The sequence below is a fragment of the Nelumbo lutea genome, chromosome 7 (genome assembly GCF_056320005.1).
Source record: "Nelumbo lutea isolate HS-2025 chromosome 7, American lotus-T2T, whole genome shotgun sequence".
NCBI classification, from domain to species: Eukaryota; Viridiplantae; Streptophyta; class Magnoliopsida; order Proteales; family Nelumbonaceae; genus Nelumbo; species Nelumbo lutea.
The window spans coordinates 53479834-53551922 of NC_142690.1; the positions used below are offsets into that span (position 1 = coordinate 53479834).

Genomic DNA, 72089 nt, shown 5'->3' on the forward strand with positions numbered 1-72089 from the left:
TTGCCATGGATGAATATAATTTTCAGTGAAAAGTGTGATCTAGGATGGGATTTATATAACATTTGAACATCCTATGAGACAAGGCCAATTTAATTTAGTTATAATCCACCAAATATCTCAAGAATTAAAATCTTGATTCTATGTGATCTAGCATGTGGAGGAGGCCGAATCAACAGATGATGTTTTTCCATAGGAAATTTTGTACTATTCTAGCTGTGATGGTAGCCAAGGGCTCAACTTTCACCCATTTGGTGAAATAGTTGATGGCGACAATGATGTACTTTTTGTTTCCAGTGGCTTGAGGGAATGGGCCGAGGAGATCCATGCCCCACTTGACAAAGGACCAAGGGCTACTGAGGGTTGAGAGGGTTGTGGCTGGCTGGTGGGAGATGTTGGAGTGTCTCTGGCATCGATCACACTTCCGCACCAACTCGGCTGCATCCTTCTGAACTATCGATCCGAAATACCCTTGCCTTAGTGCTTTTCGGGTCAAGGCTCTTCCTTCGAGGTGGTTACCGCAGATGCCTTCATGAATCTCTCGGAGCACATACTCGCCCTCCTCTTGGTAGAGACATTAGAGATAGGGCAAGGTAAAAGATCATTGGTACAGCTTCCCTTTGAACAAAGTGTAGTGGGCGGCCTTCTGTTGGATTCATCTAGCCTATTCTTATTGTCAGGTAGTTGTTCGGTCAAGAGGAAGGCATTGATAGGATCCTTCTAGGGTGGCTTGGCCTGTACTGGGAGTATTTGGACTTCTTCAATGGTGGGGCAAGATAACCTTTCTACGCAGACAGTGTGGCCAAGGGATACGCTGGAGGTTCTTGCCAATTTGGACAGGGCATCTACTCTCGTGTTTTCGAATCGTGGAATTTGTTATAAGGAGAGGTGCTGGAAGTGGTAGGCGAACTCTCACACCTTGGCATGGTACTTGGTCATGCTCTTCTCCCTAGCCTCGTACTCACCATTGACCTGGTTCACTACCAACTAGGAATCATCGAACACCTCAATGTGTTGGGAGCCAAGGTCTTTCGCAAGCTGTAGTCCGGTGAGGAAGGCTTCATACTTGGCTTTATTTTTGGAGCTAGAAAAGTCAAACATCAACGCGTACTCTACTTCGGTGTTGTTTAGGGTAAGGAGGATGAGGTCGGCCCCACTTCCCTTGGAGTTGGATGATCCATCAACAAATAGCTTCCAGGTGGGTCGAGCTCCCTCGACTGGATGAGGCCTTTCTTTTTCTTCTTTTTCAAGGGCTCGATGGAGGGATTAGCTGAAGGTGCATTCTGTCACAAAATCGGCCAAAGCTTGTGCTTTGATTACATGCCTCGACTGGTACTATAGGTTGAACTCAGATAGTTCGATGACCAACTTGATTAGTCACCCTAAGGCTTTTGACTTGGATAAGACAGCCTTAAGAGGTTGCTTCATCAAGACCGTGATGGTGTGGGCTTGGAAATATGGCTTGAGCTTCCTAGCTGAAACCACGGGGGTAAAGGCTAGTTTTTCAACCTCGGGGTACCGGGTCTCGACATCACAAAGTACCTTGTTGACATAGTAAATCGGTCTTTGCGCACCATCTTATCTAATCAACATCGAGTTGATGGCCTCATCTCTGGTCAAGAGATACAATTACAGCACGTCTCTTGGGGGCAGCTGGGTAAAGAGGGGTGGCGGGTAGGTACCTAAGGTGCGAACACTCAGACGAGGCCAAGGGTGGCCGAGGGCTGGTAGGCCTTGGGTAGGTACCTGAGGCAGAAACTCCAACGATCAAGTTAGTTTGGGTGCAACGCGAGGTGGACGAGGCCTGAGGTGGGAACACTCAGGCGAGGCCACAAAGGAAACTTGAGAGTTCTTAGTGTTCTTAGGTCTAGATTCTATATGTTGAATTGGAGGGGGTTGCTCCCTATTTATATTTGAGGCCGCTTGGAGGTAAATGGGCTCGGATGGTCAGGATGTGGTCCTTTCCTGTGGCGCGCGTCCATCCAAGGCCACCGTATGCGGTCGCACCATTGGTTTTGGTTTGCACGTTGACATCTGCTCTAACACCCTCATTGGATCAGTCCTGAGCACTACCGCCTACCACACACACGCATGCTACCGGTTAAGGCCATGTGTGCCTACATCATCAACCATGATGACTTTGTTGGAGTTTTCCCCCAATGGCTCATTAGAACGTCACATCACATCTAGATTTGTTCATGGGCTTGACCTCGGGCAAGTCAACCATGATGACTTGCGCATAGATATTAACCGGTGGGCTTGACCTCAGGCATAAAAGCTCGAGCCTGACTATTTTACGGGCTGGGCTTGGGATTTGCCACAAAACCCGACCCGACCAAGTGTAACCTATTCTAAACCCTAGACAAATAACCCTTTCTTATTCCCTCTCTTCAGTCTTTATCTTCTATCTTCTCTCCTCACTCTCACTCTCAAGAATCGGCGTGAACCCAGATAGGCAGCCACCATTCTCAGTATTAGAGGTGACACGCGCGCTCAAGCACCGGTCGTCTCTCTCTCTCTCTCTCTCTCTCTCTCTCTCTCTCTCTCGTCTCCCTCGCAATTCTCATTCTCAGTTTCTCACTCATTGTCGCATATTCTCACTTTCTTAGGAACCGGTGCCACCAGTGAACTATGGCGGTAAGTTCGCTCTCTCTCTCTCTCTCTCTCTCTCTCTCTTTGTGTATGTTTCATCTTCTCAATATTCTCATTCTCACCAGTGAACACCAGCGCCACCAATGAACTCATTCTCACCTGTGAACACCGGCGCCACCAATGAAATCCAGCGAACTCATTGTCACTAGTGAACACCTGCGCCACCAGTGAACTTCGGCGAATTCAAGATGCAATTTTTAATAAAAGTGAAAAAAAATCGTTGTTAGGTTGGGCTTCGGGTTTTTTAAGAGGGTTGGGCTCGAGCCCAAGTTGTAGGCCCATTGGTTTAGCCAGGCTCAGGCTCAAACCTGAAAAAATTCTATTAATAAGGAGTAAAAGCCTAGCCCGGACCCGACCCAGCCCGACCCATGAACATGTCTAATCACATCCATGTGAGCCACCCAACTTTTACTACAGTTAAAGAAATCAGCCTCTCTAGCTGATAGATTGTTGTCCATTCAGTAACTGGTTTTACTCGCCCAAATTTTCTTAAAAGTTAATATATATTGGGCCATCGTTTTGCAAAGCAGAGTGCAGCCATTTATCTATTTGTTTGCTAAAAAATCCTTTGATGTTCTATTGACGGATTATTGTGGGAACTGGGTGACTAGGTCCTTGAAAAATTTATACACCCATCTCAACTATTGAGAAGGGAAAAATAAAGATTTTAAAATTTTAAAATTTTAAATGGATAACATGATGGCATGCATATATAAACGGTTTCTTAACTTGTCTATTAATTAGGGTAATTTAAGTCCAGTGATGTGCTCGTTTCGTTGGTGTGTTAACTAATTTGTTCCAGCATTGATGCAGAATGGAATCCCGCAACCAGTACTTTGGATAAAAAGGATTAAAGGAAAATTATTATACATAAAAAAAAAAAAGACAACAGAACAGAAAAAAGAAAAAACCTTCGCCCAACAGCCAGCACAACAGTGTGAGACCCCAACCCAAAAATCTAGATAGCAAACACCCAGATAAACTTTCCTAAGAACAACAAAGCACAGGCCGCTTAAGAGACGTGCATAAAAGTCTCTAAACACAAAAACATAACTAATCAACAGAAGTGTCAACCCCTCCCACCTCTCCCTCTTCCTCTGATCGCTTTTTCTTTTCTTGGATCAGTCTTTACAACAGAAGCATCCATGTAGAACTCGTCCAACCTTCTTAATTTTCTACTTCCAGGCAAGCCCCCAAATTTGAAGGCCTCCTCAGAATTCATCAAGTAAAAATCCATCTCTTCTTTGCTAACTCTTACCTCAATCTCATCTCTCAACCTTCCTGCCTCCAGCTCATATCTTTTCAAAGCTTCATTTGCGATCTTTTCTCCACCCCAAAAACATAAACCACACAAATTAGCCATCTGGACCTATCTTTCAATCAGAGTATCTTTAAAATTGGGCTTCCCTGGTCCTTCAGGAGGCTCCAAAGCTCTAATACCCGGGACTGCTCATTTGCCACACTTCTCGTTTGAGGCTTCTACTAAAGCCTCCAATTCGCCCCTTTTCCCTCTGTAATCTGACTCCAGATCACCTGCCCATAAGAATTCTGCTCACCTCTATTCACAACACACTGCCCCGTAAATTGGGAATATCTGCCCTGTATAATACCATTTAGGAGGATAAGATGTTCTCCATGTGTAGCTGCGATATTATGTAGGTAGACGTGGATAGAGTTTGTGTGGGCAGGAGATCCAGACTCCTTTAATTTTCAGTATTTAGTCTTTACTCTTTTAATTTTTTAGTTTTCAAGTTTTCTCTTTTAAATTTGTATTTTTCCGATTAATTCCTCTAATTTTGGCATTTATCATTTTGTTTCTTCATCTTTTGAAATTCTAGTTAGTTTCAGGGTTCACCTGAGTTGATCCGTTGGTCTGTTTTAGGGTTGGGGTATAGCCTTTTCTGACCCTATCCAAAATTTGAACCAATCCAAAATTGCCTTGACCCGACATGAACCTGATGCAGATAAGGGTGTCAATGGATCGGTTTTGGATTGAACCCCGTCCAGTCCAAAATAAATTTGGGTGGATTGGCCAAACCAATAAGACATATTGGATTGGACCAATCCGGTCCAAAATATTTATTCAATTGGATTGGACCTGGTCCATTCATAACAAATTTATATTGGATTGGGCTGGATTAAGCCAATATCTAGTCCATCGGTATAAGATAAGAATATATGTGTCAATAGACCGGGTTTGGGTTGAACTTGAAACCAATTTAAATCAGAATGAATTTGAACAGATTGAATGGTCCAGACATTGAATTGGATCGGTCCAAATTGGTCCAAAACGTTAATTGGATTGTATATAGTCCATTTATAATGGACTCACATTGGACTGGATCGGATTGAACATTTGGACCAAATACAGTCCAATTGACTCCCCTCTGCAGACAACCCAATTGCTAGGTCTTTCAAAAGTTGTTGCGTCCCTATTTTATTGGGGGCTTCAAAAGGATGCAGACAACCCAATTACTTTTCATTGATTATTTTTTATGTTAAATAAAGAAAGAATACTTGGGCTGGTGACTTTGGCTGCATGGTGCAGTGAATGCACTATAGATTTTGGTACATTATTTTCTATGATAAAGGGTTAAAAACCATCACAATCCTATAATATATAGAGAGAGAAAGAACTATAACAAAACCAGAGAAGACGATATAATTTAACTGTTAAATCGATTATTTATGCTATTATCTGAAAGCTAGCTGGAGTATTAAAACCCCATCAGGACAAGAAAACATAATGTAGCACACTCCATCATTATTTTAGACCTTATTAGCATTGACAAGGTTGGGTTGATACAGAGATGAGCAAAAAGATATGAGAAAAGCAAAATTATCATGGAAATGGCTGAGCCTGAGGTGAAGGCCGAGGGCAAAGTTGGATACAATCATTTTTGTTGATCCAACATGTTCCACGAGGATCTGTTACGCAGCACCAGCATTTTTCGTTATTAGGTTTACATTGCATTGGAATACATGGCGGAATGTTTAGCTTTATACCACCCTTATTCATCTCCATGGGATCCATTCTCCAAATTTCCTCCTCTTTTTTCCCATCTTTTCTACCTGTTTCCGGTTCACCACACAACAGTAATGTAAGAATGACGTTGAAGATAAAGAACTCAATTAATAGAAAAAAAAAAAGAAATAGATTAGAAATAGATGAAAGACCATATGCAAGAGCTTGGACTTACACTCACAAAGCGCAGAAAAACTTAGGAGAACAAAGAAAACGAAGAACATAACATTCAACTTGGGAGTTGCCCTGGATGAATATAATTTGCAGTGAAAAGTGTGATCTAGGATGGGCTTTATATAACATTTGAACATTCTATGAGACAAGGCCAATTTAAGTTAGTTATAATCCACCAAATATCTCAAGAATTAAAATCTTGATTCTATGTGATCTTATAAATAATGAATTGGATTCTTTTCTTAGGGAAGCTCGTGAGTTTGCTTAATTGCATTGCTGCAAATACATGACAGTGAGGTGGGAAGCAAGATGCGATCCTCAATTCATGTAAGATAATTAAGATCAGAGAAAGGTGGTATGAATTTTACATCAGTTTTTGCACTGCCATTGAGACAAAGCCTGTATTTGGTTGCAATGCAAATAAATTTCCACTCAAAATTATGGTAGTGTAAATTATTTGTGTGTAAATTCTGAAATACTTTTGTTTTAAATTTCAGTTTATCTTGTTTGATTGCAGTATAAATGAAGTAAATCAAAACCTGAAGTAGAATAAAGCAAAACCCATAACAAAATTAAACAAGATTTTGCATATTTTTCATTTGCATTCCCATGCATTTGTATTAGTGCAAATAAAATTATACTACAACCAAACACAACCAAAAGTATAAATTTTACATTAAATAGGAATACAAAACTAAACTAGGAGACAAATTTATATTTAGTTCAGATTCGTATTGCAAACAAATAGACTAAGGACAAATTTTCAACTCGCAAATATAAAGCTGATGACATCCTCTATTTACTTTTTTGTTTGGCCAATCCACTTTTATTTTTAGCATTAGTTGGATTATAAAGCTATGCTTTGGTGAAAAAATCAAAAAGAACCAAATTGGTTGTTGATCAACCAGTTGAAGGACAGGGCTGTCCTCCCACTTCACCCTCTTTCAATCGGTTATCCAGAGCACCTAGTCAACATTATAATTCTTTCACTTCTTAGGCAGTTAAGCCAGTTGTCAATATGCAGTTGGGTTAGTTTGGTTAAACCAAAGCTACCCTCCCAAACCATTACTTCGTATCCACATTTTTTTCTCGTAGGAAATTAACATTATAAGTTAAAGTTTTCACATGAAGGGTCTCATAATCTTTTTTTTTTTTTTAATTTTTGAGAATGTATATATTTATAACATGTATCAATATGGGATAAAAGTTGTCTAACCAATATTAATGATGTTTCACAAGTAGGAATGGCAATCGGGTGGGGAGCCTCTCCCCATCCCCGTCTCCGTGAAAATTCCCATCCTTGTGCCCATCCTCGTTTCCGCTAATAGAGATAAGGTTATCCCCATCCCCATCCCATAGGGATTCCTACTTAAGAATGGCAACAGGGCAGGGATCATATTCCCTGTCCTGCCCCTGATTCTAAAATTAACCCCCATCCCTGTTCATGATCCTTGCTAGGGATAAAATTTGTCCTCCATCCCTAATCCCTGATGGGGATGGGTTTCTTGTGGGGACCCGAATCCCAAACTTCTTTTGGATAATGGAATTTGTTTTGAAAATTAAATTTACTTAAAATAAACAAAAAAATTAAATTATAGATAACGTTTTAAATATGTTTGGATATATATATATATATATAATTGGGGTCAGGGACCTTAATTCCCATCCTGACCCTGAACCCGGTTGGGGATTCCTATTTATCTTCGTTCCCATCCCTAACCCACCAAAACAATCTCCATCCTCGACCCCATTGGGTTGGGGAAGTCGGCTACCCGTTAGGGATGGGGAAAATTGCCATTCCTATCCCTAATCCCTGTGATTATTTATAATGTCAATCATTTTGTTGTTGTTTTTTATTTTATTTAAAAAAATTAAAAATTATAACCATATTGGAAAAGATTCAAACATATTCAACCATATTATTTTTAAAAATATTAACATATAGACACATGTATAGATATATACATATATAAATGTACATATGTGTACATATATACATATATTAGTAGAGATCCCATAAGGCGGAGAGCTCTCTCCTAGTCCTCGCCCCAATCCAGCTAACGAGGATGAAAATTTCCCCATTATGATCTTCGCGGGAGAACCATCCTCACCCCCACCCCATTCGGGGCGGATCCCCACGGGGATCAAGGAAATGGGGAAAATTGCCATCACTATTCACAAAAGCTATAAAGTATATATGGCCCACAACTCAATCTCTCACTTTGCATTCATGTAGAGGTGTAACATGGGCCGGGCCAAGCTAGCACAGCTTGCTAGCACGGACCATGCCAGTCACTTTAAAAAATGCCAAAACTCTAAGAAACCAATTTTTAGCCCAAATGCCCATAAATCCATCATTAAATCTACATAATTCCCTTTCGATGGTCTTGATTATGCTACATCACCATACTTGATTCCCAAACAAAGTCCATAACATGAAGCGAAATCATCAAACAACCAATCGCACAAAATTTCAAACCTAAATTACCGTATTTAGACAATCATCCATCAGAGATTTTATTTCGACATGTATAACACTACGATGCTCCTCGAACCTAGAACCCGTGATCTACACATACCTAACCCGATCAAATCCTTCCAACAGCCTCATAATCCTAATCCATACCTAACCACCAAATTTTATCCCAAAATTCCCTTGTTTGACCCAACATTAAGCTTTGATTTTGTCGTGACGAATCTTATTGATCAAAAGCTCACCCATCTCAAATCTCCATTATCCAATCCATATTTGACCAACCAGACCCTGCCACTATGTCCAGTGACCCAAATAACCCCAGCATAACAAATTTCATGACCAAACACCTCCATTTGACTATTGAAAAAGTAAGATTTTGCTTTGGAAACCCAAAGATTCTATTTCTACAAATCTCATTGACCCGAACTTGTCAGTCATATATCTCAATCATCCCGAGCCTATTTGACCAATTAGACATCACCACTGTGTTCAGAAACCCCAAAAGCCCTAGCACACAAATTTCTTGACTAGATTCACCAGTTTGGCTGTTAAACGAGAAAGATTTCATTTCGACGCACTAGATTAAATTGCCATATCTTCTCATTTGTCCCAACCTGAAGTCCCAAAAGGGTGATGGATGATGCCAGACCCATTCTTGACCCATTAGAACACTTAGACTAATCAAAATAGAGCCTAATAGATCCAAAAAACCCAAAAATCCAAAGATACTTACACTTAAAACCAAGAAAAAGACAAAATAGAATTTTAAAGTTTATCAAATTTAGGTTTTTTGCCACTGTCAACCCCAAATATGGGCATGCAATGTTTGACACACCCCAAGCACCCATTGGACACACAAAACCAATGAAAGTCACCCCCAAATCAAAAAAAAAATGTTTCACCAAATAGGTAAGATTGACTGGACATCTATTTCTTTGAAGAATCTTTACATATTTTTGTGAAAAACCTCTATTAAATCCCAAGCACTATAACTGAGCAAATAGGTAATTGATTTTCATAATCTTAGAATATCTAGACAGAGAGACAGAGAGAAAGATAGAACTATAACAGAACGATACACGATGATATAATGTAACTGGTAAATTTGTTATTTATGCTATTATCTGATAGCTAGCTAGAGAGATGAGGAAAAAGACATGAAGAAAGCAGAATTATCATGGAAATGGCTGAGCCGAGGTGAAGGCGGAGGGCAAAGTTGGATACAATCATTTTGGTTGATCCAACATGTTCCATAAGGATCTGTTACGCAGCACCAGCATTTTTCGTTATTAGGTTTACATTGCATTGGATTACATGGCGGAATGTTTAGCTTTATACCACCCTTATTCATCTCCATGGGATCTATTCTCCAAATTTCCTCCTCTTTTTTGCCATCTTTTCTTCCTGTTTCCGGTTCACCACACAACAGTAATGTAAGAATGATGTTGAAGATAAAGAACCCCAACTAATAGAAAAAAAAAAAAAGAAATAGATTAGAAATAGATAAAAGACCATATGCAAGAGTTTGGACTTAACACTCATAAAGCGCAAAAACACTTGAGATAACAAAGAAAATGAAGCACACAACATTGAACTTGAGAGTTGCCATGGATGAATATAATTTGCAGGTAAAAGTGTGCTCTAGCTAGGATGGGCTTTATATAACATGCATTTGAATATCTATGAGACAAGGCCAATTTAATTTAGCTGTAATCTACCAAATATCTCAAGAATTAAAATCTTGATTCTATGTGATCTTATAAATAATGAATTGGATTCTTTTATTAGTGAAGCTCGTGAGTTTGCTTAATTGCATTGCTGCAAATACACGACAGTGAGGTGGGAAGCAAGATGCGATCCTCAATTCATGTAAGATAATTAAGATCAGAGGAAGGTGGTATGAATTTTACATCAGTTTTTGCACTGCCAATGAGACAAAGCCTGTATTTGGTTGCAATGCAAATAAATTTGCACTGATGCAAAATTATGGTAGTGTAAATTATTTGTGTGTAAATTCTGAAATATTTTTGTTTTAAATTTCAGTTTATCTTGTTTGATTGCAGTATAAATGAAGTAAATCACCACCTGAAGTAGAATAAAGCAAAACCCATAACAAAATTAAACAAGAATTTGCATATTTTTCATTTGCATTCCCATGCATTTGTTTTAGTGCAAATAAAATTACACTGCAACCAAACACAGCCAAAAGTATAAATTTTACATTAAATAGGAATATAAAACTAAACTAGGACACAAATTTATATTTAGTTCAGATTCGTATTGCAAACAAATAGCCTAAGGAAAATTTTTCAACTCGCAAATATAAAGCTGATGGCATCCTCTTTTTAATGCACATAAAACATTTTAAATAAAGAATCGAAGTATAGAATATTAATATATATGAGAGGAGATCTCATTGATATTATTACAGATATTTGGAAAACTAAAAGATTGGAAGAGGTTTCATTGCCATTTACCTTTTTGTTTGGCCAATCCACTTTTATTTTTAGCATTAGTTGGATTATAAAGCTATGCTTTGGTGAAAAAATCAAAAGAACCAAATTGGTGGTTGATCAACCAATTGAAGGACAGGGCTGTCCACCCACCTCACCCTCTCTGAATCGGTTATCCAGAGCACCTAATCAACATTATCATTCTTTCACTTCTTAGGCTCCAACCAATCTTTTCTCCAAAAGATTGGTATCAAGATCCAATCTTGATTTCTCCCAAGAACTGGAGATCGAACTGCTGTAGGCGGCGGCTGTAGGAAGAAGGCGGCAAGAGAGTATTCGCAAGGTGCAGAACTCTCTCTTTTTGTGATCTCAACTTTGAAGACAAGAGTGTGTGTTGCATGTCTAAAGGCTGTTGCCCCCTTCTCCTTTTATAGACTTAAAGGGATCAGCTCCTAATCCCATTAGGAGTTGCTAATCAAAATCACATCTAGATAAGAAGTCCCTTTAAGTGATAAGGAATAACCCTTATCTTATCTGCAGATCAGATCAACCATCTCCTAATCTAATTAGGAGGTTTCCAGATCTAAATTTTATTTAGATCTTGGACTCTCTAAGTGGATAGAGTCTGGGCCCAATCCTATCAGCTGATCCATCTCAGAATTCGCCCCTTAAGTGACTAATCAAATTAGTCCAGTTTGAAATGGGCTTAAGAACCATTTAAAGTTATGTATTCATTTAGCCTTCCAAACTGCTGCCCAATTGGGCTTCTTTGTATGGTGTGGGACCCAAACATTGATCTATACATCAGCCACATGGGTTCAGCCCAACCTTTGTTACAAGGTCTGGCCGAATACACTGTTAAGGACAGTGCACCCCCTGAAAACCATCTCATGGTCTCTATGGGCCCAACGCTTACCCTAAGTGGTCCCTGGGCCAAGCCACCTTGTAATACTCAGGGACTGTGGGCAGATGCAAGATTAGCCCATCAGGTATTATCCTCAATGGTCTTACACTTAACCTCTCAACCCATAATGATCATACACTGCCCGACAAGAGATGACCTCTCCCTCGGCTGCAAGCAACAGTGTTGCACTCTCTTCTTATATGGATCATGGGAATTAAAACCTTTTGCAAACCTTTTCGAAACCATAATATATATACTTTTATATCTCATATAAAATATATTTTGCAAAACAAATATCAACGATTGAAATCGACTGCCAGCAGTCTTGGTTTCCATCAATGAGAGTCCATTCCTGATCATTACCTTTGTCCGACAAAGGGGCTAATCCTGTCACTATGATCACCCACTCAGATGAATTCTCAGACTGTCCCAACATACCCAAGTTTTGACCCCCACTAAGGATCTCACTGAATGGTACATCAAAGATAGCCTAATCCGACACCCAGTGTAGTATCATAATCGAGTCTAGGGTCGGGTGTAAATTTCCAGTTTTGCCCATCAATCACCAAGGTCCAGGGCAATACTAGAAATTTGGTCTAGTTCAAAGATTCAATTAATCCTACACTGTATGTGCCTAAGGTCTCACCCTGGCAGCTGAGACAGGCCACCCCAACCGACTTGGTGGCACCACAGTGTCAACCTTGTCAGAATAGGTCTCCCCAGATCGACCCACTGGCTATGAACATCTAAACTAACATAAGTCTCATTAAGTGTCCAGTTTAAGGGTATTACAAAGAAACATACCAAGGGACCATGAATCAAATATGCACTTTTATTCATTTACAATAAATTCATAAAGTACATCATCTTGATTAAAGCTAAGGGCATACAAACTGTCTAACAATTGGAACATACCCATCGCACTGTATTTCAGTTTTATCGCACCTCATTACACCCATCTACCCTTTCCGTGCCCTGTTATCGCATCGCACCCTCTGTCATAGCACCCTTTTTTTGGGTTTTTTCTTCCCCCCATCTTTTCATTTGATAATCTCTCAAAATTTGTAGTTTTCGTTTTTTCTATAACTTAATATTATTAGCCTAGTTTTTAGATAGCAATAAATTGCATTTGTTCCTTGTTCTATTCTTTCCTTTTCTTCATTTTAGTTAAAAATGCATCAAGAGAACTTATCTTCTATTAGATCCCCAAATGTTGCCACTTAGAGACTTGTAGGATTGCTTGTAAACTTGAACATATGACTACATTCTTCCATTCTTTTATTTCCTTTGTATTCATTTCTCTTGCATGCCTAAACACTCATAGTCACACACACACTCTCATGTAAATAGAGTTAGAGCCCCTTTCCACCTATTAGGGGAAGTATAGTAGGTGTGTGCATCTAGACTTTAGTCTACAAAGGCTCCAACAAAACCTTCAAACTAGCCTCCAAACAAAGAAGTCAATTTGTCCATGGGTAGAGGTTTGAAAACTAGTAACCTTGTTGGAACCTTAGAGTCTAGAACCCACCTACATCGCACCTAGAATACCCATATATAGAATCCTTAGATGAAAGCAGGAAAGAGGAATTGTACTATAATTAGGAGTAGGACACTATGAGTGTTGCACTATGAGGTTGCCATCATTAGAAGTAGGATTTAAAACATGAAGCTTAAACTCTTTTAAATCGAAAGAAACACCTAGGTCCAAATTTCCAAATTTTATCCAAGTCTAAGCTTGATCCCAAGCAAGTTTCAATATATCAAATCAAAGCCAAATAACAACAATAATAGATACAAAAAAATGAAACCAATTAAATAAATCAAAATCAAATCTACAAATTTCTTTTAAGATTCAAACTATAATAATAAGAAAATAAGAATAAGAAATTTAGGAGTTAAGATCAAAATCAAAACTACAATTATTAGAATCTGAAACTCTCAAATGACTATCTTCCAACTCCAAGTTTTTGTTCCCTATCTTAGCTAAGCAAATGCATGACTCTATGAGCTCAGCTCTTGAGAAATAGCACCAAATGGCCATTTTGACCCCTTTCATTATTTGTACCATGTCCATCTTTTGACTAAGTAGATGCATGACTCTATGATCTCTGCTCTTGAAAAGTAGCATCAAAAGGGCATTTTTGACCCCTTTAATTATCTGTCCAATGCCTATCCCTTAGTTAAGTAGATGCATGACTTTATGAGCTTAACTCTATGAGCTCAACTCCTAAGAAATAGCATCAAAAGGCTATTTTTTTTTGGGTCTCTTCTATCCTGTGCCCATCTCTTGGCTCAGTAGGTCCCTAACTCTATCAAAACACCACTTTGACCCATCCTAAGTATTCAAACTCCAGGAGGATGTAGTAGATATATATGGTAAAGGGTCTAACCCTCTCATGAACAATATCAAAGGATGTTTCATTCCCTCAACTGAACTTAGGCTAAATAAATGTTTAGTTCTATGAGTTACTCTTGAGAAATAATATCAAAAGGCCACTTGAACCTTCATATCTTCAAAACTCAGGGACGTCAAGTAGATACGCATATGGTGTAAGGACTAATATTCACTTAGCTAGTGTCAAAAAGACATTCTCATGATCCTTCATAAACTTTCGAGCTTAAATATCTTTCTTGCTCTTCTCTAAATTGAGTGATATTCAACCCAATGAGTTTGCTCTTGGGGAGAAACCTAAAAAAGGTTGTTGTTTCATAAACATGAACCAATTATTCTCAGCATTTTCTTCAAATCTTAATCTTTTCCAAAACCCAAGAGTATTTTCTAAATTAGAACTTGATCCTAATTACAACACTAGTTTCCCAAGTCCTAAAATTAATAATAAAATGAGTAAAAAGAACAAATGTACCAAATAGCATCAAATCCCAATATCTAACTCATAATAAAAATATATCTATCAAGCCAACAAAAACACAATAAAGGAAAGGTTCATAATTTAATGAGAAATAAAATTATCAGACCATGAGGTTCTATTGTGAGGATTATTAAATAAAGTATCTTTATCAAATCCTAACTCACATAATTTTAAGCCAATTAAAAAAATCAACATTCTACAAACTTGAGAAAATACCGAAGTCCATGAATTCCCTTTCAAATCTTAATCGAATTCCCTAAACCCCAAAAGATTTTTCAAAGTTTCCAGCTTCAAGCTCAATCTTAGTTTTTATTTTCTAAATGTTTTTTTTTTTTAATTTTTGATAGAGGCCCACTAATTTAAAACATTCCCCTTGCATGACCTAGTCTAGTTGACCAAAAATTCTTTCATCCTTGCTAGGTTCCCTTGACCCACTCCAAGAAAGTTATCCCATCTAATCACCTACACATCTATCCTTCTTAGAACTCTTCCAATCAGCAGTCGCCACAGAATTGACAACCCTAGCACTTTACATCAAGTTTATTACCTCAACTTCATCCATAGCACCCTACAACCACTTAAGTCGGGTTTAACCTCAACCCATTCTTGCTTAGGATCTAATATCTAGTTAGCCAAGTCCTAGTAGCCTCAATAGTTCTAAGTGCATACTAGAGGCGGGGATCACCCAGAGATCCTTTGGGGTATTCTGGTTTTCCTTTTCAACATACATGCTGAAATATATTTTCTGTTCCAAATAATTTGAAGTAATATTCCCCACAAAATTGCTTACTAAAAGCAAAACCAGATTTTTCCCAATAACATGCTTTTAACTACAAATAGAAGTAGACTGACTAATGTCTTGTTCACTAAAACATGATCAAATAGTTGGAAGTTTCAATTCTATTTGAATAATTAGCGTTTCTTATTTATTTTAGTACTTAAAAAAATAACCTTCCAAAACTGTGTATAGAATGTTTGAACCAAAAGCATGAGTTCTATACACAGATGCATCACAAGAAAAGTGCAACCCTGCGGTAATAAACACTCCAGAAAAAGGTAGGAACTATTAGTTTAATTACAACACATGCATATTCACAATAAGGAGATTAATAATAAAATAAGTCATTGTTCATACTTTATGACCCTTCCACATATGTGTTTTCTTGGTCTTATAGATATTACTGCATACATAGAGTGTGTAAAAGAAATCCTTAGAGAAAGGTATAAATAAAAATAGCTTTTCTTAAGAGAATTTATATTCATTTATCTGCATAAGAGAGAAAAATGGAAAGAAATTAAACCTAACAGATTGAGAAAGGATGGATGATAATAATATAATGTACAAGGTATCTGAAGTGGATGACTTACTTTTTCTATATCAATAGAAAGGATGAGATTCTATTAGAGAGTGACAGTAAAGGAATTATAAGAGAAATTAGTGGAAGATGACAGCAAATGTGGCCACGCCACAAGGAACAAAAAATAAGAAATAAGCTAGGATATGACCAAATTATGCCAAAAACAGGCTATGGTGCAACCACATAGTAGTAGAAGACCCACAATACAACTCTTCTCTACCACTGCCATCCTGAAACAAAATTACAGTGGAACATATGGGGCTGGATACATGAGTCCTGTTTTCACCATTTCATTCTGTTTAATGACATATTCATTGTTAAATTATTGGTGCAACATGAAAAGAAAAACCAGTATCCGTGATAATGAGAATTCGGAAAAAGTTTTAGTGCCAGCTATCAACCTGACGCAACCTTCCTCCTTTATCCTGGCTTGGGGCCGGTGCTGTAAGATAAACTCACACTGGCCTGATACATACAAATGCATGCATATGTTTCTTAATCTCTAACAAGTATAGCTGTAGAACTCCTTAATTAGAATGACTCATAGCCATTCACTATAAATAATTTCATACTTTATCAGGTTTCAAACAAGTTCAAACCAATCTCTCCAAAGCCATTCAGTGTTGAATCGGACCAAGTGTAACGGAACAGAAAATGAATAAGAAAGAGAAACAAAGGAAGGGAGAAGAGACTTACCGTAATGATTTCTCGGTGTTGAATCGGACCAAGTGTAGTGTTGATGATGCTGTGTGTATGCGAATGAGAGTGAGAGTGAGAGGCAGATACTATTTACTATTTATAAAACAAGAATCCTACTTAGAGTAGTAACGTGTGCTGGAATGGAACTCTGTTAACCGACTTAATTAACCGAGTAACAGATAAGATTGTGATTGAAACGACAAGAATAGGAAATAAGACAGCTGGCCAACCGAAAAGGAAGGCTAAAATGTTGGAGTTGGAGTAGGATTATTAGTAGAAACGGCTGCTGGATTGGAATTCTTAACCGACTTAACTAACAAAGTAACAGATACAGAGATTATTAGTAGAAGCGGCAATAATAAGAAATAAGAAAACCGGTCGTCAAATGATGTCTCTAGCAATTTCTTCTTGACTGAGAATAAAGGTGAGGATCTTACGGAGATCAGTACCTAAGATCCGTTGCAAGAGATTAAGACTATAGCAACGGTTATATCTGTTGCTAAATGATGTCTCTAACAATGATTTTATTTATCCGTTGCCAGAACCTATTGCCACGGTGGAAGATGCATCGGTTTTGTATCCGTCGCTAGTCCGTTGGTATAGGTCTCTAGCAATGGGTTTAAGGACTTCTCGCAATGGTTTTATCTGTTGCTACAAGTCAAATTTCTTGTAGTGATTATTAGTTACACAACCACTAATGCAGCTAAGAAATTCAACAAATCTGTGTTAAGACGAGTAGTAGTAGCCATAGGTGTGATCAAAGTTTAGCGCACCCATACCTGTCCTTTTTACTAAGTCAACAATGTAAGGATGTTGACAAAGAAATAAACCAATAGAATCTCTATGAGTTACAACACCCAAGAAATTTCTTGCAGAGAACCAAGTTCTTTGGCCGCATTGGAAGAGCTCATAGAACCAATAAGTTCATGAATTACAGTAGAATTGGATCCAATGACAATGATGTCATTGGCGTCAATGAGAATATAGAGAGAGTCATGAGGGGAGCAAGGCACAAACAATGAAGAGTCAACAATAGAAGCAGTGAATACAGAGTGCACAAGAAATGTGCTAAGCTGTTGATACCGAGCCCGTGGTGTTTGTTTTAAACCATATAAGAATTTCTTCAAGTGATGACAAGCAAAATTAGAGAGCTGAAGATGCTCAAAACCTGGGAGTTGTTTCATGTAGATGTCTTCTTCTAAATCACTATGAAGGAAGCCATTTTGAACGTCAAACTGTTGGATTGGAAAAGTATTGGCCACAACAATGATCAACACAACTCATATAGTTGTAGGCTTCACAACGGGACTAAAGGTCTCAGCATAATATAAACCATAACTAGTCGCACTTTATATCTGTTCACACTCCCATCTGGATTACATTTGAATTTCTTCTAGTGGATTCTAGACTTTCTTTATTTCTTATTTTTTGAAAAAAGAGGTGTGTTCTTGCTTCATGCTCCCACTCCGTCAGCAGAACTAGAGAAATTATTTGCTTCTAGGTCTTGATGAAGTTGAAGTAAGGCCATGTACCTTTACTTTGAATTACAAAATATAATAAAAGATAGGTTGCCCACAGTTTACTGCTGCTACATCCCCCATGCAAATTATTTGTCGATGATATTTGTCATTATTGGGTCAGTCATTTCATACCATATATTGAATGGCCATTAATTCTTGATATATTAACATTATTAGACCCCCTTAATGGTGCATTCCCTGACATTGACTGCATGCCCTTAATTAAATCCAAATCTTAACTAATTACGACAAAAAGAATAAATGTATCAATCTTTTAGGGTTAATTTACTAAAAAAACCCTTTAGACTTAAATGTGTCAATCCTTGATTTCATAACTAAATAATAATAATAATTAAAATAGATGAAAGCTAATGCAAAAGATTACAAAAAATATACAAAATATTCTGTAGAAAATATTGGAAGACATCTCTAATATCATATAAATTGATAAAACTAAGTGCGACCAAAAATTTTTTTTATAAAAATAGATATATAATAATTGTAGAAAATTTGGAAAACACATTATTTACTATCATCGCCATTAAAAATTATCATGTATAAAGCATGTGCATGCTTACTAGTTTAAGATAAATGGACGGAAAAAGAAACAAAACAAAAATTCCTTACACCCATGCATGCATGGTATCTTTGGTTAACCGATAAATTTATCATTTATTATATGTAATTATCACATAGAGTGAAACCCCAAAAGGAAAACATAATGTAGCACTCCATTGTTTTAGATAGTATTACTATTCAGGGTTCATAGACATGTGGGAAAATCCATGAGAAAGACTTGATCATGGAAATGGTTGAGCCTGAGGTGGAGGTTCAGGGCAATTGTTAAGACAATCTTCTTCGGTGTAGTAACATGGAGCTTTGCCGCTGGGATCTGTTAAGCAACACCAGCATTTACCAGTGTTACATTTGAACGGAGCACATGGCGGAACGTGTAGCTTTACACCTTTCATCTCATCCATAGGATCCAAGCTTGAAATTTGCTCCTTATTGCCATCGTTTCTACCTGTTTCCCCACAAAATAAAATCAACAAGAAGAAAAATAATGTAGCAATGGTGTTGAAGGTTAAGAACCCCATTAAGAAAAAAGAGATACAAATTAAAGAACAAGAGCTTGGACTTACATTCATAAAGCGCAGAAAGATTTGGGAGAACAACAAACAAAATGAAGGATAAGCACACAGCATTAAACTTGGGAGTTGCCATGGATGAATTTGCAGTGAAAAGAGTGATCTAGGATGGGCTTTATATAATGCACTGAATATCTAAATATTTAATAGCTTGATTCTCTATGATCTTTTAAATAATGAATCGGATTCTTTAGAATTATTCGTGAAAATACTCGTATTTTTGAGGTTCATTTTCTTTTCGTTGGTGTAAATACATGAGAGTGAGGTGGGAGGCAAAACGATACTCCTTACTTATGTGTAAAAAGAATTAAGATGAAGGTGGTGTAAATTTTACTTGAATATATTAATGCAAAATTTGCACTGTCAATGAGTGCAAATGAGACATAGTATACATTTTACATCAAATAGGAATACAAATAACCACTGAAGGAGGAGCCAAATTGGTTTTTAGCTCAGGTTTGCAAATTGCAAACGACTAGAGCCTAAGGCTCAGTTTGGAAGGAGTACAAATACAAATATGTAGAATGAAAAACCTTAAATTTTGTACTAATTTGTATGCATTTGCACTGCACATATTTGTATTTTGTACTCTTTTTAAACTGATCCTAAAGAAAACTTTTCAACTTGAAAATATAAAGATGATGAGATCCCCTAACTAATGGGATAAAATATTCTGCACAGAGAATTAATTAAAAGTGTAGAATATCTATGAGAGAGAGAGAGAGGATCTCATTGATATTACTACAGATATTTGTATAACTACTAAAGGTTGTAAACATATTTTTGTAAAAGGGTGCATTGCCGTTTACCTTTAATATTTGGGCCAATCCTCTTTTATTTTTACCATGAGTTTGGACTGAATTAATTCACCACTCAAGCCTCCTTAAATGCATTCTATTATTTTTGCACAAGGACACTTAGGGCTTTGTTTGGGAAGGCTGGTGCTCTGCTATGATTGAACTACTTGGGAGAAATTTCAAGATTGAACTACCTTGGAGAAACCAGAAAAAGAAACTTAATTTAACGGAATCTTTGGCTTTGAGACAGTTATTTTGGGCTTTAGGCTTAATTTGGAAGGAGTACAAAGACAAATATGTAGAGTTGGTTTTAATCCACCAAATATCTAAAGAATTAATATCTTGATCCTCTATGATCTTATAAATAATGAATTGGATTCATTTCTTAGTGAAAATACTGATATTTCTGAGGCTCGTGAGTTTGTTTAATTGCATTGGTGTAAATACATGAGAGTGAGGTGAGAAACAAGTGATCCTCAATTTATGTGTAAACTGTAAAGGGAATTATTAATTAAGATCAGAGGAAGGTGGTATAAATTTTACATCAGTTTTTTGGATGCAAAATTTGCATTGTCACTGAGACAAAATACAAATTTACATAAAATTGGAATACAAAACTGAACCAGGAGCCAAATTTGTATTTAATTCGGGTTCGCATTTCAAACAAATAGCCTAAGGAAAAAATTTCAGCTCCCAAATACTAAGCTGATGACATCCCCCAACTAATTCCAATAAAATATTCTGCACAGAGAATTAAAGTGTAGAAATGCATGCATATGAGAAGGGAGACCAGCCCCTAACTAACTAAATGGGCCCCAAGTGGAAGGCCATGTTTTTGGTTGAAAGATATATAGCTGGCTGTGCGAGTGGGGCTCACTTCATAAAGCCAGGCCACTACATGAAAGCCCTATGGGAGTGCTGAAGCGCAGCAGCTTGTATTTGGCTGTTGATCAACCAGTTGAAGGGCAGGGCTGTCCACCTCAGCCTCTTTGAATCGGTTTTCCAGAACACCTTGTCAACATTATCATTCTTTGACCTTTTAGGCAGTTAAGCTAGATGTCAACAGACATAGCTTATATTATTTATGCAGTTGAATCCGCTTGGTTGAACCAAATCTACCTTAGGTTCAGCCCTCCCAAACAAGCCATTAGTGTCCACCAACATCGCAATTTAGCTTATTTTGATATATGGGGACCAGTCCCATTAGACATCGATATTATATTATTTTTGTTGATGATTTTAGTCGATTTACTTATTTGTTTCCTATTACAGCTAATTATCTGATGCATTGACGATTTTCATTTCCTTTCGCAATATGGTTGAAAAATTGTTGGGTTGTTCTATTAGAATTTTTCAATCTAACAAAGGTGATGAATTTAAGAAATTCAAAAATTATCTCTCTGAGGTTGGTACTGTTCATTACTTCAGTTGCCCCATATTCATGCTCAAAATGGGCTTCCGAAGTTTAAGCATCGTCACATTGTTGATACTGTGCTCACATTGGTTGACCATGCCAAATTTCGATGCACCATATGGCAAGAAGCGACTTTTACTTCTGCATATTTAGTCAATCAATTGCCCTCAACTTCTCTTTGCCACAAGTCTCCATTTGAGCTCTTATTTGGAAATCACCCAGATTATGACTTTCTTAAGGTTTTTGGGTGCATTTGATATCCAAATTTGCACAATGACTTGTGCACATTTATTGGCTATAGCCTAGACTACAAAGGTTATTGTTGCCTCCATATTACACTGGTTGTCTTTATGTATCACGCGACATGGGTTTTAATGATGAATTTTCTTTCTCTTATAAGGATATGAAAGACTCCTCCATGGTACCATTCTTATTGGACACCACTTCTATCTTGGGACTGCCCCTATGTATGTTTCCCTTTCAGCCCTATATAGAAGCTGCTACACCTCTATTGCATCGACCATCCCCAAAGATGCATGTGCCCCACATACCTCTTTGGATACCAACATTGACGATATCATTGTTCATCTTGTCACTTCCACTGCCCTCACTGCACTTACCACCAATTTTCCCTCAAATGTGTCTTCCACTACTTTTGATGAGCCTCGTGACACCACTACAATCTCATCTACTACGTCCACTCAAAGCAAGTTCTAAATCCGGTTTCTACAAGCCTAACCCACATTATGCACTCAGTGTTGCTTCTCTTCCCGAAGAGAAACCTCCTTCTTAGTCCATTGCCTCACGTGATAGCCGATGGCGTGCTGCAATGAGTAATGAGTTCCGTGCTCTCTTGCAAAATGAATGGCTAACCCCTTCCCTCCCTTATTCCACAGTCCACCAGCAATAGTTGCACTGCTAGTACAAACTCCCTCCTTCTCTCTCGACTTATCTCTTTCTCCCCCAATTTTTCCTGTTTCATTTTGAAATTTTGAATGAGAAAAAGGAGTAAAATAGTCTTTTTTGTCTTTTCCATTAATGGTGTTAATGGCAATAAGGTTTTAGACAATTGTCAAAAAAATTATGGGTACTCTAAGACAATATGTATGTAAATAGAAAGGGTAGAGTTAGTCAATTAGTTAAACCATAAAGGTATATTAAGAAATTTCCCCTTTCTATTTTCATATGATTGATATAAAATATTAGAGATGTGTCCAAATGTATTCTACAAAGTTTCACTTTTTTCTTTTTTTTTTTTTTTTGCATCTTTATATTTTAAGTTTTTATTATTTAATTATGAGATAAAGGGTTGACACATATAACCCAAAAGGTTAAATTGTTGACCCATTGCCATGAAATTAATTTCATTTTTGGGCCGGTTTTGAAGTTTATATTTTATTACAATATCAAGAAAAACAACTATTATTTATCACACTTATTTTTATTTGATACGATTAACATAAAATATTAGATAAGTGGTTAAGTGCTTTCTTTTACAATTTTCCAGATTATTTCATAATGTCTTTGTGCTTTTTTATCTTTTTTCTTTTTTATTTAATTATGACATCAAGGTTGAAACATTTGATTCAAATGGTTGAATTGTTGATCCACTACCATGCATTGGTTTTAAATTTATATTTCATTGCAACATCAACAAGAATTAAATATTATTTATCATGCATATTTTTCTTTAATATGATTAATATAAAATATTAGAGTTATGCCCAATTTTTCTATATATATATATATATATATATATATATATATATATATTTGTATTTATTTCTATTTTAAAAGTTTTCATGTTACATTATGACATCATGGGTTGACCGATTTGACCTGGATGGTTGAATTGCTTACTTTCCACAAGGATGGAAGAACAGTTCCATTTTTTGGTCAGTTTTAAAAAACATGTATTTTATACCGTTAAAAGTATTTGATATAGATTTAGTTAATAGAATTTATTGGTGAAAAAAATAAGCTTAAAAAAGGATTAGATGAGAGAATGTGAGTTAATACCCTAAATTAATACTTAGTGAAAGCGAATTGAATGAGGAGAAATGTAGTACTTAAAATACATTTTTTCTCTCACATTAAAGAGGGATTAAATTAAAAAAGAAAGGGGTGTTCTAGTCAAGAGTATGTTGAATATAAGATTTAATGAGAGGGATTTGAATGAAAAAGTAGTTGCTCAAATTATATTTTTGCCCTTATAATTAAAGAGGAACCAAATTCAAAAATTGGGGTATTTTAGTCAAACAAAAATTTCATGCTCTCATTTACATTTTTAAAACATTTAATGCAACTAGTAAAATGTACGTGAATTTTCACATGACAATATCTCTTAGACAACTATTTATAATTCGTGGACAGTTTCTGAATAGTTATAAGTAGGCAGTTTTTGAACGGTTATAAGTGGGTAGTTTCTAAAGTGAGAGTAAAGGACATATATATCCTCTTTATACTCGTTGTATACTTAGACAAGATGGATAGAAAGCATCCAATGAAAATTCCATGAAGAAGGGGCATTTGCTCTTTTATAGGTAGTATAGACGGTTGAACCCACTCTAATGCACTCAGGTTGGGCTCGAGCTCGGGTTGCTCAATGAACCCACTCTAAAATAATACATATATAAATGTATTTATACAAATATATATACATATATTTATGTATGTTTGTAAATATGTATGAAACATTTACATATATACACATATATATGTATAAATATATATAATTGGGCTAGGCTCGGGCTACCTAAGGGTTAGGCCCGAGCCTGGCCCAAAAAATAAAAAAACTCGGCTTCTTGGGCCCAAGCCCAACTTGAGGACCAAAAATCCAACCTAAAAATTCTGGGTTGGGCTGGTTCGGGCTTGGGCTGGGCCTACCCAAGTTGTACCCCTAGATTTAGTAAAATAAAATCTATAAGGTAGGTTTAAATAAATATATAAAACTATAAAGTGTGTTATAGTAAATGACCCTAATAGAAACACATAAGAGTATACAACTTTTTTATATTTTCAACTTTTTAAATAATTAATAATTATTCATATTTTAAATACTACTTTTAATAATTTTTTATAATACAAAAATAACAATAATTAATTTTAGTTAGATTTATTCATCAAACTGATAAAACCGACCAACCCAATCAATTTGACCTGAGTTGGCCGGTTTTCAAGTATTTTAAGTCGGCTTTTGTTCAAAAATTTCCCAATTCGATCATGTTTGGATCTATTTCACTTTGGCCATTTATAAACCGACTAAAATCGAACAACCTAACTATGGATATATATATTAATATTTTATATTTTAAATATAATTTTTAATATGGAAAAGTGGAAAATTTCTCATATTTCTTAGTAAAAAATGTTTTATATCATAAATCTAATTTTTAAATTTATTTTTTAATAATTGCACTATAATTTGTAAAGTTAAATTTAATTTTTAAGCTTAAATCTTTTGAACCAACTGACCAAACTAAAAAATTGACCCAAAGCGATACAGCTTGAGTGTGTTGGTTTCCACAAAAGGTTAGTCAGTTTTATCTCACCAACTCCCCAACCTAACCAGGTCAATAATTAATAATTATTTATATTTTATATATTACTTTAATAATTTTTTTATAATATAAAAATAAACAATATTTAATTTCAGTTAGGTTTATTCATCAAACTAATGAAACCAACCAAAGTGAGCAACTCAACCCAAGTTGGTCGATTTTCAACTATTTTAGGTGATTTGGTTCAAAAGTTTCCCAATTCGACCAATTTAGATCAGTTTCACTTTGGCCATTTGTAAACCAACCAAAATTGAATGATCTAACAATGGACATATATTAATATTATATATTTTAAATATAAATTTTAATATGAAAAGTGGAAAATTCCCTATATTTCTTAGTCTAAAATGTTTTATATCATAAATCTAATTTTTAAATTTATTTTTTAATATTTGCACTGTAATTTTTTTAAATTAAAATTAATTTTTAAGCTTAAATATTTTGAAACAACTAACCAAACTAAAAAATTGACCCAAATCAATACAAGTTGAGTGAGTCAGTTTTCGCAAAAGGTTAGTTAGTTTTAGCTGACCAACTCCCCAACCTAACTAGGTCAATAATTAATAATTATTCATATTTTATATACTACTTTAATAAATATTTTATAATACAAAAATAACAATAATTAATTTCAGTTAGATATATTCCTCAAACTAATGAAACCATCCAACCTGATCAACTCGACCCGAGTTGGTCGATTTTTTAGTATTTTGGGTCGGCTTTGGTTCAAAAGTTTCCCAATTCAATCAAACTATATCAGTTTCACTTTGGCCATTTGTAAACCGACCAAAATTGAATGACCTAACAATGGACATATATTAATATTTTATATTTTAAATATAAATTTTAATATGGAAAAGTAGGTTCTTAGTCTAAAATTTTTATATCATAAATACAATTTTTAAATTTATTTTTTAATAATTTCACTATAATTTTTAAAATTAAATTTAATTTCTAGGTTTAAATATTTTGAACTGATTGATTAAGCTAAAAAAAATTGACCTAAATCAATACAACTTGAGTAAGTTAGTTGTAACAAAAGTTTAGTCGGTTTCAGCCGATCAACTCCCCAACCTTACTAGGTAAATTTAGTTGGCAAAGTAGCCTACAACTAAACTGAACAAACTCATGAATACTCATAATTTAAGCTAAATTAATAGTCTCATCTCTGATATATAATAATAGTTTAATATCCCATAATTATTGAAAATTTATATCGAAAATACACAATTATTGAAAATATATTGATAATGAAAAAAACATTAATTACAAAAATACAATAAGTACTAAAAATATATTATCTTATCAATAAATAGTATAATCTCAAATAAAAGTTTGACCTCTTATAAATATTTATCAATAAGTTATAACAAAAATACAATAAGTACAATAAATTAAATTTAAAAATTTTAATAATAGTAGTTTAATCTGCAATAATTATTGAAATGTTTCTATTAAATAACAACACAAAATAAATTTATACATAATCATTGAAAAAGCATTTATCACAGAAAACAACAAATAACTGCTGAAATGCAATAAATATTAATTTTAGAATATAATTATATAATAAATATAGATTAAGTGTTTAAAATTATTATTAATATATTATTTTTTGAAAGTTATTTTCTCAAATTATTACTTGATAAAAGTGAAATTAGTTATTGACAATATTATGTAAAAATATTAAATTATTATTAATTCCAATATAATGTTATAATTATTTTCTACTTTTCTGAATTTCTAAATTTATTACATAATTTATTTATTTTAACTACTTAAAATCTAGTTATTTTAAATATTTTGTTGTTTCAATTATTTATTATTTAAATACATAAATAATATGTAAAATATTTAAATTTAAAAATATTAATTATTTATTGTATTTAATTATCATAAAATCATAATTTATACTATTATTATATGATTTCATTTTTTATTTTATAATATATTAAATTTTTATTAATTTCAATATTATGTTATATTTATTTTCTAATTTCAAGATTTTTTTCTAAATTTATTACATAATTTTGTTATTTTAACTATTTAAAATCTAGTTATTTAAATAATCTATAAAATATTTAAATTTTTTATTAGTTTAATTTTATTTATTTAAAGATATTACATATTATTAAATAATTTAAAAACATTTGAATTGATAATCTAGAAAAAAACATAATTTAAATTATTAGTACATAATTTCATGATATATTTTTGTAAAAATATAAATTATTTTTTGTGTTTGTAATAAATATTTTTAAGTTATTGTATAATTTTGGTAGAATATTTAAGTAATTCTTAAATTTTTTAATCCAAACTTTCTTTAGATAGATATAGATAAAAAGTAGGGGAGAGGATAAATAGGAATTAAAGATAATTTAGGAGAGAAACTCCCTGCTAAATTGAATATAATTTTGGAGAAATATTATTTAAGTTAATGGAAAAGTGCATCTCACTGGTTGTTTCAAAAATGATATGGAATGAAAAAAATAAAAATTTAAAAAAATGAAAAAATTTCTTGACCGCTTTATTTTAATATATATATATATATATATATATATATATATATATATATATATGGTTCTTTAACGATTTTAGTGAAAATACTGATATTACTGGAGTTTCCTTTTGTTTGCATTGGTAGAAAAATGAATGAGAGTGATGAGATGGGAAGTAAGATGACCTGTTACGAAATTTATATGTAAAGAGAATTAAGAGGAGAGGAAGGTGATACAGATGTTTATCAGTTTTCTTTTTTGTTGCGAAGGTTACACTATTAATGAGTACAAATAAACAAATGCAAAACGCTCAACCAACAGCCAAATTTGTATTTAGTTCAGGTTTGCATTGCAAAGAAATAGAGCCTTAGGCTCAGTTTGAAAGCAATACAAATACAAATATCTAGAGTACAAAATCTTGTAACTTGTATTATTTGATATGTATTTGCACTGCAGCACTATACATATTTATATTTGTACTCCTTCCACACTGGACCTTAAGAGAGTGTTGTTTAAGCCTGCTGTGTTTGGTTTGAAGGAAAATATAGAGAAATTTAAGGAAATCTTTACAAATCTTGTATAGCTTTTCTTACATTTCACTTCCCTTATTTCCTACTTTTTCCTTCAAACCAAACATAGCTTTAATGTTTAGGTCAATCCTCTTTTATTTATACCATTAGTTGGACTGACGTTATCACCAACTTAAGCCTCCTTAAATGCTTTCCTATGTCCTTGGAGAAACCAGAAAAAAAAAAAAAAAATCAACAGAAATAATGCCGTATCTTTTGCTTTCAGACAGTTATTTTGGGGTTAGAAGAAAAGAGAGTTATTTTGGGGGTCACTTGATTAAACACCCTATATAGTTTAACATAATTTTTCAAACACCCCCAATAGTTTGTGTGTTATTAAGATACCCCTCAGTTTGCATTGTCCATTATTTTTTTCCAAAAACACCCCAACAATGAAGTAATCAATACTAATTAGTTTTCTTGTATAATTCTGTTTTTGATTTGTTCACTTGGTGTATTTTGGTGTTTTGGGGGTCACTTGGTGTTTTTTCCAAAAACACCCCAAACCTTTATTGTTTGTCCTAATAATATGTATTTTGGCTTTTTAGTAACCTTTCTTCACTTGGTGGAAGTTTCTCGATAAATGTTAAAATTGATTATAAAAATTTTCTATAATAATAAAAATTAATAAAAACTGTATTGATTTATTTAAAATTAAGGGATATATATTAACTTATATACATAATAAATATGATCTAAATCTACATATTTGCTAGGTCTTTACACAGGTCAGTTTGGTTCGGTTATACATAATTTTTTGAACCAAACTGACCACTCGAGTTGAGAGCCGGCTGGTTTCTCGGTTTGGTTGGGTTTAGCCCAACAACTAATGAGACTCTTGATTTTAACATTTCAGTCCCAATAAAACGTATGATTGACCTAAAAAGTAGAGCTTGTACATGCATCATTTATGTAGCTTTTACCTAAAAAACTAAATGTAATTGTAAAAGTGGAAAAAGTCCGGATAAAACTTCCTAAAATAACATGTCTTTCACACATCAAGTTAGAGAGTAGGCATTCTCGAAAGAAATGAAAGACAATTAATGAAGAGAGAAAGACTGAATACATAGAGACCTTAAAAACTAAACATAATAACACATAACTGGTTCGGGTTGGGTTATTTTCGGTTTACAAACATACAAATTGAAAACCAAATCGACCATTCAATTTACACATATTGATGAACCAAAACCAACCCAAAACCTTACAAACTGGCTATGTCTGATGGGTTCAGACCAGTATAATTGATTTGCAATGCAAACACGAACTAAATACAAATTTGACTCCAGGTTCAGTTTTAATTGCATTCCATACATAAACTGATGATAAGGTTTTGCACACTACATATTTTTATTGTATTGTACTCCTTCCAAACTGAGCTTAAATTAAATTGGCCTTGCCTCACTATGTTCAGAATGTCCAAATGTTATATAAAGCCCATCCTTGATCACAGTTTTCACTGCAAATTCATCAATGGCATCCCACAAGTTCAATGCTGTGTGCTTCATTTTCTTTGTTCTCCTTAGTCTTTCTGCGCTTTATGAATGTAAGTCCAAGCTCTTGCCTATGTTCTTTTTTCTCTTAGTTGAGTTCTTATTAATGTTCAACATCATTGTTATATTACTGTTTTTCTTGTGAATTTTATTGTGTGGCGAATGGGAAACAAATAGAAAAGATGGAAATAAGGAGCAAATTTCAAGAATGGCATGGCATCATAGCATCACCATTCAAGATCTGATTTGCATTCTTTTTCTTCCTTTTCCTCACTTAAATTAATCCTTGAGGTGACTGAGAATGGTTTTAGATCTGCTGATGTAACTTCACACTAAGTTTATGTTTGGTTTGAAGGAAAAGGTAGGGAAAGGAAGGGAAAGGTGAAGAAATCTATACAAGGTTTATAAATGTTTCCCCACCTTTCTCTTCGTTTTTCTACCTTTTCCTTCAAAACATCTTTTTCTTGGTTGTAAGACCAAGTTTTTATTCCTTTGGGTGTTCCAAACCATTGACGGTGGCATAAGTGCTTCTACAAGCAATTTAGGGTTGTTTCAGATTAATTGTTGATTGTTGTACTTGATTTTTACTGCTATTGGAAATGAAAATTGGGATTAAGTGTAAACCACTATGTCCTCTTTTCTGTAGAAGTTCTGTTGGATTTTAATATCTCTAGAAGATTAAAATCCAATTTCCAATTGAGTTTGATTGATAAATTACATGGAAAAGCACAATTCACGGTCATCTTGAAAACCAGTTCTCAAATTCCCAACAAAAACTCTATTTTTACTTGTTTCTTTTTCTTTCAAGCCTTGCTCCACATTGAAAGATTATTGAACATATTTTGAGTTTTTAATTAGGATCTTGTTTAATTTTTTAAGTTATGGAGATGAGAGTATAGAGACTTGTTACCATGCAATACATGCATGCAAGTGCAATGAAGCACACTTTTCTTGCACCCACATGGTTTGCAAGAAATAGAGTTAGATTTTAGCACGATAACTACCGAAGATTGCACTTTTATAGAAATCACAAGTCACAGACATATGATTTGCAATATTGCAAGCCATAGACATTGCAATTTGCAAAATCACATGTAGAAGACTTTGTGATTTGCAAAATCACAAATCATAAGAGTTGCAATTTGCAAAATTACAGATCTCGGACTATGGCGCATTTAGTTTGAAGAATTAAACATGATCATTGACATTTAAGTTAATCTCGCAATCATTACTTGATTGGGTGTGATCAAGGGACAATATTTAAGCATTAACGGTCACTAACCATTAATTAACTAAGAAGAGTTGCAACTGCTGCTAAATGAGTCCACTTACTATCGCTATAGATCCCTAATCTAAGCTACCATAAATAATTTTTAATGGATAAATTTCTTAAACTACCCTTTTGGTTTAACTAATTGACTAACACTATCCATACTGTTTCTAACAGTTAACTAACTCTATCCTTACCATTAAGGTCCATTAATATTCCATTAAAACTCATTCGCACATGATATATATATTTTGAAAATCCAATTTTACTCTCCACCTCCCTCCCCCTCTTTCTCTCTCTCCCCTTCTTTTTCTTGTTGGGTTCAGGCATAGAGTAACAAGACATGAGAATCAGCTCATGCTAAAAGGAGGGGTTTCACCAATACGAGGAGGGTATTCACCAAAGGAGGGGTTTCACCATGCTCTTCATCTTGCTAAAGCTATCTCTGAACACCGATGAACACTACAACATTGTTGATCTCTTCGTCTTGCAATGACCACCCCATCACTGCAACTCCTCTCCCACCGCAATCTCCTCTCCCTCCCTCTCTCTCTCCCCTATTTGCCACTCTGGTTAGACCGCCACTAGTAGCCCCTTTCCTCTCCTTTCTAGAAACCCTGTTGCAGTGGTGGCAGTATTCCTAAGATCATAACACTTCTAGTGTTCAGCCACAAAGACAAGCAACTTGGGATCCTAATGGTTTAACTCCCTCCCTTCCTCCCTCAATCTCCTATCCGCCACTCCGGTTAGACCGCCACCGGAAGCCCCTTTCCTCTCGCTATCAGAAACCCTGTTGCAGTGGCTGCGGTATTCCTAAGCTCAGAACACTTCTAGTGTTCAGCTGTAGAGACAGCCAATTCGGGATCCCAATGGGATAATTCTCTCCCTTCACTCTATCTCCTATCCGCCACTCTAGTTAGACTATCACCGGGAGCCCTTTTCCTCTCACCATCAGAAACTTGTTGCAGTGGTGGCGGTATTCCTAAGCTTAGGAAACCCCTAGTGTTTAGCTGCAATGACAGTCAACTCCGGATCCCAATGGGTTAAGTCCCTCTTTCTTTCTCTCTCCTACCCGCTACTCCAATTAGACTACCATCGAAAACCCCTTTCCTCTCGTCATTAGAAACCCTGTTGCAATGGCGACAATATTCCTAAGCTCAGAACACTTCTTAGCCCAAGAAACCCCTCCTGCCCTAGTCATTAAGCAACATTATTCTATTAGGTTGAATAACCAAAATCATTCTTGTTTTTAACACTAGTTTTAGCTTCTTGTCACATTGGATAACGTTGTTAAAGGCAAGCTCTTTTCTTCTCTTAACAGCAACTGCTATTGGGTGAAATGGGAAACCTGCTCTTCGCTGATTACAAAGTCCAGGATTCTTGTCATTTAAAGCCAAATGTGTCCCCATAAATGTGGTTAGGGTTTTGATGAACCAACATTTCTTCTCTCTTTTTCTCGTTTTATTTTGAAAATTTAAAAAAGAATAAAGGGTAAAATAGTCTTTTTTGTCTTTATTTTAATGAGTGATAACAGTAAGGGAAGTATTAGTTAATTATAAAAAACAATAGGGGTAGTGTTAGTCAATTTTCAAATAGTAAGGGTACGCTTAGCCAATTAGCTAAACCATAAGGGTAGTTTAAGAAATTCACCTTTTTTAATTTACTTTTTCCACAAGTTATATTAATTTGAAATTTTGTCCAAAATCCAATTAACATGTGTAAGTAAGGGATGGTCAGGCAATGTGGAGGTGGTCTCCTTAAAGGACAATGGAAGACCGGGAGCAGAGAACCAACAAAAAAGGCTAGGGTAAGGGGAGTAATGAGACGACTGAGCAAGGAATCCAATGATTGGGTTAATCAAGGGTCAAATGAATGAATTTTGTTATGAGGGGGATCCCTATTTATAGGGAAGAATCTCAAGATCCTAAAAGGAAGGAGCCAAAGGCATTTGTTTCCTACTAGGAACTAAAATATTAGATTCACTATTGGCCATTAAGGAGTTTTGCCACATGTTCTTATGAGATCTCTCAAATGTTAACTTTCCTTCCACCCAAGGATCCTCATAACACACGTGCGCCGCACCTCAGTTAACTGAAGTGGCGCTAATGACGTCACTACTTGGTGGATGGCATTTTATTAAACCTACCTGGTGCCTGATCATGCATGTAACTTAAAATTACATGTGCAATTGGTATTTGGGTCCAATTTTGGTAAACTGCGGTTCCACAACGGCCTAGGGTTTGTCGCAAGACCATGCTCCTCCAAATTTTATCATAGAACTGCGTGTACTTGAGGTTTATCATAGGATTGCACATGACCAAGGTTCATCACATAACCGTACGCATATAACATTCATCACAAGTTTAACTAAAACTTGTTTTAGGCTTGTATCAAGCACAAGCCCATTGCGAATATGCGATGGACCGTGTGTTTATCACGAGCATGCGATACATCATGAGTTCATCGTAGGCGACTGATGATATATGGTCCAACTGCAACAGTCCATATGGTATCCATTTAGCATTTTTTATGTTCTGAAGGACTAAGCGAGCACTATGTACTTACATTAGCCCCCCTGCTTATCGGTAATGGAATTTTATCGATAAGCATATTGCCTTCACATGTTCTTTGAAGTTATGCCATGGGTCAATGGATACTTGTGCATTGGGTCTAGGAATCTGCTCTATTTTTTGATTTTGTGTGCTTGGGGGAAAGTTGATTTGGGCTTTTGTTAGCCCCCCTTTTCTATTAAAAGGTTGGCAACCGGTTACTCAAGTGATCTAGTGTCTTTGCATGTTAGTGGCTTTTGGCAAGAGTTAAGTGTTTGTTCTTAGATTAGGTTTCACCTCTTTTGTGGTCTAGCTCCCCTGTCTTTTGATGATTTCATTTCTATCATTGGGCAATTCTGCATTAGATATGTGAGTTTCAGCCCCCTAACCAATGATAGGAAGGGAATTAGCAAAAGACATTGATGTTGTTCTACCAGTGTTGGTGGTAAGCTCCCTGTGTGTGAGGGTGATGCTTTTTCTCGATGCACAGTGTCAATTGTTAGTATAGGTTGGTTCAATGGCATATCATATTTGGTGACTGTGTTATGGGCCTGGGCATAGGATCTCGTCACGGGGTGGTTTGTGGGGAAAACTCATTGCCTTCCCTTGCCCTTCCCTTTGCGAGTTGACCCTATGGTGGTGGACTGAGGGTGATTTGTTCAAGAAATCACCGAACTCTCCTTGCTCTCTTTTCTTGACTGAAAATTCGATACCTTTATTGAATAAATCAGCTCCTTAAATAGGAGATTACAGGAGGGTTTCCTTCTTGTATTTGGCTAAGGTAGTCCCTCTCTTATCGCAACTTAAACTTCTATCGAAACTCAAACTCCTACTTCTAAGGGGAACACAAAAATTGGGGATAAGGGAAAGGTACAGCTGGCGTTGGCGCACAGGGCTGCTGTGACCAGATAAGTTCGGGCCCACCCGGATGAGCTGTCGTGTGGGCCCTGCTTTACCGTTGGCGCATGCATCTCACCTTACTACTGCTGTGAGGTGCGTGCTGCTGTCGTGTGGTGCATGCCGCTGCCGTGTGGTGCGTGCTGCTACCGAGTGCTGCTGTCGTGCAGTGCGTGCTGCTGCTGGGCGGTACGTGCCGCTGGGCGTGCGGCTAGCAGACTGTACTGTGGCGTGCTGCCAGGCGGTGCGTGCAGCCTGTACCGCGGTGCGCTGCCGAGCAGTGCGTGCCGCTAGGCGCGCTGTTGTGCACGCTGCTGCCTATGGTTGCGACGCAGCGTGTTGCTGGGTGTTGTGTCCAAAACATTACACCCCTCCTGGAGAACGAGCTTGTCCTCAAGCTCAAGGTCGGGGTAGGCATTGTGCAGGTCAGTCCAAGGAATCCAAGTGGCCTTCGCTGATGGTAGTCCATCCCAGTCTACTAGAACCTCGAAGGTGCCCTGGTTGATGCGTGACCGGACAAGAGCTCTAGGTTGGAGGATGGGTCTGCCGTCCTTGAGAGGGAGTAAAGGAGGCACTTGCGTTGGGGGAGTCCCTGTGAAAGGCTTTAGTAGGGACACATGCAAGACGTCATGGATTTTGCTGTGCTCTGGCAGTTCAAGTTGATAGGTAACCTTCTTGATCTGTCGAAGAACCTTGAAGGCTCGTAAAAACTTAGGGTCATCTTTTGGGGGCTCCATCGCCTGAGGGAGAGCTTTCGGTAGGGCTGGAGCTTTAGCCAAACGAGCTGTCCTGGCTGGAAGGTGACCTCACGATGGTGCTGATCGTAGGCTATCTTCATGCGTGCCTGTGCCTGCTGCAAACGTAAGGAGACTTCAACCAATTGGGCATCTTCATAGGAGAGAAGATGAGGAGGGTCTCGCCCATACACCACGGGGAAGGGAGTCGTGCCAAGGGACGAGTGGTAGGATGTGTTATAGCAGTATTTGGCCCAAGGAAGGCAGTCCACCCAGCATCGTGGTTGGTCCCCTACAAAGCAATGGAGGTACATTTCTATGGTGCGATTGACAACCTCCATTTGTCCATTTGTCTGTGGGTGATAGGCGGACGAAAAGGCTAGGGTCGTGCCTTGTAATCTGAATAGCTCCTTCCAGAAGGTGCTGGTGAAGACTGCATCCCTGTCACTGACGATGGACTCGGGTAGCCCATGTAGGCGGAAGTCAAACCCTACGAATAAGATGGATTTCCAACCGACTTTAGGCAAGCCTTCAACGAAGTCCATAGAGATATCGGCCCAGATCTGCATTGGGAGTGAAAGGGGCTGCAGGAGTCCTGCTGGGTGTAGGTTCTCCCACTTTTGTTTCCGACATACGGAGCAGTTCTGGATGAAATCCCTAACCAAGCCTTGTATACCATGCCAATGAAAGTCTGCACACACATGGTGTAACGTCTTCTGCACCCCTTCATGGGTGGCGTTGTGGATGCTGGCGAGGATAGCTAGAATCAAGGGACAATCTGTTGGGAGATATACCCTTCCTTTGTACACCACAAGTCCCTCGTGGGTGGTCTAGTTTGGCTTGGTCGTGCCAGACTGCAATTCTTGCACCAGGTCTCTCAATGTTGGTGATTGGGGCAACACGCTCCTTAGGTCCTCTAGTAGGGTCACACGGGGCTAGGAGACCGCGCAGAGGTGTGCCGTGTCCTCTTCATGCTTGGATAGTGCATCAGCGGCCCAGTTTGAGGCTCCCTCCTTGTGGTCTATGCGGAAGTCAAACCCTAGCAGTTTGCTTGCCCAGTGTTGTTGGGGTGGAGTAGTAAGCCGCTGCTCTAGAAGGTATTTGAGGTTGTAGTGATCTGTCTTGACAACAAAGGGCATGCCCCACAAATACGGCCTCTAGTGATGGACGGCCTTGGCTAGTCCGATCAATTCACGCTTGTAGGCCGGTAACTTGAGGTGCTGATCTGTTAGTTTGTGGTTGAAGAAGGCTATGGGGTGCCCTTTCTGTTGTAGTACTTTGTCGGTGCCTATGCCAGACGCATCACACTCCACCGTAAATTCTTGGTCAAAGTTTGGCAGTTGCAGCATGGGGGTAGTGGAGAGTGCGTCCCTTAGGTTTGTGAAGGCAGTGTTAGCTGCTTCATCCCATTGAAATGCATTCTTCTTCAACATCTTGGTCAATGGGGCCGCTAGGAGTCCATAGTCCCTTACAAATTTGCGGTAGTATCCCGTGAGCCCCAAGAACCCGCGAAGAGCCCTAATGGTCTGAGGCTTTGGCCACTCCCGGATGGCTTGAATCTTGGAATTATCTACCGAGACTCTTTCCCTGCTAACTATATGGCCTAGGTAACGGACCAGCGGCTCTCCGAAGGAGCACTTGGTTCGTTTTAGGAATAACTTATGCCGTCGTAGCGGCTTCTGAACTGTTCTTAGGTGACAAACGTGCTCTACCCACGAAGTATTGTAAATTAAGATGTCAAAAAATACCAGGACGAACCTGTGGAGATGGGGTCAAAATACCTCGTTCATCAGGGCCTGGAATGTAGATGGGGCATTGGTGAGACCAAAAGGCATGGCCAGAAATTCAAAGTGGTCGTGATGCGTTCAGAAGGCTGTTTTCTCCACATCTTTAGGGGCCATTCGGACCTGGAAGTAACTTGACCTGAGATCCAGCTTAGAAAAGTACTGAGACTCGTGGAGCTCATCTAGCAATTCGTCTATCACCGGGATTGGGAGCTTGTCCTTGACGGTTCTACTGTTGAGCTCCCTGTAGTCCACACAAAATCTCCAGGTGCCGTCTTGCTTTGGCACCAACAAGACTGGTGAAGAGAATGGAGAGCGGCTGGGGCGTATGATTCTCTGTTCTAGCATCTCTGCACACTGCCTCTCTATCTCGTCCTTCTGTAGGTGCGGGTAGCGGTACGGCCTCACGACAACGGGTCCTGCCCCTGGTATTAAGGGAATCCGATGGTCACACGACCGGCCAAGTGGAAGGCCCTTAGGCTCTGAGAACACGTCTGAAAAATTGGCAAGAAGCCTCTCCATCTCTGCGGTGTGCAAGGTGTCGCCATGGAGAGTATGCACCTGTGGTTTTCTTGCTCTCATCTTGGTCCCTTTCCAGGTGACCCGTTTCCCATGTAGGTCAAACGTCATGGTCAAGGCACTAAAATCCCATAGGAAGGACCTGAGGGTGATGAGCCACTTAATTCCCAACACTATGTCGAACTCGTCTAGGGTCAGTACAAATAGATCTGCGAGGAATGGTTCAGAATCCACCTGGATTTGGACACTTCGGCAGATCCCTGGACTGTGAACTCTCTCCCCATTTGCTATAGCCACCTAGAGCCATGGTCTGTCTTCCATTGGTAGCTTCAATTGGAGCGCAGCCTACTTGCTGATGAAGTTGTGGGTGCTCCCTGAGTCAACCAGAATCCGTACCTGTTTTCCTGCCACTTGGGCCTGCAACTGCATGGTTTGGGAGTTCTTGACTCCATTGATGGCATGGAGGGAGATCTCGGGTTCTAGTGCCGCTTGTTCCTCTTCTTCCTCCTCCAGCTCGTCTACCAGGAGGTAGAATAACTGCTTGCAACGGTGGCCAACTGAGCACAACTTGTCACAGTTGAAGCATTGGCCCTTGGCTCAGGGCTCTGCCATCTCAACCCTGGATAAGCTTCTGATGGGAGGTGCTGTCGTGATGCTATCCATGCTAGTTGCAGCTCGGGTAGTGTTGCTAGTGAAAGGGCATTGGTCCTTGTTGACAGCCATCGAAGGCCCTCCTATGGTAGACCTTGGGTTCGCCCAAGTCATTGCGGGACGCCCCATGCTGGACGGCCCTCGACTGATCTGCAGCTTGCGCTCGAAGGCTCGGGCCAGATTCATTGCTGTGACCAAGTTGGGTGGGCTCTGCATCTCCACATCAACTCTCAGAGGTTCAGATAGGCCGATTGTGAACATATCCACCTACTAGTCTGGCCGAACCGAAGAGGCTCTGGCAAGAAGGGTCCGAAACTGCCGCTGATACTCCGTGATGGTCCCGGTCTGCTTGAGGTTAATGAGCTCCCCCAAGGGGTTGCTCGTTAATGGGGGCCCGAATCGGAGGAGGCAATACGACTTGAACTGGCCCCAACTAAGGCTTGGTTCTTTCTGCTCCACTCGGTAGAACCAGAGCTGTGCTTCATCGGTCAAGTGGAATGCTACCACGCTGACCTTGTCCTTATCTTCCGTGTGCTGATTGCGGAAGAATTGCTCACAGCGGTACAGCCATCCAAGTGGGTCACCGCTGCCATTGTATGAGGGGAACTCCAAACAACTGTATTTGGGTATGATTGCTGCTGTTGGTGTGTCGTTCTGTCGCTCACCAGAGCCCTCTGTCTGATATGGGCGGCGGCTATGATTAGTGGCTACCCCTTCAGGGCTCCCTTCCCTGGTGGAGAAGTATAACTCCAATAGACGCCGAAGTTCCCTGACGTCCTCTTTAACTTCTCTTACCTCCGCATGATTTTCCACGAGACGGTGTTCTAGTTCGTGAACCTTGGACGATAGCTGCTCCATGTCGCCCATGACGCTTGGCTCTGATACCAAAATGTTATGGGCCCGGGCATAGGATCTCATCACGGGGCGGTTTGTGGGGAAAACTCCTTGCCTTCCCTTGCCCTTCCCTTTGCGAGTTGACCCTATGGAGCCGGACTGAGGGTGATTTGTTCAAGAAATCTCCGAACTCTCCTTGCTCTCTTTTCTTGACTGAAAATTCGATACCTTTATTGAATAAATCAGCTCCTTAAATAGGAGATTACAGGAGGGTTTCCTTCTAGTATTCGGCTAAGGTAGTCCCTCTCTTATTGCAACTTAAACTTCTATCAAAACTCAAGCTCCTACTTCTAAGGGGAAAACAATAATAGGGGATAAGGAAAAGGTATAGCTGGCGTTGGCACACAGGGCTGCTATGGTCGGATAAGTGCGGGTCCACTCGGATGAGCTATCGTGTGGACCCCGCTTTACCACTGGCGCATGTGTCTCACCTTGTTGTTGCTGTGAGGTGCGTGCTGCTGTCGTGTGGTGCGTGCCGCTGCCGTGTGGTGTGTGTTGCTGCCGAGTGCTGCTGCCGGGGCGGTACATGTCGTTGGGCATGCAACTGGCAAACTGTACCGCGGCGCACTGCCAGGCGATGCGTGCAGCCTATACCGCGGCACGCACTAGCATGCCGCTTGGTGCGCTGCTGTGCACGCTGCTGCATGTGGTTGCGACGTAGCGTGTTGCCGGGTGTGTGTCCATAACAGACTGATGGAAGTCGAAGAAGGTATTCAGTGATAGTGATGTGGCGGGTATCATTAGCAATTTCATAATTGTCATCCCATAATGAATGCAGTCTATTCGCGCGTGTGGAATGGATGCCATATCCGAATTTTAGTCCCGCCTTTTGAAGGGCATATTTGTTAAGTTATTTGGATTACTTAATCATCAAGCATCGGTTGGGGTTTCGTACTCGTGCCTGTCCATCTTCCTCGGCGCCAATTGTCATTCCCGACACGTAAGAACTATAGACCAATTCACTGCTCGGGAGGTCATCTTCCTACATATTTGAGGGAGCTCTGCGATAAGCTCGTTGGTGAGATTGCCGCATATAAGGCTCATGTAGACCAATTCACTGCTCGGGAGAAGATGTCATTTGAGCAATGGCTGGAGTACTGGTTCGAGTCTCATGATAGGAGGGATGTAATGGCATGGGTTGCAAATACCCAGTGACACCATGCCGCTATCACTCTATATGTTGCCTCCCGATTCCTGTTCCCAGGGGCTTCTCGATTATGGCCTAAGCACTGTCTTGGTCCCCATTGCCGTTCTCACTGCCAGTGGCCACCAACAGCCTCTAGCCTCAATGTTTTTGGGCTATCTTTAAGAGCAGATGGAACACACCGTCCACAAAATAATGGACCCAAGCTGTAAGAGGCCCATCAACTACATTTGCATGCCATTCCTGTGGATGTTCCTATGTGAATGCTTTGACCTCAACGTCACACCCCGTCCCCTATCCCCAATCCGCATCGATGTTGCCACCATGGAAGGGGATGGGTTTGAGGAGAAAGTGTTTGAGGTGTGCAGGGGGAAGCGTTGGCTCAAGGCCAGCAAACATAAGCAGTTCAAGATGAGTGAGATCGATATGAAGCCTTTAGGGGTTCGTATGGAGGCCGTTGACCATGCAATGCCGTTCTACATCAGCTTTCCCATCCTCGAAGACGGTGACCACCAATGCGTTATGGAGGTCATGAGTCCTATCGTGGGCATGGTGCGGCTAATAACTTGGCCTAGTGTCATTGTGTACCTTGATTGCACAGGAGGGGATCAATTAAGTGTTTATCGACCAGACCAGGTGCTTGGCCAATTTGGTTACGATGACATGGGTGCCCAATTTCTGAGGTCTATGGGGGACGACGTTTTTCGGGTCCCCTATCGCAGGATTTGCAAGGGTATAGAGTTGTAAGTCTTTGCACTTTTCCTACCTCTGCGTGCTATTCGGGGGGATTTTAGGAGCTGAGAAGGGTGAACCCCTACCTTTGCCATGTCTTGGCCCCCGTGAAGGTCATTCTGCGAACCGGGGTGACAGTCTAATTGCTCCTCCAGCGCACTTGCCAAAGAAAGTGAGGACGAAGCATGAGGGAAAGCGCCCAATAAAGGAGGGGGAGGGTAGCCGTCCTCCTGCAGCAAAGAAGTTGAGGTCAGCAAGAGTGTTTCACCTAGTTCAGCTACTAGTTGTACCAGAGCCAACGGCTCGGACATGGCTTCATTGTAAGCCTAAGAATGCTAGACTAAGGCCAGGCAAGAACTCTCTGCTCGAACACCCATGGGGAAAGCGCACTTTGAAAGCGCAATCGACTATTGTTGTCCCTCCACGTAAGGTAACCTACGCCCGGTTCCCAGGTGGACGTGTGAAGAAAATGGCTCCGCAACCATAGAAGAGGGGGCCAGAAGAAGAGGATTTGGTAAGGAACTTATCCCTTCTGCTCCTATTGTTTCATTGTTGTGACGATTAACCTTTCTATTCTATATTTGACTCATGTTCCATTTTCTTTGCTGCGAAGTGCGTGGAATCCTACAAAGTTCCACCGGGTACAGATGTACCGGAAGCCCCATCCAAGGGTACGAGTAGGGAGGTATATGCGCATTTGCTTTTTATTTACTTGAGATCCACTTATACTAACTGTTGTAATTTACCTCATCGCAGATTCCTTACGAGTTGGACTCGTTTGTTGTTCCATTTTTGCCCATTGTTAGGCAATTGCCACAAGAGGTACAGCCATCGCAGCCCCCTAATTGGGGCTGGGAGGCTATTGAAAATGCTAACTTTGGTGATGTCGCTTCAACTGCCATGGCGCCGGAAAAAGAAGGCCCTACGAGGGCAAAGCCATAGTTAGCGACTCATCATGAAGAGGCCTTCATTCCTGCTACCATTGTCGAGACAAGGGACTCCATCAACCTAGAGATCTCGGCCGAGGAGGAAACTAGAGCTCCTGTTGAAGCAAAGGTCCCCACTGAAGAAGAGGTCAGAGCTCCCATAGGCCCGGAGGTCCAAACTGAAGGCGGAGGCATAAGATCAAGGGTGGTGTCCCCAGTTGAGGGGTTGTCATACGAGGAGGAACTTGCTCTGATCTGACAGGAACTCGCAGAGTACTACGACAAGAATGATGCCACCCCCTGGGCTATGAATCCATAGACCTAGTTCAAATCCAGGGTCATCGCAGGAATGCCAAGTATTCCATCTCCCACTGAGTGGAAGAGTTTGCTGCAGTCATCATTCGGGATGGGTGGTTACCATCTCCAGGCAATTTACCTAAGTTCTCTAATTTAAGAAACCCCTTTCCCTTGAATTGAGGCTTATCGTTCAGGTATGCTATCATGAGGTTTATTTTTTCATTTTCTCCTTCTTCAAGTTCTCCCTGCTGGAGGCAGAGTTCAAGAGGATCAGTTATTCTACTTACCTGGAAGCATTCATCAATTGTCAATTCAATGGCATCAATCATAAAACAAGAATCATCACTAGAGGGTGCATGTTTCATAGCATTAGACATTTTAAAAATTATCTCCTCATCTTGTATCCTAAGGCTGAGTTGTCCTTGTTGGACATCAATCATTGCTTTCCCGGTAGCCAGGAAAGGTCTCCCTAGGATAAGCGGGACCTCCACATCTTCTTGCATGTCTAACACAATGAAATCAACTGGAAAAATGAATTTGTCAACTTTAACTAACACATCTTCTATGATCCCCCTAGGATGTCTAATGGATCTATCAGCCAATTGTAATGCCACTCTAGTGGGTTGGGGTTCATTCATCCCCAATTTCTTGAAGATAGAATATGGCATTAAATTGATGCTAGCTCCCAGGTCACATAAAGCTTTTTCAATTTTTAAACTGCCAATGGTACAAGGAATAGTGAAACTCCCTCGATCTTTGAGTTTCTGAGGCAGCTTGTTCAGAAGGATAGCAGAACATTCCTCATTTAATGCAACTGTAGCCACATCTCCCAGTTTCCTTTTGTTTGCCAATAATTCCTTCAAAAACCTTGCATAGTGTGGCATCTGGGCTAAAGCATCAGCAAAAGGAATATTAATATGTAAACTTTTAAATATTTCAAGAAACTTACCAAATTCCTTCTCCAATTTTTGTTGCTTCAGCCTGTTAGGGAATGGAACTTGTGGTTGTTGGTGCATCCCTTGTTGTGCTTTTGGTTGTTCCGTCTTTTGTTGTCTGGTCCCAAGGCTTGTTTCTGCCTTGGGTTCAGCCCAATTCTTCTTTCTACCTCAGGCAACTCTTTTCCACTTCTTAAGGTAATAGCTTGCACCTGCTCTCGTGGATTCACTACAGTGTTGCTTGGAAGAGTTCTTGGCAGTCTGGAAGAGATTAATTGTGCCAATTGCCCCACTTGGTTTTCCAGGTTTTTGATTGAGGCTTCCTAGTTCTGGAACCTAGTTTCTGCACCTGCTATAAATTTTGTCATCAGTTCCTCCAAATTGGATTTTGGTTCAGGCTGATGATAAGTCTGGTGGAACGGCTTGGAAATATGCTAATTTGTCCAGGACTGGTTTGAATGTCCCCTCCATCCTGGATGAAAAGTATGGTGACTCTCGTAACCCTGCTGTCTTGACGAATTGCTGACATAGTCAACTTGTTCAGTAGATGGTCTGAACTGATTGCCAACTTGGCAGTCTGTACTGATGTGGCCTCCCCCACACAATTCACAATTAAGAGGCTGCACATGCATGGCAGCTATCTGCATTTCATCTATTTTCTTACTGAGTGCTCCTATTTGTGCAGATAGTGCTGTATAAGTGTCAACATTATGCAAGCCTTGCTGCTTCCTAGTTTGAGTTCTTTCCGAATGCCATTGATAGTTGTTGGCTGCCATTTCCTCAATAAGTGCATGGGCAACCTCAAGAGTTTTATTATTTATGGATCCTCCGGCTGCAGCATCTAATATGGTCTTATTTGAGTCAGTAAGACCACTATAGAAAGTCTGCACTTGCAGCCAAATGGGGAGGCCATGGTGAGGAACTCTCCTTAACAGCTCCTTGTATCGTTCCCATGACTCATATAAAGATTCCCCCTCTTACTGGAAAAAAGTAGTGATGTCATTCCTTATTTTAGCAGTTTTAGAAGGGGAAAAATATTTAGAGAGAAAACGGCTGGCCATTTCGTCCCATGTGGCTATAGATCCTGCTAGTAATGAGTTCAACCAAGCTTTGGCTTTATCCTTCAAAGAAAATGGGAATAACCTCAGCCGGATGGCATCATCACTTACCCCATTGTGTTTGAAGGTGTCACAGATTTCCAAGAAGTTAGCAATATGGGCATTCGGATCCTCATGGGCCATACCACAAAACTGAATCGTATTTTGTATCATTTGGATTATGGCTGGTTTAATTTCAAAGTTATTGGCAGCAATAGTTGGCCTGATAATGCTGGAGACAGTCCCGGTGAGGGTGGGCTTGGCATAATCCATCATAGTTCTTTGTTCAGCCATTTCTTGTGCTTCTTGTCTGACTTGCCTAGCAGCTCTCAAACGGACACGGAGAGTCCGTTCAATCTCCGGGTCGTAAAGGATCTCTTCCAGTTCAGGTCTGCTTGTCATAAATTGTTAAAGTCAAAGCAGTAAAAATGCCAATATTCACAAAAGAAAATAAATAACTAATCCTATCACACTGAAAATGTAAAGTGAATTATTGGAATACAAAAACCTACATCCTATCATGAATAAATGAAGCCGATTATACTAAAAGCAGATTTAAACCAATCATCTTATTCAAGGTTCCTTTATCTACATCCATCGATTGCAACATCTGAATTCAGACCCAATTTAGTTGAGTTCAGATCTACAAGTCTTTGGTATTGTTAGTCCAGAGAAATTAACAAATAATAATTCAGATCTGAGCTGTATATCTCATACACACTCATTGGTATACACTACAATATACATTCATTAAGGTTGGAATCAAGTCTGTTATGCTTTAGGGCTGAAATCAGATCTTATCTGAAAAATATATTAAAAGGATCTGAAATAAACTAAAACCAGTCCTGAGTTAGGCTTGGGTTAAGGATTTTAAGCTCTACAATTGAAGCTCAAACCTGTATAGCTGATGCATATCAAACACTTGCTAAGACATGAAAATTGAGTCTGCAATGTTTGGTATTACAAGCTATTCGGTCCATACAACTTTTGTAGAAATCTAAAATCAGGTCTGCTAACTGTTGCACTATAGCAGCCCTGCTACAGATCTGAATGCTAATAGAAATACTTGGAAAGTGCTAATTTTTCTTAAATATCTGAGGCATAACAATTATTCAATCCAAACATACACCTCCTTAGCTAATGTAGCTCGGTTACAAGTGGATAAAGCAAATGTTCAAGTCACCCAAAATCCAAAATGTGCTCGGTATCAGTTCAGTCCTCAACTATAGTTCAGATCTGTATCAGTTCAGATCTGAATTTTCTTTTTCATTCTTTGCTATCCAATTACCTTTGGGGTATGTCGGATTTATCATAGGGTGAGTTGGGGTGATGATGGCACCCAATTCACCTTAAACTTGTATCAGTTCAGGTCTGAGTTCATCTGAACTCAGATCTGAACTGAGCAGTTCTGCAATAGCAGAATTCAAGTCTGAACTCATGTCTGAGTTCGGATCTGAATTCTCAATTGCCTTACCTTCAGTTATTGCTACCAATTTGTTTTTGGGGAATAGCAGAAGTGTCCTAGGGTGAATTGGGGTGGTGATGACACCCAATTCCCCTCAAAATTTCATCAGTTCAGGTCTGAGTTCAGAGGAACTCAGATCTGAACTGTTGCAGATCTGCAATAGCAGAATTCAGATCTGAATTCAAATCTGAATTCTGATCCGAATTCTCAATTGCTCCTCTTGTTGTTCAAAAGATCTCCCTTTTTTTTCATTTTATATATATTTTTTTTCTTTTTGTAATGAAAGAAAAAAATAGTAAAGTCTAAAACACAAGCAATTCTTTTCGGCTGAGTGCTGCAGATCTGAAATCTACTGATCTGAGTGCCGAATGCAACTCAGATCTGCAACACTCATGTTTTTGTGAATTTTTTCTTTTTTTTTCTTTTTGAAGGGAACAACACCAAGAATGAATAGAAATCAAATATGCCTTTATTAAAATGAAACTGAAACCAGAAAAAGAAAGTAATCTACTTAAGAAAGAAGAAACATAACTACAGTAGTACAACAGTTGCATTCAAAGCTAAAATGTAAAGTTAAGTAAATTAAACCAACTATGAATGCAATGCTGAATGATACCAGATTAAAAATGCTCAATGTTTCCTAATATTGCTTCTATAAATCCCTGGCAACGGCGCCAAAAACTTGATGTGTTGCTCATTGTGACACTAGCAAATGCACTAGACGTTCAAGTAATAAAGTAGTGAGTGAAGTATCGTTCCCACGAGGATTTAGGAAACAATTACCAATACTAAATTGAGCACTTCTTATCTGATCAACAAATAAATCAAAACTTTAATAAAAGCTAAAAAAAAAAATCCTAAATTAAAATCTATCTAAATCATTGGCCCAATTGCCTTCAATTCAGGTTAGAAGAGTAAGCAGTAAATGTAATATCAGAATTCAGCAATCTATCAATTTGGATCATTCGAATAAATCATGATTGAGCCTTGGTTTGGTGAAACCCCAAGGTCATGAACAGCCTCTCTCAAGCGCATGTTCATCCTATGCATTAGTGACGGTTCTTCTATCTCTAGCAAGAATCTAATCCCCATGCATGCATTTCTTCAAACACTTCTAAGGCATCAATTCAAATCTGAATTGATCACCAACTGAATTGTGCAAGTTATCTCTAACCTTGCACTCAATTCAGTTCTTGAATAGTAGATCTGAATTCCTAGAGTCTCTCTCAAGCACTCTAGGAATTCCAAGCTGTAGATTAATTCAGCCAATCTGAAAATTGCAGATCTGAATTCTCTTTCAAGCAATTCAGATCTTGCAATCTCAGATCTGAGAATTCAGATATGAGTTTTGAAGGTTAGTTGGCCGAATTACTCTATAATAACACCTTTATTCAAAAAAAACTTCAAGTACAATCCATGATCAATTGAATGAATAAAAAAGAATTAGATTGCTGAACTGAAATTTTACAAGCTGAAATACATCAAGGAAGAATGGAAACAAGGAGAAAGAAGAAAGAAAATATAACTAAGAAACTGAATTCAAATCAAAAGAGAATGAAACTACAAATGATTTATTACAAAAGATCTTTGAATCACAAACCCTCAATTCGAACTCACCTTCTCTTCTAGCTTGCTTGTCTTGAACTTCCTTCAGCCCTTCTTCTTCTTCTTCCTTGCGCCTAGCCTTCTTCTCTTCTCTTCTCTCAAGGTGGCCGAACCTCTAAGAGTGGGAGAGCCTTCCTCTCAAGCAATTGAACAACTCTCTCCCCTCCTAGAGGCCTCCTTATATAGTTTTTCAAGGGGGCTCTTGCCCCTTCTTGAAGTCTCTAGAATTGGGTGTATTACACCCCTCATGAACCTTCTAGAGTGCTCCCTCCTTCTCTTCAAGAAACATCTAGGAGTTGCCGCCCCTAGCTCCCTTTGGGCTGCTATTTGGGCTACAACTTAGCTTGCTTTTGAGCTCAAGTGGGCTACACTCTAGGCTGTTATTTGGGCTAAAAATGGGCTGGGCTGAAATTTCCTTCTTGCTAGGCTTCTTCCCTTGGATTTTCCAAAGAGTTTCACTTGCTCTTCTTGGGCCGAATGAAATTCTCTTGCTCTCATGGCTGGGCCGGGCTGAACTTGATAAATTTTGGGTTTTCTTTTCTTGCTTTTGCCTTCTTTTTATTGATTTGGCTCCCCCTGAAATTTTTCTTTCAATCAAGCTAAAATAGGGCAAAATCTAATTAAACCAGCATAAAATTTCATGCAAAAACCTCATAAAATATAGATAAATTGTAGGTTCATCAAATACCCCCACACTTAAGCTTTTGCTTGTCCTCAAGCAAAGACATCAGCCATAAACTTAACATTCCCCCCTTCTGTTCTCACCATTTACCTGGTGAACTTTTTAAGATAGAAATGCATTGAGTAGTCGGGGAACTTTTGTAAGTGCTCAACTCTTATTCTTGTAAATTACTATTTAAGATATGTATAAGATCGAAGGAAAGGAGAATATGAATTTCATCATAGTCTAGCCTTCACTCCTAATTCATATATAAATCAGCTCCTTAATTGTCAAGGTTAATAATCAAATTTCACTAAGTTTCACATCTGTAACTAAATCTTAATGAGAGTTCAACTTTAGAGTGCCCCTTTGAACCTCAGCTATCTCCACAATTTCTTAATTCTAGGGGTGAGTGCATCTTATGCTCCATCTCACCCTTTTTTTTTTTTTTTTTGGTGTGAGTGCATCTTATGCTCCATCTCACACTGGTCCCTTGCTTGAGGTAGGTAAATAGGACTCATGTTCTAAGCTGCTAGTTTTACTATTCAGCTCAGAATAGCGGAGTCAATTTGGGCTTTTGTCATTCTTTGCATTTATTGAACCTCAAGAATCAACACTTCAGATGTGCACTTAGCTTTCTTGACCATTAACAATGAAATCAAGGGCTTCCATACACATGAAGGAAGTTAGGGCTAGTCATGCTGAAAGGCATATTCAGCTTTCCTTTTCTCATGCATATATCAAACTGGGTTATTCACAAGAATAAAAACTTAACAAGTACATCAGTCTCCCTCAACTCATTGAGTTCCTTCTTAAAAATATCATCAAATAAATAGTAATGAATTTGAGGGGTTCCAGTCTTTTTTGGTTATGTCATTGCCTGCATATGTGTGTTGGGGTGCATGGTTTCAGCCCCCATACCCTAGCCTCGGGCTCACTCCACCACACTTGAGATGAACATTGTCCTCAATGTTCCTAGTGTTAGGGAGTCACAATAAAACCAACAAGAGAAATTCCAAGTAAAGAGAAGGGATATGCAAGAGTTCTTTTGGTGGGAGCCTCTTCTGCTAGAATTTACTTGCAAGAGAGATCAAGAGCTTTGTTCTAACTAAAAATAATTTAAACCAAATAATAAAAAGACTACTATACACAATTCCAAACAATGTAAATAATTTAACCAGTCTGTAATACACAACAGAAACTTACAAGGCCAAGAAGTTTGAATTCTATCTAACAAAAAACTAAATAAATAAATAAATAAATTACAAAAACAAGATCAAAAGCCAATATAAATATCTCTTGGAATCTGATATGCAAGTGATAAACAAGTGATTTACAAGATTGAAACTAGTATAGAAGTCTAAGAGTTCTTGAAATCAGCACACTACCAAAGTTATTTGATTTTTTTTTTTTTTTTGTTGTAGTGTGCTCAGATCTGCATTAGAATTTCAGCAATGTAAGTGAACGTACGCAGATCTGATCCACACTAATAAATTTGCAAACTAGAAAAACATAGCTCCATTACTGAAACTAAACCAACATTCAAGTGTGAAGTAGATGTTCAATGGAAAAGAGAGCTAGCTAAATCAGCAATGGAGTTTATTACACACTATTCTAAACTTAAATGAACATAAGTAAACAAATCTAAAATCTACTGTAAACAGATCTACAATCATTGCTGAATTTATGATCTTTAAGCTGCTCTTCAAGTTCTAACCAAAAAAAAAAAAAAAAATTAGATTTGAAAACTTTTTGTTGATTTGGCTCCCCCTGAAATCTTTTTGCAATCAAGCTAAAATAGGGCAAAATCTAATTAAACCAGCATAAAATTTCATGCAAAAACCTCATAAAATATAGATAAATTGTAGGTTCATCAATGCTCTCCTACAGAACCACACCTGCTCTCCTATAAAGTAAAGCAGCATGCTGACGGGTCTATAAAGCGGTTCAAGGCTCAACTTGTTGCTCAGTGCTTTTCTCAAATTTCAAGAGTGGATTTTACCGATACATTCAGCCCGGTTTTCAAACCAACAACCATTTAAACTGTTATTTCCATATCTGTGTCCCGTAACTAACCAATCCATCAGCTTGACTTTGACAATGCCTTTCTTAATGGAGCCATTCAAGAGGATATCTACGTCAATCAACGCAAAGGGTTCAAAGACCCGTGCTTTCCCACACATGTGTAACCTGCAAAAGGCCCTATATGGTCTTTAACAGGCTCCTAGGGCTTGGTACTCTCAACTGAATTCTCATCGTTTGAGTATGGGTTTTTGTATTTCTAAATCGGACCCATCATTTGTTGTCTTTCACAAAGGCACAACCTCCAAATATATGCTGATTTATGTTGAGGATATTCTCCTAACCGGGTCCACTTCTACTACCGTCTCATGGGCTATCTCTTCTTTGTATTAGACAGTTTTGTATGCCCTTAGCTTCAATTGGAATGATGTACTTTATGAGTTTATTGTAAATGAATAAAAGTGCATATTTGATTCATGTTCCCTTGGTATGTTTCTGTGTAATACCCTTAAACTGGACACTTAATGAGACTCGTGTTAGTTTAGAATGTTCACAGCCAATGGGTCGGTCTGGGGAGACCTATCCTAACAAGGCTGACACTGTGGTGCCACTAAGTCGGTTGGGGTGGTTTGTCTCAGCTACCGGGGTGAGACCTTAGGCACATACAGTGTAGGATTAATTGAATCTTTGAACTGGACCAAATTTCCAGTATTGCCCTGGACCTTGGAGATTAATCGGCAAAACTGAAAAGTTACACCTGACCCCTAAACTCGATTATGATACTGCCCTAGATGTCAGATTAGGCTGTCTTTGATGTACCAATCAGTGAGATCCTTAGCGGGGGTCAAAACCTGGGTATGTTGGGACAGTTTGAGAATTCATCTGAGTGGGTGATCATAGTGACAGGATCAGCACTTTTGTCAGACAAAGGTAATGATCGGGGATGCACTCTCACTGATGGAAACCAAGACTACCGGCAGCCAACTTCAATCGTTGAGATTTGTTTTGCAAAATATATTTTATATGAGATATAAAAGTAAATAAATTATGGTTTCGAAATGATTTGCAAAAGGTTTTAATTCCCAGGATCCATAGAAGAGAAAATGCAACACTGTTCCTTGCAGCCGAGGGAGAGGTCCTCTCTTGTCGGGCAGTGTATGATCATTATGGGCTGAGAGGTTAAGTGTAAGACCATTGAGGATAATATCTGATGGGCTAATCTTGTATCTGCCCACAGTCCCTGGGTGTTACAAGGTGGCTTGGCCCAGGGACCACTTAGGGTAAGTGTTGGGCCCATAGAGCCCATTTGATGGGTTTCAGGGGTGCACTATCCATAAAAGTGTATTCGGCCTAGCCTTGTAACAAAGGCTGGGCTGAACCCATGTGGCTGATGTGTAGATCAATGTTTGGGTCCCATGCCATACAAGGAAACCCAACTTGGCAGTAGTTTTGAAGGCAATGAATACATAATCTTAAATGGGCCTTAAGCCCATTTCGAACTAGGCTAATTTGATTAGTCACTTAAGGGGCGAATTCTGAGATGGGTCAGCTGATAGGATTGGGCCCACACCCTATCCACTTAGAGAATCCAAGATCTAAATAAGTTTAGATCTGGAAACTTTTTAATTAGATTAGGAGATGGCTGATCTAATCTACAGACAAGATAAGGGTTATCCCTTATCTTAAAGGGACTTCTAATCTAGATATGATTTGGTTTAGCAACTCCTAATGGGATTAGGAGCTGATCCCTTTATGTCTATAAAAGGAAAAGTAGGTGGCAACCTTTAGACAATCACAAGCAAGCAATAGATAGTCTTGTCTTTCGAGCTGAAATCACAGAAGAGAGAATTCTGCACCCTACAAATACTCTCTTGCCGCCTCCTCCCTACAGTTGCCGCCTACAACAGTTCGATCTCCAGTTCTTGGAAGAAATCAAGATTGGATCTTGATTCCAATCTTTTGGAGAAAAGATTGGTGGGAGTTGTATTCAAATGCCGTCCAGGTGATTCTTGAGAATGATCAAGTTCTTTTAGAAGAACACTATTGATTCTGCTCCACCCTGCACTGCACCATCTTCAGTGGGAGTAGATTTTGGATCTTTCCTTGGGCGTAAACACCTCCATTGGGAGATACTACTTCTCTATATCAGGTATTATCTCTCCCTACTCCTTTTGGTTCATATTTGGTTCAGTTTATGGTTCAAGAATGATCCTTGAAAATATGATTTTCTAAATAGGGAATTCAATTCCCAGTTGAAGGGAGAGAAAAATTTTTGAAATTCGCTCCCTTATTCCGCAATCTTTGGGCGTCCATGTGATGGATTTCCTATCCCTTCAGTGGTATCAGAGTCATGGTTCAAATCTTGAACCATTCTGTTTCAGATCTGAACCTGCGCAAATAGGGAGAAGGCGTTCTACCCAATTTGCGCAGATATGAGTTTTGGGAAATTTGTTCCCAAAATTGATGGGCAAATAATCTGAAATTAATTTAATATAAATCTGATTATTTTTTAGAATAGTTCTATATGATTTTCTTGATTTATGGGATGTTCATACAAGAGGAGATCGAATTCTTGGTTTGCGCAGGGAGAATTGCAAGATTTGTAGTTTCTTGAATTTATTTATTACATTTGGTCAGTAAATATATATATTTTTTTTATTTTTAGACTCAATGTATAGGCATTCGATCTCATGTAATTATTAATAGAAATATGATTTCTATTTAATTTTATTTTTGGATCGAAGATGGTGGCATAGAGAAGGAGATTTCGCAGATGGAACATTCACGATCAGTGATTTGTAGTTTGTGAAACTGCAATCTGTGATTTGCAGTTTGTGAAACTGCAATCTGTGATCTAACCTCTGTTTTGCAGGATGGAGTGTGCGAACAGCCCTGATTAACTGATTCTTGATTTTCTTTTATCAGTTATTTAATTTCAGATTATTTTCTTGAATTAAGGATTTAATTAAAGATCAAACCCTAGACCCATTCGAACCAAGATTGGTTCAAAACTGTTTGGACCAAATCTAGGGTTTAATCAAGGCTAAAAGTCAGCCCTAATTTTCTCACTAATGGGCATAAGGATTGATATTTAATTAAATGGTTAATTCGGCCCAACCTATAAAGGCCCCGTTTTAAATAGTTAAAACTACTAAAAGCCCACAACAAAGGATAAAGCTATGTGGGCCGAACTAGGTAACCCTAATTCAGCCCATATACCTAGATAATATTAATAGTTAATATTATGGATTTTCAACGGGCTTCCAATGGGCCTTACAGATAATTAATTGATTGGATCAATTTATCACTGCATGAGATGTTTGGATGTGTGATGTGCTGCGTACATGGGCCATAAGTGCTTGGCCCATGCTCATTCGATAGTGGCTCTTGCGCACACCATGGCTGAATGCACATCATTGCCATGGTGTGGACCCATGGAGAGGTTACGTGTGGTGGGCCCCACACCGCATCAAGAGGTTACGTGTGGAACCCTAGCCGATTAAGGCCCACCGAAATCAGACTTTATGAAAGTCAGTGGGAACCACTTTGGTTTGACCTAAATCCAACTAATATGAGTGCAAGTGATAAAGAGATTCATATGATGAACTCTCTAAAGGCCTTCCATCATTAGCATGAGGATGGGTCATTCAGTAATGAGGAAACGCACCAGAAAATGGGCTATTCGTTTGCTATTTGGCTTGTCTAAGTGTTTCATGAGATGATAGGGGCATCATAGACTGATGTGGGAGGGGCTTCACTAGAAAATGGGAACTCTCTCACGGTACCTTGGCATTCACGAATATGATGGGTAAGCACTCACTGGACAGAAAGGTTTACCTGAAAACGGCTCTGAGCATTGTCTGACAGAGGCCAAAAGGAAAACTCATATGATGAGTGGACATGATCTTTCACAGAAAGGTGGTGGGGATATGTAGCTGAAACAGTTGGCTCCATGCACCCTATGTGATTTCCCACATTTTCTAGAGATAACCCGTAGTCTCCGTCACTAATAAAGGAGGGAAATCTCAGAGATGAATAAATGGAAATGGATCATAGATTAAAATCCCTATCTATGAAATGAACATGAATCAAATTAGGTTGTGGACTGATCTTTTGCAAAGCTTCTTGATGACAACAAACTTAAGGGCCCAAACTATGTCGATTGGTACAGGAACCTTATGCTGGTCCTAGCTTCTGAAAAGCTGGACAAAGTGGCAGAGAATCCTGCACCGGAGCATCCGGGTGACAAGGCTTCTGAGGCCCGAAGGAGAGACTATCATGAATGGAAAAAAAAAAACTCCTTTGCCCGGTGTTACATCATTGCCTCATTGGACAATCCAATACAGAGGCAGTTTGATCAGATCGAACTTGCCAAGGACATATTGGACAGTCTGAGGATGATGTATGAAGAGCAGAATCGTTCTACTCGACAAAATGTCTTGAAACAGTTCATTAACACACAAATGTCAAAGGGCCAACAATTCACAACCATTGTCTTCGGATGATGGGATACATCAACGAACTGGAAGCTCTCGGATCTGGGCTGGACCTTGCAACCCAGATAGATGCTATGCTTAATTCTTTGCTTCCTTCCTTTAATCTGTTCATCATGAACTATTACATGAACAATCTGAATGTCAACTTGCAAGAGCTTAGCAATATATTGCAAAGAGCCGAAGAATTGATTACAAAGGATGTGTAGCTATGCTTATTGAAACTAGCAAGACGGGCAAGAGAAAGAGGAAGGCAAAAAAGCCTCAGAAGAAAGCCAGTAAGGGTAAGAAGTAGAAGAAAGACAAAGCATCGGATGCTTGTCACTTCTGCAAGAAGACCGGCCACTGGAAAAGGAACTATCCTGCCTACCTGGAATTCAAGAAAGGCAATTTCGAATCTTGTGTTATAGAAACCAATTTAATGGTAGCTTCTGCGTCCTAGTGTATTGACTCTGGGGCTTCAACTCATGCGTGTAACTCACTGCAGGGGTTCAAGGTAAGCAGAAGGCTGAATGAAGGAGAAATCACTCTTTACTTGGGGACTACTGCAACTGTTGCAGCCGCGGCAATAGGAACCGTGGAGTTAATTTTTAGAGAAGGAAAAATTGTACTGAAAGATTGTCTTTATGTACAAAATTTAAGAAGAAATTTGATTTCTATTTCAAAACTGTATGCAGATGGTAATTCTGTCTTCTTTAGTAATATGATTACTATTAAAAGAAATAACAGGATCATCACATACGGGGAACTGGAGAACGGTCTCTATGTTCTACATCCTTCTCTAGAAACAAACATAACCAAAACTACGTCGGCTGAAATCCCCAAAGAGTTTAGATAAGAGGTCGAGAAACAGTTAGGGAGAGAAATTAAAGCCCATTGATCTGATCGAGGTGACGAGTATCTCTCTGACAAATTCAGGGTCTACTTAAAGGATAATGGGATAGTATCACAATTAGCTCCTCCTGCTACACCACAACTTAACGGTGTTTCAAAAGAGGAGGAATAGGACCTTGTTGGATATGGTCCGGTCACTTCTCATACACTCAGAGTTACCCACTTCCTTTTGGGGTTACGCATTAGAGACTGCGATTTACGTGCTGAATCGGGTTCCAACCAAATCGGTTCCGAACACTCCATATGAAATTTGGACCGGAAAGAAATGAAGTGTCAAACACTTGAAGATTTGGGGTTGTCCAGCACACGTTAAAACAACGAGTGCAGACAAGTTGGAATCCAAAACCAACCATTGCCTATTTGTAGGCTAACCAAAAGGCTTTGTAGTTACCTATTCTAGGGCCCAAGTGAGCAGAAAGTGTTCTACAGTCGAAATGCCCAATTCTTGGAGACCGATTACATTCTGGACACCCATCATCAGGAAATTGTTCTTGATGAGGAGAGCTCAGGAGCTGTGGGAGATGTCCCACAAGTTCCATGTAGTGACCAACCTAGAAGATCCACTCGGTTATCTAGGCCACCAGTCTGTTATGGTTAGGACCAGGATAGTTACCTGGTGGAAACCTTGAATAGTGAGAAGGATCCCGTGACTTACGCGGAAGCTATGTTGGACATAGATTCCCAGAAGTGGGTGGAGGCCATGAGAGCAGAGATGGACTCAATGGAGACCAATAGAGTCTGGACTCTAGTAGATCTGCCCTCTGGGGTAAAAGCAACCGGTTGCAAATGGATTTACAAGAGGAAGAAGGGCCCAGATAGTAGGGTTGAGACCTTCAAAGCTCGTCTGGTGGCGAAATGGTACACTCAGAAAGAGGGCATCGATTATAAGGAAACCTTTTCGCCTGTGGCCATGCTTAAATCCATTAGGATCCTGCTAGCTATAATAGCATACCATGATTATAAGATTTGGCAGATGGATATCAAAACTGCATTCTTGAATGGAGATCTTACTGAAGATATCTATATGCAACATCCGTAAGGCTTCATAGCTGTGGGTAAGGAAAACATGGTATGTAAACTCAATAGATCCATTTGTGGACTTAAGCAAGTTTCTAGAAGTTGGAACATCCGTTTTGACTCTGCTGTCAAATCGTTTGACTTCGAGCAGAATCTAGATGAACCCTGTGTTTATAGGAAGTACAGTGGAGATAAGGTTACCTTCTTGGTTCTGTATGTAAACGACATTCTACTCATTGTGAATGATGTTAATGCTGACTACGGTGAAAGTATGGTTTACATTGCAACTCTCCATGAAAGATCTTGGAAAAGCCTCCTATATACTGGGTCTTCGACTCTATAGAGATAGATCGAAGCGGATATTAGGATTATCCCAATCTGCCTACATTGGCAAAATAGTTAAAAAATACAGCATGGAAAACTCCAAGAAAGGAAATGTTCCTTTCAGGCAAGGAGTCACTCTCTCCAAGAAGATGTCTCCAAAGACTTCTAAGGAGATTGATGGCACCAAAGAAGTTCCCTATGCCTCTGCCGTAGGGAGCATCATGTATGTCATGCTGTGCACTCGTCCTGACATTGCTCAGGCAGTGAGTGTAGTAAGCAAATTTCAGGCCAACCCAGGGCAGGAGCACTGGACTGCTGTGAAAAACATACTTAAGTACCTTCGAAGGACAAAAGAGTTTTGTCTAGTATTCGATGGTAATTCACTACAGATCCAAGGGTATACTGATGCTGATTTCTAGTCGGATCCGAATGATAGAAAGTCTACATCTGGATATGTTTTCATGATAGGATCGTGTGCTGTTTTCTGGAAAAGCAGCAAACAGGGGTCCACTGCAAACTCCATGACCGAGGCCGAGTACATTGCCGCAAGTGAGGCTATCAAAGAAACTGTGTGGATGAAGAAATTCGTTCAAGAGTTGGGACTAGTTCCGTCCAGCATATCACCCATCCCATTGTTGTGTGACAACAATGGAGCTATTGCTCAGGCTAAGGAGCCACGAGGCCACTCGAAGTCAAAGCACATCGAGAGGAAGTACCATGTACTAAGGGAAATTGTTGGTAGAGGGGACGTCTTGATTCAGAAGGTAGCGTCAACTGAAAATGTAGTTGACCCATTGACAAAGCCACTATTACAGAAAGTGTTTGAGAAACACGTAGAAAGCATGGGACTCTGGCTAGTACCTGATTGGACCTAAGTGCAAGTTGGAGCTGTTAGACAGTTTTGTATGCCCTTAGCTTCAATCGGAATGATGTACTTTATGAGTTTATTGTAAATGAATAAAAGTGCATATTTGATTCATGTTTCCTTGGTATGTATCTGTGTAATACCCTTAAACTGAACACTTAATGAGACTCGTGTTAGTTTAGAATGTTCACAGCCAGTGGGTTGGTCTAGGGAGACCTATCCTGACAAGGCTGACACTGTGGTGCCACCAAGTCGGTTGGGGTGGCTTGTCTCAGTTACCGGGGTGAGACCCTAGGCACATACAGTGTAGGATTAATTGAATCTTTGAACTGGACCAGATTTTCAGTATTGTCATGGACTTGGGAGATTGATGGGCTAAACTGGACAGTTACACCCGACCCCTAGACTCGATTATGATACTGCACTACATGTTGGATTAGGCTGTCTTTGATGTACCAATCAGTGAGATCCTTAGCGGGGGTCAAAACCTAGGTATGTTGGGACAGTTTGAGAATTCATCTGAGTGGGTGATCATAGTGACAGGATCAGCACTTTTGTCGGACAAAGGTAACGATCGGGGATGCACTCTCACTGATGGAAACCAAGACTGCCGACAGCCGATTTCAATCGTTGAGATTTGTTTTGCAAAATATATTTTATATGAGATATATAAGTATATAAATTATGGTTTCGAAATGATTTGCAAAAGGTTTTAATTCCCGGGATCCATAGAAGAGAGAGTGCAACACTGTTCCTTGCAGCCGAGGGAGAGGTCCTCTCTTGTCGGGTAGTGTATGATCATTATGGACTGAGAGGTTAAGTGTAAGACCATTGAGGATAATACCTGATGGGCTAATCTTGCATTTGCCCACAGTCCTTGGGTGTTACAAGGTGGCTTGGCCCTAGGGACCACTTAGGGTAAGTGTTGGGCCTATAGAGCCCATCTGATGGGTTTCAGGGGTGCACTGTCCATAACATTGTATTCGGTTAGGCCTTGTAACAAAGGCTGGGCTGATGTGTAGATCAATGTTTGGGTCCCACGCCATACAAGGAAGCCCAACTGGGCAGTAGTTTGGAAGGCTAAATGAATACAGAACCCTAAATGGGCCTTAAGCCCATTTCGAACTAGGCTAATTTGATTAGTCACTTAAGGGGCGAATTCTAAGATAAGATCAGCTGATAGGATTGGGCCCACACCCTATCTACTTAGAGAGTCCAAGATCTAAATAAGATTTAGATCTGGAAACTTCTTAATTAGATTAGGAGATGGCTGATCTAATCTGCAGATAAGATAAGGGTTATCCTTTTTCTTAAAGGGACTTCTAATCCAGATATGATTTGGGTTAGCAACTCCTAATGGGATTAGGAGCTGATCCCTTTAAGTCTATAAATGGAAGAGGGGGCGGCAGCCTTTAGACAATCACAAGCAAGCAATAGATAGTCTTGTCTTCAGAGCTGAAATCACAGAAGAGAGAATTCTGCACCCTACAAATACTCTCTTGCCACCTCCTCCCTGCAGCTGCCGCATACAGTAGTTCGATCTCCAGTTCTTGGGAGAAATCAAGATTGGATCTTGATTCCAATCTTTTGGAGAAAAGATTGGTGGGAGTTGTATTCACAAACCATCCAGGTGATTCTTGAGAATGATCAAATTCTTTTGGAAGAACACTGCTGATTCTGCTCCACCCTACACTGCGCCATCTTTTGTGGGAGCAGATTTTGGATCCTTCCTTGGGTGTGAACACCTCCATTGGGAGATACTACTTTTCTGTATAAGGTATTATCTCTCCTACTCCTTTTGGTTCAGATCTGGTTCAGTTTATGTTTCAAGAATGATCATTGAAAATATGATTTTCTAAATAGGGAATTTGATTCCCAATTGAAGGGAGAGAAAAATTTTTGAAATTCACCCCCTTATTCCACAATCTTTGGGCGTCCATGTGATGGATTTCATATCCCTTTAGTGGTATCAGAGCTATGGTTCAAATCTTGAACCATTCTGTTTCAGATCTGAACCTGCACAAATAGGCAGAAGGCGTTCTACCCAATTTGCACAAATATGGGTTTTGGGAAATTTGTTCCCAAAATTGATGGACAAATAATCTGAAATTAATTTAATATAAATCTGATTATTATTAAGAATAGTTCTATATGATTTTCTTGATTTATGGGTTGTTCGTACAAGAGGAGATCGAATTCTTAGTTTGTGTAGGGAGAACTGCAAGATTTGCAGTTTCTTGAATTTTTTTATTACATTTGGTCTATAAATAATTTTTTGTTTTTTTATTTTTAGACTCAATGTATAGGCATTCGATCTGATGTAATTATTAATAGAAATAGGATTTCTATTTAACTTTATTTTTGGATTGAAGATGGCGGAGTAGAGAAGGAGATTTTGCAGATGGGACATTCGCTATCTGTGATTTGCAGTTTGTGAAACTACAATCTGTGATCTAACCTCTGTTTTGTAGGATGGAGTGTGCGAATAGCCCTAATTAACTGATTCTTGATTTTCTTTTGTCAGTTATTTAATTTCAAATTATTTTCTTGAATTAAGGATTTAATGAAAGATCATACCCTAGACCCATTCGAACCAAGATTGGTTCAAAACTATTTGGGCCAAATCTAGGGTTTAATCAAGGCTGAAAGTCAACCCAAATTTTCCCACTAATTGGCCTGAGGATTGATATTTAATTAAATGGTTAATTCGGCTCAACCTGTAAATGCCCAGTTTTAAATAGTTAAAATTGCTAAAAGCCCACTTCAAATGATAAAGCTATATGGGCCGAACTGGGTAACCCTAATTCAGCCCATATACCTAGATAATATTAATGGTTATTATTATGGATTTTCAATGGGCTTCCAATGGGCCTTACAGATAATTAATTGACTGGATCAATTTATCCCTGTATGAGATATTTGGATGTGTGATGTGCTGCATACATGGGCCATAAGTGCTTGGCCCATGCTCATTCGATAGTGGCTCTTGCGCACACCATGGATGAATGCACATCATTGCCATTGTGTCCCTTTTTGGTCATTGGATGACCTCTCTCAGTGGTGGGCCTCACACCTCAACGAGAGGTTACGTGTGGAACCCTAGCCGATTAAGGCCCTCCAAAATCTGACTTTATGAAAGTCAGTAGGAGCCACTTTGGTTTGACCTAAATCAAACTAGGGCGTAATTAACTACTCTCTCCAGCTAATATGAGTGCAAGTGATAAGGAGATTCATATGATGAACTCTCTAAAGGCCTTCCATCATTAGCATGAGGATGGGTCCTTCAGTAATGAGGAAATGCACCAGAAAATGGGCTATCCATTTACTGTTGGGCTTGTGTAAGTGTTTCATGAGATGATAGGGGCGTCATAGTCCGATGTGGGTGGGGCTTCACCAGAAAACGGGAACTCTCTCACGGTACTTTGGCATTCATGAATATGATGGGTAAGCACTCACTAGACAGAAAGGTTTACTTGAAAACGGCTCTGAACCTTGTATAACAGAAGCCAAAAGGAAAACTCATATGATGAGTGGATATGATCATTCACAGAAAGGTGGTGGGGTTATGCAGCTGAAATAGTTGGCTCCATGCACCCTATGTGATTTCCCACATTTCCAGAGACAACCCGTAGTCTCCGTCACTAAGAAAGGAGGAAAATCTCATGATGAATAAATGGAAATGGATCGTAGATTAAAATCCCTATCTATGAAATGAACATGAATCAAATTAGGTTGTGGACTGATCTTTTGCAAAGCTTCTTGATGACAACAAACTTAAGGGCCCAAACTATGCCGATTGGTACAGGAAACTTATGCTAGTCCTAGCTTTTGAAAAGCTAGACAAAGTGGCAAAGAATCCTACCCCGGAGCGTCCGGGTGACAGGGCTTCTAAGGCTTGAAGGAGAGACTATTAGGATGGAAAAAAAAACTCCCTTGCCCGGTGTTACATCATTGCCTCCTTGGACAACCTAATACAGAGGCAGTTCGATCAGATCGAACTTGCCAATGACATATTTGACAGTCTGAGGATGATGTATGAAGAGTAGAAACGTTCTACTCGACAAAAGGTCTTGAAACAGTTCATGACCACACAAATGTCCAAGGGCCAACAAGTTCACGACAATTGTCTTCGGATGATGGGATACATCAACAAACTGGAGGCTCTCGGATCCGGGCTGGACCTTGCAAGCTGAATGTCAGCTTGCAAGAGTTCTACAATATGTTGCAAAGAGCCGAAGAACTGATTAGAAAGGATGAGCCTGTAGCTATGCTTGTTGAAGCTAGCAAGACGGGCAAGAGAAAGAGGAAGGCAAAGATGCCTCAGAAGAAAGCCAGTAAGGGTAAGAAGCAAAAGAAAGACAAAGCATCAGATGGCTGTCACTTCTGCAAGAAAACCGGCCACTGGAAAAGGAACTGTCCCTCCTACCTGGAATCCAAGAAAGGTAATTTTGAATCTTGTGTTATAGAAACCAATTTATTGGTAGCTTCTGTGTCCTGGTGTATTGACTCCGGGGCTTAAACTCATGCGCGTAACTCACTGCAGGGGTTCAAGGTAAGCAGAAGGCTGAGTGAAGGAGAAGTCACTCTCTACTTGGGGACTAATGCAACTATTGCAGCCGCGGCAATAGGAACCGTGGAGTTAATTTTTAGAGAAGGAAAAATTGTACTGAAAGATTGTCTTTATGTACAAAATTTAAGAAGAAATTTAATTTCTATTTCAAAACTGTGTGCATATGGTTATTCTGTCTTCTTTAGTAATATGATTACTATTAAAAGAAATAACAGATTCATCGCATACGGGGAACTGGAGAACAGCCTCTATGTTCTACATCATTCTCTAGAAACTAACATAACCGAAATTACGTCGACTGAATTACCCAAGAAGAAAGCCCGTGATACAGTTAATCCCACATGTCTGTGGCATTACCGACTTGGCCACATCAGTGTTGACCGCATCACAAGGTTGGTAAAGGATGGCCCTTTGGATTTTCTAACTATAGAAGATCTTCCCACCTGTGAGCCTTGCATACAAGGCAAGATGACGAAACGACCATTTGACGGTAAGTCTGAAAGATGTACAGGCACACTTGACCTAATACATACTGATGTATGTGGTCCCCTGAGTGTTAGGACACGGAATCAACATGTGTATTTCATCACCTTCACAGATGATTTCTCACGATATGGTTACGTGTACCTAATGAGACACAGGTCTGAATCCTTTGAAAAGTTCAAAGAGTTTAGACAAGAGGTCGAGAAACAGTTAGGGAGAGAAATTAAAGCCCTTCGATCTGATTGAGGTGGCGAGTATCTCTCTAACAAATTCAGGGACTACTTAAAGGATAATGGGATAGTATCACAATTAGCTCCTCCTGCTACACCACAACTTAACGGTGTTTCAGAGAGGAGGAATAGGACCTTATTGGATATGGTCCAGTCACTTCTCATACACTCAGAGTTACCCACTTCCTTTTGGGGTTACGCATTAGAGACTGCGATTTATGTGTTGAATCAGGTTCCAACCAAATCGGTTCCGAACACTCCATATGAACTTTGGACCGGAAAGAAATGAAGTGTCAGACACTTGAAGATTTGGGGTTGTCCAACACACGTTAAAAGAACGAGTACAGACAAGTTGGAATCCAAAACCAGTCGTTGCCTATTTGTAGGCTAACCAAATGGCTCTGTAGTTACCTATTCTATGACCCAAGTGAGCAGAAAGTGTTCTACAATCAAAATGCCCAATTCTTGGAGACCGATTACATCCTGGACACCCATCATTAGGAAATTGTTCTTGATGAGGAGAGCTCAGGAGCAGTGGGAGATGTCCCACAAGTTCCATGTAGTGACCAACCTAGAAGATCCACTCGGGTATCCAAGCCACTAATCCGTTAAGGTTATGACCATGATAGTTACCTGGTGGAAACCTTGACTAGTGAGGAGGATCTTGTGACTTACGCGGAAGCTATGTTGGACATAGATTCCCAGAAGTGGGTGGAGGCCATGAGAGCAGAGATGGACTCAACGGAGACCAATAGAGTCTGGACTCTAGTAGATCTGCCCTCCGGGGTAAAAGTAATCGGTTGCAAATGGATTTAGAAGAGGAAGAAAGGCCCCGATAGTAGGGTGGAGACCTTCAAAGCTCGTCTGGTGGCAAAAGGGTACACTCAGAAAGAGGGCATCGATTATGAGAAAACCTTTTCGCCTGTGGCCATGCTTAAATCCATTATGATCCTGCTTGTTGTAGCAGCATACCATGATTTTGAGATTTGGCAAATGGATGTCAAAATTGCATTCTTGAATGGAGATCTTATTGAAGATATCTATATGCAGCAGCCGCAAGGTTTCATAGCTGCGGGTCAAGAAAACAAGGTATGTAAACTCAATAGATCTATTTATGGACTTAAGCAAGTTTCTAGAAGTTGGAACATCCGTTTTGACTCTGCTGTCAAATCGTTCGACTTCGAGCAGAATCCGGATGAACCCTGTGTTTACAGGAAGTACAGTGGAGATAAGGTTACCTTCTTGGTTCTGTATGTAGACGACATTCTACTCATTGGGAATGATGTAGGAATCCTAACTACGGTGAAAATAAGGCTTTCACAGCAATTCTCCAGGAAAGATCTTGGAGAAGCCTCTTATATACTAGGTCTTCGACTCTATAGAGATAGATCAAAGCGGATATTAGGATTATCCCAATCTGCCTACGTTGACAAAATAGTGAAAAGATACAGCATGGAAAACTCCAAGAAGAAATGTTCCTTTTAGGCACGGAGTCACTCCCTCCAAGAAGATGTCTCCCAAGACTTCTGAGGAGAATGATGGCATGAAAGACGTTCCCTATTCCTCTGCCGTAGGGAGCATCATGTATGCCATGCTGTGCACTCGTCCTGACATTGCTCAGGCAGTGAGTGTAGTAAGCAAATTTCAGGCCAACCCAGGGCAGGAGCACTGGACTGCTGTGAAAAACATACTTAAGTACCTTCGAAGGACAAAAGAGTTTTGTCTAGTATTCGATGGTAATTCACTACAGATCCAAGGGTATACTGATGCTGATTTCTAGTCGGATCCGAATGATAGAAAGTCTACATCTGGATATGTTTTCATGATAGGATCGTGTGCTGTTTTCTGGAAAAGCAGCAAACAGGGGTCCACTGCAAACTCCATGACCGAGGCCGAGTACATTGCCGCAAGTGAGGCTATCAAAGAAACTGTGTGGATGAAGAAATTCGTTCAAGAGTTGGGACTAGTTCCGTCCAGCATATCACCCATCCCATTGTTGTGTGACAACAATGGAGCTATTGCTCAGGCTAAGGAGCCACGAGGCCACTCGAAGTCGAAGCACATCGAGAGGAAGTACCATGTACTAAGGGAAATTGTTGGTAGAGGGGATGTCCTAATTCAGAAGGTACCGTCAGCGGAAAATGTAGTAAACCCACTGACAAAGCCACTATTACAAAAAGTGTTTGAGAAACACGTGGAAAGCATGGGACTCCGGCTAGTACCTGATTGGACCTAAGTGCAAGTGGGAGTTGTTAGATAGTTTTGTATGCCCTTAGTTTCAATTGGAATGATGTACTTTATGAGTTTATTGTAAATGAATAAAAGTGCATATTTGATTCATGTTCCCTTGGTATGTTTCTGTGTAATACCTTTAAACTGGACACTTAATGAAACTCGTGTTAGTTTAGAATGTTCACAGCCAGTGGGTTGGTCTAGGGAGACCTATCCTGACAAGGCTGACACTGTGGTGCCACCAATTCAGTTGGGGTGGCTTTTCTCAGCTACCGGGGTGAGACCCTAGGCACATACAGTGTAGGATTAATTGAATCTTTGAACTGGACCAGATTTTCAGTATTTCTCTAGACCCGGGAGATTGATGGGCAAAACTGGAAAGTTACACCCGACCCCTAGACTCGATTATGATACTGTTGTAGATGTCGGATTAGGCTATCTTTGATGTACCAATCTGTGAGATCCTTAGCGGGGGTCAAAACCTAGGTATGTTGGGACAGTCTGAGAATTCATCTGAGTGGGTGATCATAGTGACAGGATCAGCCCCTTTGTCGGACAAAGGTAATGATCGGGGATGCACTCTCATTGATGGAAACCAAGACTGCCGATAGCCGATTTCAATCGTTGAGATTTGTTTTGCAAAATATATTTTATATGAGATAGAAAAGTATATGAATTATGGTTTCGAAATGATTTGCAAAAGGTTTAATTCCCGGGATCCATAGAAGAGAGAGTGCAACACTGTTCCTTGTAGCCGAGGGAGAGGTCCTCTCTTGTCGGGCAGTGTATGATCATTATGGGCTGAGAGTTTAAGTGTAAGACCATTGAGGATAATACCTGATGGGCTAATCTTGCATCTGCCCACAGTACCTAGGAGTTACAAGGTCGTTTGGCCCAGGGACCACTTAGGGTAAGTGTTGGGCCCATAGAGCCCATCTGATGGGTTTCAGGGGGTGCACTCTCTATAACAGTGTATTTGGCCAGGCCTTGTAACAAAGGCTGGGCTGAACCCATGTTGCTGATGTGTAGATCAATGTTTGGGTCCCACACCATACAAGGAAGCCCAACTGTGCAATAGTTCGAAAGGCTAAATGAATACATAACCTTAAATGGGCCTTAAGCCCATTTCGAACTGGGCTAATTTGATTAGTCACTTAATGGGTGAATTCTGAGATGGATCAGTTGATAGGATTGGGCCCACACCCTATCCACTTAGAGAGTCCAAGATCTAAATAAGATTTAGATCTGGAAACTTCCTAATTAGATTAGGAGATGGCTGATCTAATCTGCAGATAAGATAAGGGTTATCCCTTATCTTAAAGGGACTGTAATACAGATATGATTTGGGTTAGCAAATCCTAATGAGATTAGGAGTTGATCCCTTTAAGTCTATAAAAGGAAGAGGGGGCGGCATCTTTTAGACAATCACAAGCAAGCAATAGATAGTCTTGTCTTCAGAGCTGAAATCATAGAAGAGAGAATTCTGCACCCTGCAAATACTCTTTTGCCGCTTCCTCCCTGCAGCCGCCGCCTATAGCAGTTCGATCTCCAGTTCTTGGGAGAAATCAAGATTGGACCTTGATTCCAATCTTTTAGAGAAAAGATTGGTGGGAGTTGTATTCACAAGCCTCTAAGTGATTTTTGAGAATGATTAAGTTCTTTTGGAAGAACAATGCTGATTCTGGTCCACCTTGCACTGCGCCATCTTTAGTGGGAGCAGATTTTGGATCCTTCTTTGGGCATGAACACCTCCATTGGGATATACTACTTCTTTGTATCAGGTATTATCTCTCCTACTCCTTTTGGTTCAGATCTGGTTCAGTTTATGGTTCAAGAATGATCATTGAAAATATGATTTTCTAAATAGGGAATTCGATTCCCAGTTGAAGGGAGAGAAAATTTTTTGAAATTCGCCCACTTTTTCTGCAATCTTTGAGCGTCCATGTGATGGATTTCCTATCCCTTCACTTTGGCTATCATGTTCTCTATCAAGGATCTAGGCCTGGCCCATTACTTCTTGGGCATGGAGTTCATTCCACATTCCTTTGGCCTAGTCCTTTCTCAATTGAAGTACACTACTAATCTTCTCAAGTTAAGTCACATGGATCTAGCTAAACCACTATCCACACCTATGGCCGGATCCTACAAATCGACCAAGTTCGATGGATCCTCTCTGTTTGACTCCAGTGAGTACCACAATATCATTGGAGCACTACAGTACCTGAAAATCACAAGACTAGATATTGCGTATAGTGCTAACAAGGTCTGCCAATTTCTCCACTCTCCAACCATAGATGATTGGGCAGCTGTAAAATGAATACTACGGTACCTCAAAGGTACAATTGATCATGGGCTATGCTTCTATTCCTCCTTTACTCCCTTGTCCCTTGAAGCCTTCTCTGACGCCGATTAGGCGGGATGTTCGGATGATAGATGCTCCACCAGAGGTTTTGCTAACTATTTTGGAAACAATTTGGTGGCACGGAGCTCCAAGAAACAGAATACGATCGCTCATTCCAATGCAGAGTCTAAACTCAAATCTTGCACAAATACTGCCACAGAAGTTCTATGGTTACAATCTCTACTAAGTGATCTATGGTTCGGCTTATAGCCTACATCCAATTATTTGGTGTGATAATATTGGAGCAACACATCTTGCATCCAATCCAGTTGTCCAGGCTCGAACTCGACATGTTGAAGTTGACTATCACTTTCTTTGAGACATGGTACTAAATAAGTCTTTAGAAGTGTGATTTATCTCTTCACAGGATTAGATGACAAATATCTTCACCAAACCTGTCAGTGGCACTTAGTTTCATCAACTCAGATCCAAGCTTCATGTCCATACTGGACATTTCACTTGAGGGGGCGTGATAGAGATTATCATGTCCATGTGCGAAACCTTATCACACTAATTGATTAAATTCACCTTACCCTTATCTTAGAGATTAACCTTACCTGTAACTGTGTTGATCTGTAACTCCTCTGTTTATCTTTATTTAGATAAGAAGCAATGTTGTACTCTATCTCAAACTCCTCTTCTATAAATAAACTCAAGGTCGATGAAGTTTATCATCGAACCATTCATACCAGTTTAGTTCTTTGTTATATCTTCAACTCTACTAGATTGGATCCTCATGGTAGATTCATGTTGGTTTGGACCCTTGTGATCAAAAATTATATTTACATGGAAATTCCAATAATATAGTGCGAAGAAAGCTGAAAAAATGCTTCTAAATATTTTGGTTCTGTATTTATACTTGAATTATAGTTTTTTTTCTTGACTTATTACTATTTGATGGGACCTTTCCCTCTTATTGTTTGTTTATTTATTCTTGGGTGGGGATAGGCTTCAAAGCAGTTTCCTATTATCCTTTTTTATTTGAAACCTGATTTGTTTTAGACTGAAAATCTTATATGTTTTAATCAGAATGGGCTCAAATGTAGATATCCCTGGTGAAGAATATCTTCTTTGGTCATTACAAAGACTTAGTTAACCTTAATATCAAGTTTTCTTATATACATGTTTAATCAAAATTTCAAAGCAAAGATAGTAGGCATTTTAGTATGGGTGGATTCAAGCTGAGCCAAGCTGAATACTTGGCTATTTGAGCTTGACTCGCTGAAACTGTGCTATGCTCGAGCTTGAGATCGAGCTCAATTTGAGCTAGAGATTTGAGCTTGAACTCGGCTCGGTTCAAAGCTTGCAAGTTTGACCTTGGCTTAGCTCGAGCTAGACTACTAGCCATGTTTTTTTTTTCTAAAAAATAAAAGTATGCATATAAAAATATTTTTTTTTTATTTTACATACAAAGAATTAAGAATTATAAAAATCATTTATTATCATACATATAAAAATAAAAAATATACATATAAATAATGTTTTTATTTTACTTACAGAAAATTAGAATTATAAAAATTGTTCACCATTATACATAAAAAACATAAATATTAGATATAAAATATTATTATATAATAGAAATTATTTATAATATATATTTATATATTTATATTTATATGTATATGTATATGTATATATGTATGTATATAATAACAAATTATTTATTTATTCTACTAGGCTCGCGAGCCTCACGAGCCGAGCTTCATTGGGTTCAAGCTCAGCTTGATTAGAAAACGAGCCTATATATCAGGCTTGAACTCGACTTGAAGCTCAGTTTAAACCGAGCCGGGCCGAGCTTTTCATGAGCTGAGCTCAAATAGCTTGTGAGAAGCTCAGCTCATGGCAACCCCTATTTTTATCTACCTAAAATTGAGGATGTGAAAATTTATACAATATCCATCCCTGTTATGAAAACAGTTTGTTTTAGGACTTTTCTTACTCTTGTGCATGTGAAAAGAAGCAGGAAGTTTTACTTAGTCATATAAAAGGAAGTTTTTTCTATTATATAATTTTTCATCACTAACAACTTGATTATTAATGAATTTTGTTATGAAGAATAGTGATCATCACAGTTTATAATCTCTTTTTTGGGCTACATGAGTTTATAGTTTAGTTTATGTTTCGATAGATTACTTGAATGTGGTCAAGTAACTAAAATGGATTGACCAAGTTTAACTAGTTTTTATATGTTGTCGTATACATAATTCATGATTTGTATGAAGCATTTCCCACTGTCTTTTTATTTTCTTTTTGATGACTGTTGTTTCTTTGAGTGTCGTGTGGTAGAGCCAGAAAGAATGACGCATTTTTTTTCTGTTTTGCTATTGAACAGGGAGGGAGTTCTGCTTTTAAATGTTTGGAATCGAGGCTCTCCATGGATCTTCCTTCTGACCATTAGAAATTTCGATGCAAGGTATTTGCAAGTTTGATGTCATTGGTTTCATGACTTGCTTTTAATTTTTAAATGTTGTAGTTGCACCCTTTCGTTAAATATTGCAATTAATCATGGCCCTTCTATGAAAAGCTTAATCTTAGCTTGGGAAGAATGCAAATACAAAAATGTACAGCACAAATACAAGGTTTAGAAATACCTTATACAAGCTTTTGCGTCAAGTTTGGATGTTTTTTGAAATTAGTTAATTGATTTGTCTCTGTGGGTGTAATGTTTAATCTTTTTTTGCCATGTGGCTGGTATTGTCTCGGGCAAAACTTACGTGACAAAATGAAAATCAATCCATGTTGAAGAACGCAATGGTGATTTTCTGATTATTGGAAATTACTGATGTTTGAAATTAAAAGCATTCTCTGGTGCCCAATTTCACCATAATGCGCCACTGAAATTGGTTTGCAATGGCAAATACCTAACCACTAAGACATGGACTTCTTTACAAAGAATCAATTATATGTGTCTAACGACTCATTTTATTGATAATATTGGAAATTGAACAAATAAATTTTAACTTTTGTCCAATTTCTTGTCATAAAGGTGAAGTCATTGGTAAGGCAATTGAAAAGTGTTTATTGAATGGGGTATTGAGAAGGTGATGACTGTTGTAGTTGATAATGCAAGTTTCAACAATGTTTCCATTTCATATTTGAAGAAAAAAATCAATAACTAGAAAGGGAGTGTCTTGAAAGGAGAGTTTATTCATATGAGGTGTATTGCACATATTATGAATTTGGTTGAAAATGATGGTTTGTAGCTAGTAAATGATTAAGTTATTCGAGTTCGGAATGCAGTGAGATGTTACGCAGTCTCCATCTAGACTACAAAAGTTTAAAATATGTGTTGAGGAGGAAAAAAAATACAAAGTAAGAGTTTATTTGTGCCTTGATGTTCCCACTGGTGGAATTCAACTTAATTGATGTTAAAAACTACCTAAAATTTTCCAAAAGCTTTTGAAAGATATGAGGAGCATGACCCTTTGTAACTGAACTCGGTGAGGATGAAGTGATACCTTTTGATGATGATTGGGAGAAGGTTAGACACCTAACAAAATTGTTGAAGTGTTTCTTTGATATTATATATGCATGTTTCAGGTACATCATATGTCTTCTAATGCCTATTTTCATGAAATTAGCAATGTTGATTGTTTATTAAGAGAATGGTGTCAAAGTAATGATGTTCATTTCAGTTTCATGGCTTGAAAAATGAAGGACAAATGTGACAGATATTAGGGGTAATCTAGAGAAATTGAATGTGATGTTATTTATTCCAGTAGTGTTTGATACTAGATATAAATTTGATTATTTAGAATTTGTGATCTCTCAAATGTATGAAACTAATAAGGCATTTGCTGTAGACAAAAGAGTGAAGGAAAACTTGTACGCTTTGATTGAGGAATATAGAAATTTAGCCTCTCATCCAAGTAACAGTAGATCTTCAAGTAGTTCAAAGAGTGGGGTGTCAATTGAGGTAAATGTAGAAAAACCATCAGAAAATACACCAACGATTTATTCTCTGTATAAAAAGCACAAGGCTAGGAAAAAAAAGTGGGAATAATAAATCAGAGTTGGATAGGTATCTGGTTGAAGATGTTATAGGTATCTGGTGGCAATTCCTACTCATCACAAAAAAAAAAAAAATGTCTTCTGGCAACATTTGATTCATGACGTTTAGTGGGAACATCATTGAAAAGTAGTTTTTTCATGACGGTTGTAGTTAACTGTTGCCTTATAAGAGATTTCATGACGTTTAATCTTTTGTCAGCATTTACATAAACGTCATGGAAACTCAATTCCCACCACACTTGCAACTCTGTGCCAAAATTCTTTTGTGATGTTTATTACAAACGTCATTATAAAGTTTCCCTCGCCAATATAAGTATGGTGGGAATGTAGTTTTGGTGATGCTAGACATAAACATCTTAAAAAAGGAGAAATGTTAAAAGAATATTTTTTTATTGGTTTTAATTTAAATTTTTTAAAATTAATTAATTATAAAGTTAAATTATAGTTGATTCGAAAGTAATTATAAAAATATTATTAATTTGAACTTTTAATTTTTTATTAATTAATTTTATAATCATTTAGTTATAAATTTAACTTATAGTTAAATTGAAAATAAGTATAGACATGTATTTTATTATTTGATATATTTTTTTTTATTTTACAAATATAACTAACATTTTTTATTAATTTATTCATTAATGTTACAAATGTAATTAACATTTTGAATATTGAAATAGAGTTTAAATTTGTCTACATTATAATTTTTCTTTATTAAAAAATTATAGTGATGATATCTAAATAAATGGATGAAAATATTTCACATAGTGGGTAAATCAGCAC

At 38.7% G+C, this 72089-nt stretch overlaps 1 protein-coding gene and 1 non-coding gene across 2 annotated transcripts; one reads left to right on the forward strand and one right to left on the reverse strand.

Annotated features, from left to right (window-relative positions):
• Nucleotides 1-5452: 5452 nt before the first annotated feature.
• Nucleotides 5453-9933, reverse strand: LOC148846416 (EMBRYO SURROUNDING FACTOR-like protein). The gene is made up of 3 exons (XM_088955972.1): nt 9880-9933; nt 9639-9789; nt 5453-5721 (listed from the first exon to the last, which is right to left on the reverse strand). Exons 1-3 carry the CDS (start codon nt 9931-9933, stop codon nt 5492-5494), a joined length of 435 nt encoding a protein of 144 aa, XP_088812098.1. The 3' UTR covers nt 5453-5491.
• Nucleotides 9934-43845: 33912 nt separating this feature from the next.
• Nucleotides 43846-43952, forward strand: LOC148846417 (small nucleolar RNA R71). The gene has a single exon (XR_016102631.1). It is a non-coding gene; the product is annotated as a small nucleolar RNA R71 (small nucleolar RNA).
• The last annotated feature ends 28137 nt before the right edge of the window (nt 43953-72089 follow it).

Coding starts and splice junctions, on each gene's coding strand:
- LOC148846416 (XM_088955972.1), bottom strand. CDS start 9,933: ATGGCAACTCTCAAGTTCAATGTTGTGTGCTTCATTTTCTTTGTTATC. Junction 9,790..9,879: donor TTTTCTTTGTTATCTCAAGT/GTTTTTGCGCTT, acceptor TTTTTCTATTAG/TTGGGGTTCTTTATCTTCAA. Junction 5,722..9,638: donor AAAGCTAAACATTCCGCCAT/GTAATCCAATGC, acceptor AACCGGAAACAG/GTAGAAAAGATGGGAAAAAA.